Genomic DNA, 60,228 nt, shown 5'->3' with positions numbered 1-60,228 from the left:
GAGCAGTAGACTCTGTCAAATGCTCCTTCAACCACGCTTCATGCAAATGACGCTTATTTTATTATTACAGAAAGAAGACGTTCACTGTCCGTTATCCTGACTGCTATCACAACTTTTTGGGCATGATATGCTACATACTACTCAAAACATGCACTTACGTTCACAAATGGTATAAAAAATTGTACCACAACCCTGCACTGTAACTCGCCCCTGACACGCCTGCCCCAACGCGCCCCGCCCCGCGCAGCAAGAGCGGCAGACTGGTGAATCTGAATGAAGGTTCACCGTTTACCATAACTCCCATGAATCTCTCATCAAGAGCTCATGAAATAAAATTCAGTCTATTTTAAAACAACTATTTTCGGCATTTTAAGCCGTATAAGATCAAATAATTTAATTTAAAATTGATGTAAAACTAAATAGTTGCCCAATATGTAATATTGACCCAAAATACTGAAATACAACATAAATAGCTACGTTGTATTTGTAGGGTCGCTACATATTTGTTTGGTATTTACCGATAACTAAGCAGTCGGCAACTATGCTGCAGAAGAGGCGATTGCTGCTTTATCACAAAAAAGGGTAGTGACGCTCGTGGTGAGGGCGTCGAGGCTCTATGTGGTGCATGTAGGGTTGGATGGAAGGGTCAGTACTTATAATCCCTACAAGGGATTGGTGAATTGCGCAGTTTTTTTCAAAAGAGCGAGCCCGGGTTTAGCAGGTGGGGTCGCTGCGAACTCGTAATCGGTTGCGCTTTGAAGCTTGTTCGCCAGATGGACAAATATTGTTGGAAAGGTGCCATGTAACTGTCTTTGCAACTTTGCTCCATCCAACAGGGTCTGCATGTGCTTGGTGCACTGGTATATTTTTCAATGAAAGATATTGATTCTGTGTGTAAAATTCTGCATATGCACAGCAACAGGCATACACTTAAAGAACATCCTCCCTTTCATTCCCACCACCTGTTTATAAAGTGCTCCAGCCTGTATAGCTAACCTTTCTCCGACTGTCAATAGAATAGCTTCCTAACTGTGAATAGAGGAATGATTTTCCTTATCGGACCCTGATTACACATGACATATTAAAAAGCTCCCGCATAGACCATCCAATGAAAAATGTCAAGTTCTTAAAGATGTATGCACATGCAATGCCAGATGGATTACATACTATGATGTTAAGCTTTGCAACTAATTCGCCCATAATTTTGCATTGAAATGTGTGTGAATTTGATCAAATTGAAATGAAGACATTGTTGTGAGCAAGAACACCATTCTGACTAACACATTGTACACACAAGTTGTGAATTAAGGAAGTCATTTTTGTTCATGAATTTAACTTTCAACTTTCCCTGAATACTGTCATGTTACACCGCAAGGTAAAATGTTGTTATGTGCTTCCAGGTGTTTCTGGTACCCACCAGTAGGGATGCATCATCATCAAGTCAATCATACCACAAAAGTAATTTTGTCATAGCTGCATTTCATTTGCATGCTGTGCTATTCATTTATCCTGGTACATTTGCTAAGTAATCCCTTCCAAAGAATAGAATGGCATTGCCATTGAGATGCTTAGTGAGAAAAAATTGGTTGTTTTCAACAAGGGTTCCCACAATTTGTACTCAATCCATACGTATTGTGTCTCCAGGCCAAATCAGCTTCTCAGATAAGAAATATTTCACCAGACATGGTCCACCCTGTAATACATCTACATCACCATCACCACTCACTCCAAAAGCAGTGCACCATCCCCTGTCGCGTCTCCCTCGGACAGCTCCGGCGATTCCGACGCTGCCACCTCCTCTGACGGCGAGTCGTCCTCTGGCGAGAGTGTGGAGCTGCTGGAGAACCTGTCGGCGCTGGCGGAGGCGGTGGACGCGCCGCCGCCAGAGCAACCCACCATCTGCTGCATGTCCGGCTGTGCCAACTGCGTCTGGATCGAGTACGCCGAGCGACTGGCGGCGCACTACCGCGACGGCGGCGAGGCCGGCCGGCGCGCCATCGAGGCTAATGTGACCGACCCCAGTCTTCAAGGCCTTCCTGCTGCTGGAGCTCCGCACCCGGTGACGACCGTTCCGAGCGGGGCGCGCAGCTGGGCGGCGCAAAAGGTCCCGCGGGGGAGAAGGCTGCCACTGAAGACGATGGAGGCGCCATCTCGCATACCGCGACGTCGTGGCGTTTCGGTGAGGCGCCTTAGCGTGCGATGAGATGGATCGGCACAGGGAATTTTAATGGGTTGGTGTTGTGACGCATTCTAGTCTTTCATGCTTCAAGGCTATGGTTATATGGTGGGATTGTTGGCTTGCGTCGTTGGTATTAGATGCTGGCAGGTAGTCCTCAGTGGCCGTTGCATTATATCATACACGACGGTGAACGTGCGCGGGTTGCGCATGAGACATCGCAGTCCAGAGTGGAATGAGCTGTATTTAAAATAATACTATCTGTACCTGTGACATACCGGTGAGACATTATTTAATATATTTAATAGAGTCAGTCATCCGCTTTCCTTGCCCGGAAGGACTGCCGTATCCGACCACATCCAGCCGATAGGCGACAAGCAGCCAAGGGTCGAGTCCTTAGACATGTGTCTGCTTATGGCACGCACGATGCAGGGCTCTGGTGGGCTAGTCTACCACGACCTGAACAGTACCACGGAAGGAGCCTGTCGCCGTTCCGACCTCTCTTGAACCCCCACACAAACCATTCAGAGGATAGTTCGACCCATCTGGTCTCAACCCAAGGAGTGTCACGATGGTCACTAGACGCTACATGAGTGCCATAATAGCCTCGTTCATCCTGGGTATAATGTAACCGACCCATTTAGAATACAATGAAACAACACCACTGACAAACGCGACTACGCCGTCTCCATGCCGTTCTGCTCCTTAACCGTTCCCTCGCAGGCATCCAGGATTCCTGCAAATGGAAGGACGGTGCCGTCAGGTTGCCAAATCCACGTAGAGCTCATCTCTACTGACTTGACTGACTATACTTTGCTTATTTAGGACGTACTGCGGCGTTGGTCCTGGCAATGATGATTGTACATTGCAATCAACTACTTCACCGTGCAACAATCAGCCCAACACACTCACAGACGGGTACTCGAGCAGGACAGCAACAGGAGGGGACAGGAACATGCCACACCACGCCCCTCGCTATTGCCCCCTTCCTTAACACATGAAAGATCGCATGTCCGTCCGTGGCGTCTCCGTCCATAAATTATGTTGCACAATTCCCCCCCCCCCGACCCAGTTATGAACTGGCTGCGTTGAACGAAAAGTCCTCATTGGCTAGGCTACGTCAACTGTAACGTCCCAAAAAGGTACTGTCAGTTTGGCCCCAGTTGAGCTGGAGTTGCAATATAAAGGCAGACGTATTCGTTGTCACGAGAGGAAGCCAACGGTATCCAAGGGCTGAACACACCACAAAAAATACTTGGGCATTATCTACCACCATACGTGAGCGCAACGCTACGCTGTCCAAATCCCCTACCCCCTTGTTACGCTTCGATTACGCTCCATTATTACCCCTCTCCCATGCGTAGCGTAATACATGAACTGCCGTTGCCCATTGGGCTCTAGCACTCACTGGACGCGATGTCGACGTATCGCCGTGTGGTGCTGGTCGGCTCCTCGGCCAGGTCGAGGCCCTCGTCGCAGCTGCGCGCCACCCTGCCCGGCAAGACGTATCTCAGCGCTGCGCCCCACCGAGACACGTCTCAGCGCTGCGCCCCACTGGGACACACCTCAGCGCTGTGCCCTACTGAGACGCACACCCCACTGAAACACGTCTCAGCGCTGCGCCCCACCGAGACACACCTCAGCGCTGCGCCCTACTGAGACACACACGCCCCACCGAGACACCTCAGTACTGCGCCCCATCGAGACACCTCAGTGCTGCGCCCCACTGGGACACACCTCAGCGCTGTGCCCTACTGAGAAACCTCAGTGCTGCGTCCCACCGGGACGAGCCTTAGCGCTGCGCCCTACTGAGACACACGTCCAACCGAGACACCTCAGTGCTGCACCCCACCGAAACGCACGACACACCAGCCGCGCGCCGCCCAGCGCATGCTCAGTGCCGCTCAAATCGCCTACAAGTACTCCGGGGTTGGGTGGGGAACCACTGGTGGAGGCGGGTCACGCGAGTTCGCCAACCAATGGCTCCGCCCACACGTGTCCCGCAGGATGATGCCAGTGTGACATCTCTGCACTGTGCCATCTGCTCACCTGGGCCGCGGGTGAACCGGAGCCGAAACAAAGCAGTGACATGCCCTCTGCTTATCTCCTAGTGCCTCACCTCGGCTCCAGTGGCATGGAGCTGAGGCAGGTACCTGCACAGAACGCCTCGTCTGCCAACCTACGGTCTAATGCGACTGAGGGGGAGGTGCGGCACTCGCAAGTCACGAGCTATCTGCTAACCTGGGGTCCAGTGGGATGGAGCCGAGGTACGGCACCTCCATGTCACGTGCCATCTTTCGCGCACCTCCCGTGCTCGGTGGGAAGATTCTGGTGGTCGTCTGAAAGCCAGCGGGCTCATCATGACGCACAGCTCATGCGTGTCAGGGCGGTCTGGCGGTTAGCAGCTCACCGCGGCCGCCATGTCGAGTCAATCATCTACTACAGTGTGTCACGCACACACCTCAAATGCCGTTCCATACAAATCCAGCGCGAAAATCCCAGTCGAGTAAACAGAGAAATACCTCTGTTTTTACGTCCAAGAAAAAGCGGCGGCTGTCAACAAAGCATAAATATACTGGTGACCGGTCAAGTATTGATCATGAACATCGAGGAAACCCACTTGTGATCATGAGTACAACCTGAAACGTCATAACGCAGCCTAATCCGCATCTCCTGCTACATAAAGGTTTAGCAACTGTCAACATAAGAACGCTGAATTCATCATGTTATTTTAGCCTGCTTTCGGAAACGGCAATTACTTCAGCACACACAGTATAATGCATGCTGCAGTCCCGTTCCGAGGAGTTGCGTGCAAAACACGCACACACCGACACCACGAATACCCGGAGGGCGTCGGCGGCGTTCACCAACCTCGCACTTGGGGCAGACGAAGGCGGCCATGTTCTCGACCACGCCGAGGACAGGCACGCCGACCTTCCTGCAGAAGGTGATCTCCTTCCTGACGTCGAGCAGCGCCACCTCCTGCGGTGTCGTTCACGATGAATGGCGCCGTCTATACCACTGTGTCCAGTCGTAACGTAAGTTAGTGCAGGCGCCGCGAGCACGTCGGCTGGAAACAGCATTACGGAGCAGGTAGAATGTCTACCAAAATTACGGGAAATTCCAGATCAAGGCACCAGTGCATCCATAAAGCACTGATAAGCGCGACCATGTGAAGATTTCATTTAATAACTAAAGTAATTCAAGCAACATCTAAGCACTTCCTGAGAACACAACTTGACGACTCATTTCGATGACATTACGCATGATTGGCCTTTCAACGCGCATTGATCAGCCGATCCCAACAGGGCAGGCATAAATCAGACAGCTTCGACACGAAGTATATCCGCACAAAATGTGCACCTTTGCGATCGGTTCCACGACCGCGTTGGCTACGAGCATCGCCTGACCTGGGATAGCCTGCCAGCAGGTGTTCGTCCCTGAGGTGCTCGGCGGTACAGACCCTGTCCTGGGGGAGCCTGGACCCAGACTGCTCACCTGGACTGGAGGTACTGCACCACCGACAGGTGTTCGTCCGAGGTGCCCGGCGGCGTGTCCACGATCAGGTAATCGGTGTCGCCCCAATCGACGTCCCGTAAGAACTGTTTGATGAGGCCGTTCTTCTTGGGGCCGCGCCAGATGACCGCGTCGTCCGGCGAGGCCAGCAGGAAGCCCACCGACATGACGGCCAGGTTATCCTACCGGCGACACGCGTCACGTGGAGCAGACCGACACCGCGGCGGCGTAATCGTACCGGGGATCGCGATATCATGACGGAGACCTCCTGCTGGCAGGCGGCATGGCAAGGCTCCCACTCCAGGCCAGTTAACGATGACCACATTATCGGGAATGTAAACGTCACGACGATGACTTGGTCCGTTCCGTCGTCCTCATGTAGAGCAAAATCGTAACTCTTCCTGCATCACGCCAGAATCAGAACGTACAACTTACGGCCTTGCCGTCAACGCCACTCTGGGACCTTCATTGCGTATTGAACGACGTCAACAGCAAGGAAGGACAACACCATTCTTGCCAAAACAAGTGCTTCCACACATAATTCATGTGCGGTCCACTCATCGCCCGCCGGCCACGCCGATCTGACCTTTACGAAGACAGGCGACCATCCGGAGCCCGAGTGGTGCACGTTCTCGCCCTCCAGGCCCATGATGCGGGGCACCGACGGGCCGCAGATGTCGATGTCCAGCAGCGCCACCTATCGCGGAGGACACCAGCTCAGAGGCAGCGGCCGCGCGCCGCTCGGCACCGCGCGCTCGGGGGCGTCACTCGAGAACCGACGGCACGCGGGGCTACGCACAGCCAGGGTAGTTGAGTTCAAAGAGGAATTAAGGAGATACGGGAATTTGGACACAGTAATTTTCAGGGACAACTGAGTCAGTATGAAATCGCCAGGTGAAAATCTCGCGGCTAGGAAATGAGCAAGGCCGGTGGCCAGAAATGAGCAAACATCGCGGCAAGAAATGACCAAAGCGTTAATAGACGAGAATATCGAAATGGAGAACAAATGGAAAAAGTAAACTGACGGACAAAAGCTCTGACTTCTCTCAACTCTCAACTTTTCCAACCCACAAAAAAGCAGCTGGTGCGATGTCCTGCAAACATGGACCTCCATTGAGCGACTTACGCTTTATTCACATCCATGGATAGTGTTCTGCTGAGCATAGATGAAAACTGTTGACTTTCCAACTCCACCTTTTCCGGACAGCACGAGGATCTTGTGTTTCACACATGACAAACGCTCTTCGATCTTTCCAATGTCTGTTGAAAACACAAGCAAGGTGTACTGCAGATATTGCAAGTGGCTACATGGAAAGAAGAAACTAAATGAGTGCAAATCTAACCAACGTCGTGAAAATTTACTCATGCTGTCGTACGTATATCACATATGCTAACAATTCTGACACGGCCGGCATTAACAGCAAACTGATGTGCTCTCTACTGATGATAACACAGTTAAGACGCTAAAACTATTCCTTTACATAGCGTCCATTTCAACGTTCTGCGGAAGCTTCGCAGATCAATTCCTGCGTTCTTCACCCTAGAAACGCACTACCCGGCACATTCACACGATGCGTGGTTTGAGAGGATGCCATCAGGCCATTTCGGTGAGCCGTCCGCGGAAGCCATGGGCGCCGACAACGTGACACGGTGCGGGACGGATGTTCCGACACACCTGGTAATGAGCCGCAGCGGAGTACCGAGCGCTTCAGAGCTTACGTGACCTACCGGGGTCGGGAGCGCGCGCCTGTCCGGAGGCGCAGATCTGCTGGTTCGGACAGCCGGCGCACGAGGAGGCCTTGCCAGCGTCCTCACTCGTAGTGCCCGGGCAGTCTGCGGTGGACAGGCGCTGGGTCACCCAAACAGCTCTACAGGGGGAGGGTCTGCAGTTCCTCAGGGGCTGTCTGCACGGAGATCGCCGTGTGCCATAAACAGACACCATCCAGTGCTTGCTTGACTGATCACTTACAGGGCTTTCTGTCACTGAGCCCATCTGGTCATGGAGTGCCCACTCAGGCTATGAACAATGGAGGGGAATATTGAAAATACTGCAAAACATGAACATTTAGTTTACACATATATCTGCAGAAGCAACATCCAGACCATAGTCCCCTCAGGTAACACTCACATGACATAACCAGCCCCTAACCACTTAGATGTCAAGCATGCATAGTTAAATATGGGAGAATGACCGCAGGTGTACTGTTGTGTTGTAGAAAAGTAGCGCTGGCATTAGATGACAGCAATGCTAGATGTGAAGGCAGAGCACTGCAGAGGGTACTGCAAAATTAGTGGTGACCACCACAATCCATTTTCTGTCCCTATGTCAATACCATTGTGCACTGGTCAGCATGCAGCAGGCCCAAAAGTACATAAACAAGCAATGTAGAGAACTTATTATCATGCCATATGGCCACAGGGGCACTGGAACTGGTACGCATAAGGGGGAATGAACCACAAACTTTATGAAAATGTAACATTGAGGCTATGCATATTGATGGAGAGGAAATAATCAAAAATGGCCATTGCTCCCTCCATCCCCACCCCATTAGGCAAACAGCATATTCATTGCCTCTCTACAGGTATGTTAATATCCCATGTGTGTGTTACCAAATTTACACCATGGCAAACATTAACATTTTGTGCCACACTTGCATGGTAGCATGTTAATGCTACAGCTTACATGACAATGCACCACATGTATTATAGATCATTTCCTTCCAGTTGTTTCTGCTACACAAATAAAACAAAACTGGTGTCAGGAATCTGCCTCAGCAATTGTATTGTCACCACAGCTGAACCACCACCTCACTGGTTGCCAAGAAGCACAACATACAGCACTACATCTTCCTTACATGTCTAAGAAAGAAAATACCAGAAGGAAAGTGATGGGACAAGCAGGCAAAATCATGCCACCAATGCATGACAGTTTATTATGATCAGGCAAAGACATTTTATAGAAAATTTGCAAACAACTTTCCATGCACAAGTCCTGCCCTATCACACAACCGCTCATCTAAGTTTTGAGCTAGTTTCTCTCCATGACACATTTTGAGTTATTACATTATAGGTCACATGTAAAGCAAAATGAATACACATTCCGAAGTGCCATGAACTAAAACCACATTGTGAGTCCATCACAGAGACCTTGTTAGATGTGTGATCATAGACCACACATATCACATGGACATATGTGTGATCACTCAGTTTCAACAATGGTTGGTGCAAAATCCTCTGGTTCTTCACTGAAGTCCCACTTGAACTTCTTGATGAGGTGAGTTTTGAACAGAACACCCCTCTGCTTCAGAGTCTGTGGTATGTTCTCATCCTCCAGGTTAGAGAACAGGGTGTGCAGAGTATGCACCAGGAAATTCTCCCTAGACATGATGTCTGTGAAAAAGTCCTCTGGCACCTCCTGTATCTGATAATGCAAACATGAAAGTAGCTTGAGGAAAGGTCTGGGTACTTCCCAGTGCCTCATCACATGTGCAGAACATGTGGACCAGCCTCTTCCAATGTTCAAAAGAGTCATACACATGACCAACCAGGAATGCTACAAAGGCTACCTGCAGCTCCCCCAGAAGGTGGTCTGGACTTGGAACCACCTCAAGCATACTCTCAAGCTTTTGTGAGGAGTCCAGTGAGTACTTGGTCTTGAACTCTGGAGATGCATCTTCTAGACACTGAACTGATGGAAGCTGAGTAAATCTCAACTCAGTGCCATGCCTAACATGCATTTTGGGCAGCATCTTTTCCTCAGACATGACACCACCTCCACCAGCCTCCATTTCCTCTTCATCATCTGGCTCTAGCTCTGATGCTGAGCACAATGTCCCTGACAGCGGATTCACTTTTTGGATCAGATCTTCATAAACATGTGATGTCAGGGAGTACCACTGCTTCCAAGTTTCATAGGGAAAAGCTCCTAAGAACCTGTCCAATTCTCTTTTATTCGCTTTGATTTGATCCTCATCACTGTCAGATGTCTCCACCAAAGTTTCTGAGGATGGATCCCACTTACGAACAAAGACTTCTCTCTCCCTGAACATGTGAAATGAGCTTGTCCTTGGTGCAGGTACACCCTCTTTGCCAACTGCACTGTAATGCAACATGTGAAACCCAGGAGGTATCATCTTCAAACCCTTGAATCTTTCTCCAGTTCTCCAAACATTCATGTCAATGCCAACCTCTGTGTTTTGAGGCACATCTAAAAACACTACTGTTGCTCCCCCCTCAAACAGAAGTTTTGCTGTTTCAGGATCCATGACTTGCACAATCCTACCAAATGCACAGATTTGCTGATAGCTCACACCACTGATAACTGTTGGGTTTCTTGGAACAGGGAACCTTTATGCACAGGGTCTCCCGCCCCCTTTCTCTCATGCGCCTCAGCTGCAATGCGACTCAGCTGTATCGTTGAGCACGCCGCACGAACGTTTGGAAGCAAACATACAATGGAGCATTCGTGGCGCGCCTGGACCGAAACCTGCCAATATTTTCAGCCTCTTACAAATGCATAGGCAGATCACTCACGTTCTGGAGCGTTCTCTGGAACGTCTGACATCTTCACCTTCCCTTGTCGCGAATGAATGATAACACAAATACCTCTCGACACCAATGAAACCAACTCCCGACCACTCGCACAACACCCCGCAACAGAAGTACCCACTACGGACTGTGTTCTCAAAGAGGTGTTAGCGGCAAGATTTCATACCAGTTCTGTGATTGGCTAATATTTTCACATTATGAAATATCATTGGTGAATTCACTAACAATGTTCCAATCCAGGGTGCTACGAACATGCAAGCGTCTATATCTGGTAGCTCATATATAGCTGCTAGGTAAGGTCAAAAACTTGCCTCAGACGTGAAAGAAAGGTGTTCGGTGCGTCAGCGTGCGTCAGCACAACTGGCGTACCGCGGCCCAGCGGCTAGAGCCAGTGATGTAGTCAGAGGGGTTGCAGGGAGCGGGTACCTTCGCAAAATGAGTTGGGGGCGGGAGGAGCTGATTGATGAAATTGGATACAACCTAGATTAAAGACGCCATCGAACGGGGTTATCCCCGGGATGCGCCCACTTTCTTCTTAAACTTGAGGGCTGCTGAAATAAAGGGCTTGTGGCCCCCCTCAACTGAACATAAAACTGCACCCCTGCTTGCTGGAGTGCATTATGCGCCCGCGCTCGCCTCTGGCGCTCGTGGAATCACAGTGCAAACGTTTCGTTGATATTCAAGTCAGCTTGCATTTGCAATATACAATTTTGTTGTCCTTAATCGAAGACAATATTATCTGCATCATGCTAGACAAATGGTACCATCGGACTTAACTGTGTCTTAACCTAAAAGGAGCGCGACCTGACAAACTCAACTGTCTACTGTCGCCCTTCTTTGACGTGCATATCAGTACATGCACAATTTGGTAAGGCAAGGGCACGTGCACCCGGCGCTCCCCCTGAATGCACGCAAAATCTGCGGGTGCGGATAGTTCGAGCGCAGATGTATGGTGGACTTAGCCATACAACAACCTATCACTTCCCCATCGTATTTACCAAAACGACCCCGTGCCGATGCGCTTTGCTTACAGTGCAAGCATTTTGCTCGGAACATCAAGACAGGCTTCCTGTGGCCTATCTCGACCTTACTTACCATCGTCAACCAAATGTTTCCAGCTATCCAGCTATCTCCAACTCTAACTCACATGTTCCACTATCAACACGAGTAAGATCTGAGAAAGGACGATATTAAGACCATGAATAGAAAATAACTCACAAGGGCGCCGCAGTTTGCGGCGCCTCTTGGCATTTTCAATGTTCGATGATCAGTTATCCGTTAAGTTCGCAAACGCCCTGAGCCCGTGCGAGCCGGCCTTTGAGCAATGCACAGGCCGTCGGGCAGTCGACGCATCGGTGCATCCGCGACGGCGTTCGGTTCCTTCACTCGGCGATCATCCTCGATCGGCGATCACGTGCCTCGTTCAGAGACGTCCACCGTTTGGTGTTCGGCAAGTGTGGCCGCACATATAGAAAACGAAAGAAAGCGAACGAAAACATGGACGCGAAATCGAAGCACAAGTACAGCTCAAACATCCCCTTTACGCCGCGCAAGCTTTGTCTCGACACAGCCGAGAGACTGGCTCTGAGACAGAATCACATGGTCCGCTGCTCGGGACCATCTCACACACATCGTGGTGGCCGAACCCCCACGTGCTACGCCCGGCGATCACGTACCAAACGCCTGCTCTTTTCCACTAGTTTATTAGACATCAGTCGCCTAAGTGGAGGACAGCGCATTTACACATTAACACTTCATAGTCGGCGATGACGTTTAACGAACGAATCTCTAGTCAATGACTTCCAAAATATACGAAACTAGCCACTATCGGTCCCGCCCTCGCCCGGTAATTCCAGTGGAGTATGACCGTGCGGCGAGCGTGCCGCGCCGCGCGGTGGGCGACGGTCAGCCCGGTGTCCGCGACCGTGCGACCACGCACCCACGCTGACTTCGTGCCCTTTAAAACCTACTCAGTTCCGGTTACCTACGCGCAGTGATGGTTGGCGTGTGGCCACAGAAGTACGTGTAAATCGTCCCAGAGTGGTGTAGACAAGCCAAAGGCACCCAAGCAATAGCAGTGCGGCGGGCACCGGTCACCATGCCTCACAACACGAAGACACACGCACAAATAAAACAACAGGTTGCCCACGGCGCCTTCTCCGGTTTGAGCAACATTAAAAAAACGTGTTGTACCATCTTTGGGAATAGGGATCTGTTCAGGAGCGGCGCGGCGCGGGGCGAGGGCTGCGCTGGCCTGGGCTCGCGGGCGCCACCGCGGGCCGGGCAGGATCACAGTAGGGCGGCGCGCGGCTCGCGCGCGCGCGCGCGCGGGCTGGCCGCTCACTCAGGCTTCTGCGGGTCGCGCTGCTTGCGCCGCGCGCCGGTGGACGGGTCGGGCTCGACGGTGGCGCCGCTGGTGGCGTTGCGCGGCACCAGCAGGATGCTGCCGTCTGCCGACTGCTGCAGGCTGTACTCGAGCGGCGAGTACGGGTTGCCGTCCGGGTCCCGTAACGACTGTCGGGCGGGAGGCGGGCGTCAGTCTGGACCGGGCCGGCCGCAAACTCAACACGACAGACACCGCCCCGTAACCGTCACCACGTCGACGAACCACCCGCAGCCCTACCAATAGTCAAGTGATGTATACTCGGACGGGTAGCCCAGGCGACGGCGTCTGCAGTACCGGAGAAACAAACCGACCGTGAACACACAGGGCCTGCATGACTCCGTTGCAATTTTTTTGTATCACTTACTAAATCCACACTGGCCAGTAATTCGCAATCATTAACACGGCACACAAGGACAGTCGCTCGATAACGTACAAAACATTACGCAATCAATCAATCACCACACATTTACGAGGCGCATGGTGGCGCAGCGCCTGCTATCAGATAGCACCGAGCCCTCCTCGGCAGATCTGCCGTCTTCCCAGTCAACTCGGTCGCCGACTATTGACAGATCCCATCTTTCGTTCGTGGGAGGGACACTATCGGATGCCGCCCAGCCAGGCCGGCGAGCCTCGAGCGCGGCCGCGCTAACCCCTGCACCGCGCTCGGCCGCCGGCGCGGCCCGAGGCGCGGCGTGCGCTCGCCGGACGCCGCCGCGCTCACCTGGAAGACGTGTCTGTACAGCTGCGAGTACTTCTCCTTGATGCGGCTGCGCTCCTGGCTCAGGAACTGGTGGTCGGCCAGCGTCTGCTGCTTCTGGTCCTTGGCGCGCTGCACCTCCTCGGCCAACGTCAGGATCTGGTCCAGCTTCCGCTTGCGACAGTTCTGCGCGGCCAGCTGCGGGGGCAGGGACGGGCGGGGTCAGCGAGTCGGCGCGGCGGGCCGCTCTGGCTGACCTCCCGGGGGCGGGCGGGGTCAGCGGCTCGGCGCGGCGGGCCGCTCTGGCTGACCTCCCGGGGGCGGGTGGCGTCAGCGGCTCGGCGGGCCGCTCTGGCTGATCTCCAGGAGGCAGGCAGCGTCAGCGGCTCGGCGCGGCGGGCCGCTCCAGTCTATCTCCGGCGCCACGGGACGCCACACCGTAGGCCCAAAACACGATCACCAACAGACGGACCACGCTACCGGCCGACGACCACAGCAGGGTCACGGGTCCTCGCGACGGCAGACGTCTCAGACCACGCACAGGTGTGGACGGGGTTCTCTAAGCACGCAGCTTGGCTGCATATTTAGCCTGGGAACATCCTATCTGCAGAACATTCACAGCAAGAAATGCAACTACAATGACCAATCTGCGCAACCTATTACAAAACCAGCAAACATCGAACTCGGTTAAACTGAAACCAAGCGTATTTCCTATATATCTGCACAGGAGCCTTAACAAACGCCCGACACTCGCAGGCTCCGTTGGTCGTAACATTGAGTCGGGAGCGGATCCCAGCCGGCGTCGCTGGCTTCCCGTGCGGGGGCAGCCGCCGGACACACCTTATTCTTGCCGCGCCGCCGGATGTCCCTAATGAGGCTGAGCTGCGCCTCGGTCAGATCGTGCTTGGAGAGCCGCTCGTTGAACTCATCCATCGGCAGGTGGATGATGTCGTCCGTGCTGAGGGGGATGCTCATGGCGCGCGCGCGCTTCTCGTCCCGCGTCAGGTGCTCCTTGGGACGCTCGCCGTCTGGCGGGTCAGGTCACGCCAGGTCAGGTTAGGCCAGCGGGCCGGGTTGTGTCAGGTCAGCAGAACAGAGCGCGGTCGCCGCTGGACGGCAGACGTGCACGGCACGAGCGACAGCGGTGTCGACGCAGACTACCGCGACGCTCCTCCGGCTGGATGGGGGCGATGTCCGAATGGACCAGGAGGACGCGACGGCGTTCGGGTACCTAGCCGTGTCTGGTTTAAAGAGCAATGTCGGTTCGTGATGACGATGCTCGGTTGGACAGAAGGCGTTTAAAGAAGGGTGCCACTGGGTGAAAGCAGCAATGAGTTATATGCACGCACAACGAGAATGTTCGCACCACCTTCCCTGCTGTAACATGTGTTTGTTTTCTGTCCCTAGCACAAAACCCGGCAGCAAACCCCGTTGGCACGGTTACACAATACACAAACGACCTGAAATCCCTCAGCCGGGCCGCATCACTGCCGCCAGCCATGGCGCTATGGCCTGCCCCGCACCGCCGGCCACCCAGCCAGCCGCCGCCGGGGAGCGGCCACCCCTGCCCGCCCCGGCTCTCACGTTTGTCCCTGGCCAGGGGCCGCTGCACGCCGCTGGGGCCCTCTGTCTGCGGCGGCAGGTGGTAGCTGTGGTTGTGCGACACCAGACCCATCCGGTCGCCGCCAGGGTGCTGACGGAAGAGGCGGCCGTCAGCCGACGCGCAAGCTCGACACGGCGCAGGCCCGACACCGACAGCCGTGGCTAGGACCGGACGCAACATCCAGAAGACGGACTCAGCGTCCAAAACATGCACAGCGGGGAGTGAAGCCTGGCATGAGCTAACGTATACGACACGAGCTAACGTAACGATAGCTGCAAGCGTTTGTTACTTGTGTCAAAGCAACGCTCATTCTGCTTCTGCGCCAGTGCCGCACGGTTAAAATTAGTACAGCCCCGCCCCCCCCCCCCCCCCCCCCGAACGAGTCTTTGAAAACTCGGTCACCCATTACACAACCACAGAAGAATGATCCCTTCGCTCCTAACAACACGCGCTCGAAGCACAACGCCAGTCGCCGTTTCTCCTGGGCGTTTGCCGCCCGGTGTCTTTTTCTGTCCTCTCCACCGTTCACACGGCCGCCCACCCCACCGTGGAGAACCCCACGGTCCAGCCGGTCCCCGCAGCAGCACTCACCCCCCTCATGAAGTCCATGCTGCAGCTGTACTTGAGCTCCGGCGAGTCGAGGCCGGCGGCGGCTTCGGCGGCGCCGGGCGTGGCCGGCGGGTAGGCAGGGTGGCCGGCCGGCGCACCGCCCTCCGCCCCGTACGGCGTGTATTTGAGCGTTGCTGCTGGCGACGGCGAGCCCGGCGGCAGCACGCTCGCGCCGGCCGGGCCCGAGCCGCCGTACGCACCTGGCGGCCGGCGGCGCACGGTCAGAGGCGGGCGACGGCGTCACAGCAGCTGGCCACGCCCCATCGGCAGCGTCACCGCGCGCGGGGCGCATTGGCGGCGACGCTCGTCGTCAGCGGTTGGAACAGGACGCCAGCTTCACCGCTTGTGCACGATAAGGGCACATGTGAAGCAGAACACATGCTGCTGGACAGAAATGACGCCACCCACTTCTCTGGATTGGCCGTTTAAACATGATAAAACATTCGCGACAATCATGCCAACTCTGAGCATTCCGGAATGACGCAAGAACCAGCGCGTCCAGCCGCCGGCGCCGCTGCCGCTGCCCGCGTCACGCAGCGGCTTCTTACCGTCCGGGCCCTGAAAGTAGCGTTTGCCGAACATCTGGTGCTTCTTCTGAGCGACCGGCAGACTGGCGGCCCGGGAGTCGTGCGGCTGGCCAGGCGCCGCCGGAGACGCCGCCGCCGCCGCCGCCCGGTACCCGCCGTACTCGTACAGCCGATGAGCCTGCGAAGCCCTGCGGCGCGGCGCCGGGCGTCAGCGCGCTGCGAGACGGCGCAGTGACGCGCTGTGCGGCAAACTCGGATCCTTTGGTCGGTCCGCGGCGGACGCTCAGACGTGGTATAGATCGTTTCGCTGTTGTGCACGATTAACTGGTGCTTCACACCACTTCAAGGGTACATATGCGATACAACAGGCCACTGGAGCACGCGACGCAGCCAGAACAGTTGACCCAGTGCAAAGCACCCTGGCCAGCCCCTCTGCCGCGCGGCGGGCGGCGGCGGAACGGCACTCACTTGGCATAGTCGGCCGGCGAGGAGTACTGGTCGTCCGCCCCGCTCGTGCTGACCCACTCAGGATGACCTGCGGCCGGGAGCACGGCGTCAGCCATGGCGAGCCGCGCCGTGCACACAGCTGCACACGGCCGCCGCCAAGGCGCGGCTCCGCGGACCGATAGGTGACGTCACGCAGGCGCACACACACACCGCTCTGCAGGCAGACGGCGGCCAGACTGCAGTGACATCACACCCGCGTACACACGACTCAACGCGGCCTGCCGGCGGCGGCGCCCTTGCAGCGGCCGTGCCTTTGAGAACGTACGGCACGGTCGGCGCCGGGCCGTCCGCGGCGCCGCAGCAAAGCACGCCGGCGGGGTGTCGCCGTTCCGGTCGGGGTCGCGTCCCGGCGGCACCAGCCCGGCCTCCGCTGGCGCCGTACCCGGCCGCGGCCACAGCGCGGCCAGCTGGCCTCTCTCCGGCGGCGCGGAGCCGCGCGACACTCGGAGGCGGACGCCCCCGGCCGCCAGCTGCACCACCACTCCGAGCGGAACCACGAGGCCAGAGGACACAGAGGGACGGCGGCGGCGTGACGGCAGCAGCGGCGACGGCGGCAGCCGCGACACAGCCGCGACTAGCCGCCTCGCTGATACCCAGGCCAACAGATACGCTATCTGGCAAGACGCAGGCAGCGAAAGTACACGGGAGCCCTTATTTTGGCTTGTGCAATCCAGACAGCCTGTAACAAAGAGCGACTAGATGCGTCATGGCTATAGGGCGGCCAGACCGGCAGCCAGAGCAGTGCTTCGGCGGAGTCTAAAGAGCGCCCCTGCGGGCGGCCGAGAGTACCCACAGGACCAGGAGCGGCGCACCTCGGCGCCCTCCCTGGACGCCGTCGGCCGCAGCCGTCCCAACGCCACCTACCGGCGAGCGGCACGCATGGTGTCTGGTGGCAGACGCCGGGCGCGGTGAACAACACGTATTGCCGGCAGCAGGGACAGGTGGGCGGCGCGTAGGAGGGCGTGTAGACCGGCCGCGCCGCCGGCAGCATGGCAGGTCACGGCGCGGCGGACGCGCGGCCGACGTCTAGTGATACTTGCACTGAGACGGCGGGCCGCGCATCGCCGGGCGCCGCTGCGCTGCTCGCTCCGCGTCCGCCTGCGGCCGCGCTCTTGTCGCTAGTCCTGAGCCACCGCCGCCGCCGAGCGAGATACCGGCCCCGCTTATCGGCCGGCGCCGCGCCCGCCGCTGTCGTCGGGCGCCGCCGTAAGACGCCACGGCCGAGCAGGGCCGCGGCGCGGCTGCGGGCACGACGCGCACCGTGGGAGTATCGTGCCTCAGGGCAGGGGCGGTGAGGGCGTGACGCGCCACCGCCCCTGCCTCCGAGGCCCCCGGGCTTATCGGGTATAGTCGGCAGTCCTCGTCATATCTCTGAAGCGGACTGAAATGTCGACCAACGCGCCCGCATGCTCAACTCCTCACCAGACCCAGCCCGGTGGTCCAAGTACTCGCCGGGCCTAAAAAAAAAACAAGCCCACGCCCCAAGCGAACACGTGCGGCGGACAGCAGTGGACGGCATGTTGCGAGAACCGGCACAGGACTTCGACGATCGAATCGGCCGGAACACGCCTATGAGCCGGAACAAGGCGAGTCAGGAGGCAGCTCGAAAGGACTTGCCGGGACAGACGGCGACCGGACGGGCGAAACAAAGCTCTGCTTTAGAGCAGAGTTGGTGGCGTCTCACGCACTCGTGCTCAAAAGCCTACGGAAAGCCGCGACCAGCCGCGAGGCTCCTACGGCTGCCTGCCGCTCTCCTGGGTTCGCTTCGGATCCAGAAGAAACGGAATAGAAACGCCTGATGAACCCGTGCCAAGCTGCATAACAACAAAGCCTTAACCAACTTAGGCGGAATGATTGCACATTTCACCACAGCCCACGCAGAAGGTATGTTTTGTGGAACAATCGATCCGATCTGAACACGAAAACATCGCCATTCGCACGACCCCTGGCGCGCTGTCCCAACGCCAAACCACTCTCAAACGCTGAAATGCTGATGCTGAAGACCATACTGACGTCACGCCATCGGAGCGGCCATCGCGCTCGCTGTGTGGTGGAACGGAGCAGCCCTCCCCGGCCAGCGACACGCCAACAAGCGCCACTCAGTTCAGACTGGGCGTGATAACCTCCGCAGCCAGCTGCCGACCGCCGCTGACGGAAAAGGCGGGCGCTGGTCCCGCTTCAGCTCGCGTCTCACCGTCGGCAATGGGCATCTCCATCAGCTGCAGCTCGTCGACGCCGAGTATCTGCGAGAGGAATCCGCCGTCGGGGCCGCCGGCCGGCGCCGGCTCGGGGCCGGCCGCGCCCGGCGCCGCGGCCGTGCTCGGGTAGTACATCATTTCGGCACCGGCGGCGCTAGTGGCGGCCGCGTGCGCGTGAAGCCCGTCCGTGGTCAGGTTCATCGAAGAGACCACCGCCGAGCCGATGTGGGAGACACTCCCTGCCGGCGCCGAGATAGCTCAGTGTCAGGGTCAGTGTCGGGGTCAGCGGCAGATGACGAGGCGCACAAGAGGCAAGCAGACCGCGGCCCACAAGCCGGTCACGGTCCATCCAAGTCCCGCTGCGCCCGGATCACATTCAATCCTGCACAGATGCAAGGCGGCGCGCCGAACAGCAAAGCGTTCTGAACCAAACATAACCACCCATAAACTGTGCGAGGCACATACTGGCGTGTCCCCATGCCCAAAAGGGCGACGTCAAATCGACTGCGCATTCCAGTACCAAATCACCTCATTTCGACCGAAGCCGACGCTCGCCCTCACTGGGCCCCACCGGTGCCAACAGCCTGCGGCGGCGCCTGCTCGTCCGGGCGACACACCTGACTGTACGACGGCGGCCGGCGCGCAGGGCGGCGCGCGCTGCGCCGCCTCCGCCGGCTCCGACTGACCCATGCTGACGTTGGCGTAGCTGCCGTTGGCGGCCAGGTCGCCGACGGGCGGTGCCAGGCTGGCGTTTTGCAGCAGCACCGAGCGCGCCATGTCCGGGTGGCCGGCCGGCCCGTACGCGGCCGGGTACGGGTAGCCGTGGCCGTGGTGCGTGGCCAGCATGTGCTGGTGGGCGTGCGTCATGTTGGGGTCCTGTGGAGGCAGCGACAGCAGGCTGGCCAGGTCCTGCCAGCGCTGCTCCATGCTCATCGTCCGAATGAACGGCAGACGACCCTGCCGACCGGGCCGGACGCGGTCAGTGTCGGGCGGGGTCAGTGTTGGGCGGGGTCAGTGTCGGGCGGGGTCAGCGCGGGGTGAGGTCACAGTCGGGCGGGGTCAGCGCGGGGCGGGGCCGGGCGGGAGCGGCCGCGCACACGCCTGTACTGGAATACGAGTGAGCATACAAGTGAGCGCACACGCGCTGAAACACTCCACGGATGACCGGAGAACGCGAGGAACAAATCTGATAATTCACTACATCACTCCTGATGTCACTGAAAAATCGTGGAATTACTCGTCAAATATTGATGCAGATTTAGGCGTAAAGTGATTAGCTTTGGCACGTCCAATTTCCGGGATCATCTAAACTAACAATCGTACAGCTTTTATCGCTTCCCTGCGATGGACTCGATTAGACTTCGGCACATGGCACACAAGCACAGGTGGGTGAGGCGCGCAACACGGACATGCATCAGCGACCAGTACCGCTTACCTCCGGGAGATGATGTTTTATGCCCATACATTGGCATTTGACGCACGGTTCCGTGCGTTCAGAAAAACAAGCTCAACAGCAATACTTCTCTTCGAGTTCTTGCCGATTTTGACGCCTTTGCCTCGTCTGTCGGAAGGCGACTAGACCGAGCTCAACTACAACTACTATCTCGCTGGCCGACTAGCAGTATACCTTGACATCGCAGCGTTCTTGTCCGCCTGCGGGGCCATGCTGGTGCCGCGTTCCTGCCGGTGGACCGTGACGATGACAGAGCGGCCGAGCGGAGCCGATTGCACGCGGCCGCGGTGACCAGCTGCCAGGCGCCCGCCGCGCCCGGCCGACAGCTGATCAACACGCGCAAAATGAGCCGCACATTACGGACGTCGTTTGTCCCCGCTACCGGGGCGGGGCTTTTTGCCGTGCCGCGCGGCCAAATTAGTGTCACCGGCGGCCCCCCGTCTGCGGCGGCGGCGCGCGGTAAAAACGTCCGTCGGCGCGGCGGCCGCCGCCGCCGGCACTGTCGCGGGGCGACCCAGAGCCGCCGCCCGCCCGCGACGCAAAAACACCCTATCTGATCCAAATTAAAATTCATGACAAATTGTCCGAGCCGGGTGTGCAGCAGGTAATGGGCGGCGCGCCATTCATCAGGCGCACCGGAACGCGCACCGGCGCGCCATGCCGCGCGCACGGCGTCGAATCAATTAAACTGTTGAGCCATCCTGTCAGCGCGTCGACGGCGGCGCCGTGCACAATGCGCGCGCCGGCGCGTTTTGGCGCGACAACATCCGCCGCGCCGCTGTGCTTCCGACCGGCGGCGGGCGGCGCGCGCCCCGCCCCGCGGCGCCGTGGCGGCCGTTCCGGCGCGGCGCGCGGTCGGCCGGGGCCGCGGGGCGGGTCCACGCGTTAGTCGCTCGTCAGCCAGGGCGCTGGCGACGCGCGACCTGCGCCCGGATAGCATCGCGCCGCGCCGAGAGGGCATAATTCAATTTCACACCTTTGCGGGGCGGTGATGGATGGCCGCGATTTCATCTAACAATTTATTAATTTGTGAGCAAATCGCGCGAGGCGGAGGCCGGCAGCGCGGCGTGCAGCCCTGGCGGCGATTCGGCATGCAGGCGCGCCGCGCGGTGATCGGTCACCGGGGGGAGGCGGCGCGCGGCCCGGCCGGCGCCGCGACACCGGCCCGACCCACAAAGCCCCGGCAGCGGCGCGCCGACACCGCTGGCCGGCAAATCAGATTCAACCGGCCGCCGTCGCCGTTTGAATTCCGCGTTCATAAATCATCGTTCCGGGGCGCCAGCGACGCAGGTACAAAGCGGCGCAGGCGGCCGCGTGCGCGCGCGACGCGTCGGCCGGTGGCGACCCGGCGCGAGGGCGGCGGCCGGAGCGCGCAGGCGGCGGCCGGGCCGCGCGGGACGGCGCCGCGCCTCCGCCGCCGCCCTCCCGGCCCGCCGTCAGGGGCCTACTGAAGTCGTGTCATCAATCACTGGCGAGCAACCGACTGCGTGAAGGTCGCGACCGTCGCGCGCCCAAACGGTGTGACCTTACGGCGCGCGGCCGGCCGGAGATGGAGCGGCCGCCGACTCGAGGAAGGCCGCGCGCCGCCCGGCCCGGCCACACCTGCACTCCTCGCGCACTGCACTGCGCCGATCAACACCGGCGCACTCAACCCCGCAAAAACACGCCGACATCATTCACAACGCGGGCCGTCTACGCGCCGCTTCACAGAGCAGTATGTTTTTCGGCGGCCCAGCGGCGGCGCGACGCCCGTGCCAGGGAGCCGACGCCGCCCGGCCCGGCCGGCTCGGCGACCCCGGGAGCCGGGCGCGGTCCGGCGGGAGCCGCAGGAGCCGGCTCCGCTCGGCCGGCAGCCGGCCGGCCGTGTCGCGGCGACGCACTCGGCGCGCATTTGTCACACTCATCAGCTGGAGGTCAAGTTCTGGGCCGGCGCGCGGAGAGAGCGGCGCGGCCGGCGGCGGCGACGGCGAACCCCCGCCGGGGAGCACAAGGCTGCCGGCCGGGCGCGCGGCCCGGCCGGCCGCCGGCGCCGCGCCGACGCCGACCGGGGCACCCGGGCTCCGCACCACGTCAGGCAAGGGCATGCAGGGCTTCCGAACAACGCGAGGAAGGTGCATGAGCTCTGCAGTTTTCGTACTACGTAAGGTAAGAGGACACCTTTGCCAGATACCACGTCAGGAAAGTAATTGGGATTCGGTACCATGACACGCATGCACCTGGCCTTCCGTTGCGCGCCAGTCAAGTGCCTGGACTTCCACACTACGTCAGACAGGTACCTGACCCATCGCACAAGTCAGACAAGTGCACGCTTCCCCTCATAGGTCCTTCGCACCTCGAGAAACGCAAAAACATGGGGTTTCGTAGTGTTTTCGCCACACATCTAGGCTACCTCTCCGCTCTGACCGGATGTCTCGGCCGCAGGACCAGCCACACAGCCCGCTTTCCACACCACGTCGGCCGTACAGCCAGCCTTCGGCGCCACTTCTCTCCGGCACCTGACCTTCAACAGCACGTCCGCATGGCAGCCGGCCCGGCCGTCCCGCCAGGTCGGCCGTGCACCTCGCCTTCAGCGGCCTACCAGCCGTGAGCCCATCCTCCTCACCCGCCGCGACACCGCATCAATGGGGCAGAAGATGAATGAATGCAACGCTGATTGATTTGAGCGCGATCTGAACAGTGCTATTAGCACGCCAGCACGACACAATGAATACTAACTACTGATAGCGGCGGCGATACGGTCCCCATCAGCGCGCGCGGCCGGGCGGCCGGGCGGCCGGGCGGTGGCGGCCGCCGCTCCGTCCCTCTCCACACCGTGCCGCCGGGCGGCCGGCGGCTCGCCCCAGCGGCACGGCCGCCGCCGCCGCCGCTGCAATGGTGGCGCTCATCAGTATGCCGGCCGGTGACAATGGCGACGCGACGGCTCGGGCACGCCGCCCGCTGACTGATCGGACGGCCGCCTCCGTAAAGCCGGCCCGCTTCCATTCAGCGCCGGCGCCCGTTTTCACAAAACGACACCGAAAAATGGTCGCGCCTCCATCACGCCCGCGCCCTGCAACGCTGACAAATGCGCTGATTGCACGGCCGGCCCGGTGCATGGGCGCCCCGTGTGCAGATGATGTGATCACGTCGCGCGCATTAGTGGGAGCGCGCGTCGCGGCGCTCTCGCGCTCCCCTCCCGCCGGCCGCTTTGTGCCGCAAATGGTGGCCGCCGCCGCGCCGAACGGGACGCCAGAGGAGCCATGAGGAGCCATAAGGAGCCATGCACGCTGGCAGCCGGCGGCCGTCTCTCGGCGCACCGGAGCGGAGGCGCCGCCAGAGCCCGGGCGTGAAGCCGGCACCGGGGACGAGCCCTCCGCACCGGGCGAAGCTTTGGCAATTAAGTGCAATAGCACACGCTAAAACGATAATCCTAACAGAACGAAAGGAGGGCTTCCCATTGTGACGAGGGGCGGAGAAGCGAAACTCTCAGTGAGCTGCATTCGAATGAGGAGTCAGTTTATGAATCTGCGTCCAAGAAGGCCAACGCTAACTCGCACAAAGGGGAGCAGTCTCTCAAAAAAACCGCGAATAGATAAATGAAAAGCCGAATTTAATTTCACTGCCCACACGAAAACCCTTGGTGGTCTCGACCGCTACATTGTCCTGATGCCAGATCCGGAAATATATGTTTATATTTGCAGCTCGTCCCATGATCAATTGATCTGCTTTTGAAACAATGCACTCGGTGGGAATACCCCTGCTTGTCGCAGCCAGTTTCCTAAAATATAACCGGTAAAAACGCCCACCATTTCAACCATGCACGTAAACAAGCGCAAGCGCGACCTCTTCCTTTGTCCGCCTTCACTGTGGGTGTGTACATATGCGACAGCAATGCATACTCAGGACTCTCCGGAACATATCACGCTTGCCCTAACCCGGAGCACACGCGGGTGGGAAGCCACGATCCGTTGCCTTCCATTTGGACCCAAACACATTAATTCTCCGGCCGACCTCTTCCGGATGTTGTACTGCAGCCGACGCGCGTGCACAGTCCGGCTGTCGGGCGATCCTGCACCAATCGCGCTCACAAACTGTGCACAAGGCAGAGGTCGCCTCCAGGTCCGGCCAGCCAGACATTCTACCAGTTCAATTAAACATGACATTGCTCGGAGAACAATGCGATCTAACGGGTGTTTTTGAATGATGTTCAGAGTTGTTACCCTCCATACGTATTCCTTTCCAATGAGTTGGATAATCACGCGGCCGGCTGTGCAGTGCAACCTCATTCCGCGTGTCTCTGAGACAATTAAGTGCTGCTATGATGCCATACGATTCTGTTCTTCCACAAGCACCACGCCGTTGAATTCACGTTGCTGTTCTGGGAATACCCGCATTGTATATTACTGTCCGCAGCCGACGAAAACTGCCCAAAGCAACAAATACAGCCCGACCCAACTGCGTCATGGGATGCCGACCTCGCGGCGTATATACGGGCCCCAGATAGCACCGAGCGCCTGCCAAACAGTCGCCCCGAGATGGGGGCCGCAGATAGCGACGTATTCCATATCCGACGTCAGATAACGACCGACGGGCTTCTGCGCTCACAGAGCGGCGGCGGCGGCAGCCGGGCCGCCGCCGCCGCCGCCGCACCAGAGAGCGCGGTGACGGATGGCCGCCGTGTCGGACGCGCCTCTCGGGCGCCGCGCCGGTGCGCCGCGCGGCCCGTGACCCGCCGCCCGCCCCTCGCCGGCCGCGCCGCGCTGAGTTGCCGATATCGGCCGGCCGCGCCGCGCCGTCTGCACGGCAGCGCCGTGACGGCACAGATCATCCGGCGGCGGCGCCCGCCGGCCGCCCAGGGGTCACGGCTCGGCGCGGCACGCGCCCAACTGGGTCAGCAGGCGTGACCGGGACGGGCCGGGCCGGCGGGCGCGCACCTCGCCACCGACGCGCGGAGGGCCAGTCGGCGCCAACGCTTTCGCAGCCGACATCTGCCGATCACGCCGCGCTCTGCTTCCCACAGCCGATCTGACTCCGCGTCTGCCGACGGCCCGGCGAGCACGCAGCGCAGGCGTCTTCCAATGGCCGCCGGACAGGGGATGAGAAGGCTCTGGGTTAGGAATAACGCGCATGGCTCTTAGCGTGGCAAGCGCTATGTCACATACGAGTAACTGCATCGCGCAACTGCAACTCAGCACATCAGTCATGTTCAAGGCTCGTTCATCGTCATGCGAATGCGCAATTGCTCCATGAGGTGGCCATCAAAACCAGCAACGACGCTAAGGTGCCTGTTGGAGCAATTTAAGCCATTCCGCTAACCAATTGATGGGAGCCGCGGGCCGTAGCAGGCAGACCGTTTACATCGGCGCCCACATGGTGACGGCACTGAGCACGCGCCACCGAACGGCCGGTTCGTCTCGGCACAGCGTCGACGACGTACCGCTGCGCCGTCATACATCTGACCCGACGCCACAGTCGTGCCCTGGCACGGCTCTAAAGCCGGGCCGCTGGACTTACGTGCGGCGCCGGCCCCGACGGTGTGTAGTTCAGAAGCGACCACGAACTTCATTTTATGACAGGTCAGCAATCAGAGAACAAACGATTTCCGACATATCCACCCTGTAGAGGCATTCACTTAATTGCAAGGACGATACGCGGGCTATGGACGACAAAGTTTGGCCTCACTCGACGGGAAAAAGTCGCGATTTGGTAATCCATACCTCACAGAAAAGGCATGATTCACGTGTAAGCCTGTTGAAATAGTGCGCAAGAGGGAAACAAAATGCCGTCATTTGTCGTCGTGGAAAGCGTGGAGAAGTTTATGGCGATACAAATGGCAAGGCATTACAATGCTTTTGTCCCGGAGTTCACACAAATTATGATTAAGTGACGAAAAACGTGTCTTTGGTGCACACTGGTAACTTCATATTCACTTCCAATTGGCTAAAACGTGCTGCAAAAAAGCTTATTCACCAGACAGACAAATTACGGACGTGGAAACGTCAAATTTCGAGTCGTTAACTGTCTGATCTCGTGGTGCCACAGGACTACATACATACTAGTTTTGCTGGAAATAAAAGGTCCAGCGACCTTCCAGACAACTGGCACACGAGATCTACGGATAAATAAATGACTCAAGACACCTCGCCCTAATCATCAATTACCTCCGCGCACCGCCGGTGACAAACGCGTCGACACCTTTGGCGCGACCCCCGCCGCCGGAGCGTTCACAGCCAAGGCGCTGCAGAGCGGCGAAATGTGGCGGGGCGACCTCTGTGCGGGTCAGCGCCAGTGCCGGCGCCGGGCACCGCGGCCGGCTCCGCTCCGACCTCTGCGCGGGTCAGCGCCGGCACCGGCACCGGCACCGCGGCCGGCTCCGTCCCGACCAGCAACAGGCAGCCCTCAGCAGCGATCGCCAGCTGCAGCAAAAACTATTGATTCCGAGCGGTGGGTTTACTCCCCTGCATGCGCGGCTGGCCGCCGCTGTTCCCGACAGCCGGGCAGAATGTGACAAATGACCCAATACATGTGCGGAATGTTCGGCGCCGTTTTTGCCGGCACCGCCGGCGGACCCCGACCGGAGGCGGCCACATCTCTGCACTCCCCGGGCGCGTGGGGGCCATGCATCATTAACCCAGCAGCGGGCAGGCGGCATACAAGTCGGCCGGGCCGGTCGCGCCGAGAACGCCGAGGCGAGTGCGACGCACACCGCCGATCGGCCGCGCCGCTCATCGATGGGCGGCGGCGGCCGCGGCGTGTCGGCACCACAAAGCGCCGCAGCGGCCGGCTAACATGGCGGCGGCGGCGGCAGCTCGCGGCGGGGGAGGCGGCCGGCGGCGCTATCACGGGCCGCGCTGCATGCCGATGAGCCGCGCCGCCGCCGCCGCCTGCACCAATCGCGCCTTATTGCACGATGACGGGCGTTTTCTGCCGCTCCTCCCGGCCGCGGCGCCGGCCAAAATGGACGGCCCCGCTGCAACCGGAGCCGTTGGCGGCGGCGGCGGCGGCGCGGCCGGCCGCCGACGCCGCCCACAGCCGCGCGGAATGCGCAGGAAGCGGCGCATCTGGCGGCCACGGGACAGCTCCGCGGCGGCCGGCCGCACTGACGGCGCCGATCCGTGCCAAACTGCGGTCGAGCTCTCCAGACGGCCCTCGGTCGATCGGCGTGGCGGGGGTCCGCCCGGGCCGCGGGGTCGCCCTCTCCGGTCCGCGGATTCCGCTGCGGCCCGAGCCGGACGCATCGCCGCCAGCACGTGTCCCGCGTCTCGGGTCACAGGTTCGTGGCACGTGACCCGGCCCAGCGGTGACCGCGTGACATCCGCCGGCGCCTGGCCAGTCGCAGTGTTTGTCGACCGGCGCAGCGGGACAGTAATGGACGCCTGGGAAAGCAGTCGTCAGACCAGCCGGCCGCCGCGACAGCCGACTTTTTAGCGGTATATTTTTAAGATCACTTGATCCGACCCAGCTGGGCGCCGTGTTAGTTTGTTTGAATGCGGCCGGCGGGGGGCGCGGTGCCTGCAGGCAACCCAAGCCGCCGCTAACGGCGCCGGGTCGGTCCCCTGACCCGGGCACGTCAGCCCACGGGGTGACACGCCGCTGCCGCTCCCCCTCTCGGCGTGTCACGCGCAATCGTGCACTGGCCGCCGCCGCTGCAGCGGGCGCGGCCCGCGGCCCCCGGCAGCGGCCCAACACCTGCCGGTATCATAGCCGGCCCTGGACCGCCGGGCAGCTCCGGCGCGCGGCGGCGCACCTGCGTCCCACGGACGACGGCCGCCGTTGACACGTGCCGCAGGCGAGCGCCATTGCGGCCTGGTTGCACGCCGGCCGTCGCCGATCGGTCGGCAATCTGGCCGGCCCGGTAATGAGCGCCGCTGCGGCCGGGCCGTAACAAATGATGCAGGGGCCGACCGCCGCGCGAGAGGCGCCGTGACGCGGCGAAACCGGCCGGCCGCTGACAAAGGCGGCGCGGCGCGGCTACGGCGCCGGCACGGCCGCGCGTGACGGCGTGCCCCGCCGACTGACCGGCCGGGCCGCGCCGCCGCCGGCCGAGCGAGACCGGCGCGCAGCCGCGGCACCAGCGGCGGCGCGGACGCCGAGCGCCGTCGGCGACGACGGCCGGCCGAGCCCGTCAGACGGCGCTGCGGCGACGACAGAGAAGGAGGCGGCGATGGCGGCCGACAACGCCGACCCCGGGGAAGCAGCGGTGGCGTTTAACAAACGGCGATGACGACAGCGAGACTACACTGCTGGCATAGCCAGCCGGGGCTATTCTTTATTATGCACTTCCCAAGAGCAGTAGCGCGGCGGTGTGTTCAAAGAACTTCCGCGTTCTTCGGTAGGGTACTGTTGCGGACGACATGCATGAATCTCCCACGGACGTGGTCCAATCCGCTTACGGTAACCCTTTTTCGGCTCTTAGTAAAAGTTTTTTCCGCATGACAATCGATTTCGCGCATGAGACTATAGCACCGTTAGATGCCCGCTCTTCCTACGAGACTGAGATGAATACGTCTCGGTCCTCACTGCGCCCGTGCAAGTTTCATTACACCGAGGGTCGGCTACCTACGAGGGAGATGGCGACTGACAAAGAAGACAAAATGAAACGGTGTTAAAAAAACAACACATGAAACGAAGCAAAACAAACCTAAAAACGAACAAGACAAAACGGAACATACCGAATAGAACAAATGAAACATGCGGATTTGGACGTGATGATGACTTAAGTTTAAAGGCGCGCTGATGTCGGAGGTCATCATGCGCCCAGTATTTGAATGTGCTTAACGGCCTTCGCGAGCCACCGGACGGCAACGGCCGTCGAACTGCCCGCGTGTAACGCTGGCGGACTCGACTGGGCAGCTCAGCGAGTCCACGGTCGCAGATCAGGTGGACTCCACAGCTTGGCAACCTAGCTCGCCTCAACGCAATGCGACAACTCCAAAGCATCTCCCTCGCGAAGAGTGGAGCTCCATACACTAACGTGACCCCATGCGGCTGCAGTACACAACACAGCCTTCCGCTGCTTTCAGTTTTTTTTGGGGGGGGGGGCGACTTTTGTCGGAGCCAAACAACATTACTGGGGTGCGGGCGAGACAACTTCTCCGAGAGATACGAGGCTTGGACCCATGTTCGACGTAGAGTCGACAGCACAGTAGCTTTGCAGCTATGCGAAAACTTGGCACTTCTGGACATGACCACAGCAAATGCGCGAAGTATCCCCCTCACACCCGGCCAGACATTCACATCCCCACCCTTACCCACCGTACATGAGAACGAAAACCGCACAGTGTCATCTGTTTTATGACGCAGGGTGGTTGTTCACTTTCCCGTTCCATAAAAACGTGAAAACGCGTTGGTGCTAGAGTACTCGTAAGCTTGTAACAGCAGCCCTGTTATCACATAATCTGCACGTCATGCAGTTCGGCCAATTGCGGGGAGAGAGAAGTGACATACTTGAAATTATGGATTTGCGACGTGTTTCAGGCCGTGAGAAGAGCGAGTCAGTCTACATCACTTCAAACAATTGATTGTCCTCACACCACTCACTACTTCGCGTCACCCGATGAAGTAGAGCTTATTTACCCGCATTAATTGCATCCTATTTTCATTGAGGGTATCTCTATAAGTGTTACCTTGCTACAGCAAGCATTCAGACCCGCGCGAGGTTTTGCCGTCGACGAGCGGGAGTCCGTGCCAGCCGCCGCGGGACGACAGGCCGACTGCCACGACTCGGCCTCCGACCCCTGCACCCGACCGGACCCGGTCACAGGGCGTGAGTCGGCACCCGGCAGTATGACTCGACATGGCCGCACAGTCATCCCGCAGGACGATCGAGACGTGGCACCGGACCGGGCCGGCCGGCCGAGGATCGGTGCCGGACCGGGTCAGCCGGCTGAGGATCGGTGCCGGGCCGGGCCGACCGGCTGAGGATCGGTGCCGGGCCGGGCCGGCCGGCTGAGGATCGGTGCCGGGCGAGGCCGACTGACGATCGGCGCCAGGTCGGGCCGGGCCGGCTGAGGATCGGTGCCGGGCCGGGTCGGCCGGCTGAGGATCGGTGCCGCGGTGCCGGGCCGGGCCGGCCGGCTGAGGATCGGTGCCGGGCCGGGCCGGCCGGCTGAGGATCGGTGCCGGGCCGGGCCGGGCCGGCTGACGATCGGCGCCAGGTCGGGCCGGGCCGGCTGAGGATCGGTGCCGGGCCGGGCCGGCCAGCTGAGGATCGGTGCCGGGCCGGGCCGGCCGGCTGAGGATCGGTGCCGGGCCGGGCCGGCTGACGATCGGCGCCAGGTCGGGCCGGGCCGGCTGAGGATCGGTGCCGGGCCGGGTCGGCCGGCTGAGGATCGGTGCCGCGGTGCCGGGCCGGGCCGGCCGGCTGAGGATCGGTGCCGGGCCGGGCCGGCCGGCTGAGGATCGGTGCCGGGCCGGGCCGGCCGGCTGAGGATCGGTGCCAGGCCGGGCCGGCCGGCTGAGGATCGGTGCCGGGCCGAGCCGGCCGAGCTCGGGTACCTGGCGCCGCCGCCAGACGCGTCCCGAGCGGTGGGCACGGCCCTGCCGAAGACCGAGGCTCGGGCGCTGCCTGCCGCGGCGATGGCCGCCACGTTTGCAGAGTGCAGTGGGAGCCCACCACACACACCCAATCCACAGGGTCCTGCGCGGGTTCGTCACGGAGGCCATGTCTGCCGCGTCCAGTACGGCCCGTCCGGGAAGACTGGTCTCTCCGGTTTCGAAGCTGGCTCCACCATCCTCGTTTCGTAAAGTTTTGCGCGGGTCCGTCATGGGCAGCCCGTCCTTCACAGCAGGCGCGGGCCCACCAGTGGCGCCATGCTCGCGGGGTCCCGGGCGGACCTGCCACGGATGCGAGGACCCCGACGCCCGGTGAGTGGGTCCGCCAGGGCGCCAGGCTCGCGGGAGCCGTGCGCAGTGTGGTGGGGCCGCGCACACCGGCCGGACTGTCGCCGCTGCTGTCACCGGGCTGCACTGGAAGGCAGACCTGTGCTCGACTCCACCCCTGTGGGTCCAACACACAGAGCTGAGCGATTATTACCGCCCTGTGCGAGCAGCTCTCTACATCCGCTGGAGTCGACTCGGGGAAGACTTCGGGCGTCAATGAGGAATAAATCGATTACGAACCAGCCGAACTCCTGCGGAAGCTTACGTGCGGCCAACAGCGATCTGGCTCACTCCGGGCTCGAATCCGACCTGATCTACGGCATCGGGCCCAAGGCGGCTGGACGACAGGGGGCGGAGCTGGAGGAGCGCGCCGGCCGCGAACAAATAAACGGCTCGCCTGCCGCCCAGCCGGCAGAGTTTGATAGCATCACTGGAACACGGCTGAGATCATGTCCTATTCCGGGCGAGCTAATTCATCGCTGCCAGTGACGTCAGCTGATACTCGATAAGGATACAGACAGGCGAGCCCGGCGTATCGCCGCCGGCCGCCGATCCGACAAGGATACAAACATGATCATGACTAGCAGAGCACGCGGGCAGCCCTGATCAACAACGTGACGAAATATGACGCCAATAAAATGGGATGACGACCGAGGTTTATGACCATGATTCCAGCTTCGATGAGTTCGGCTGTCGCACTACAAGACAGCATCGAGTACTGCGCGTGACGTGTACACCCAAAACCGCCGACCTCCAATAGCCCATCAGCGCATAGTTAGGAGTGGGGCAAACACTGCGTGTTCCCAGATGCGTTCGAATGCTTAACTTGGATTGACTTATCATAAGCATCACCATGGCATACGCATACCATGGTACAGTGGTCGCTATGCTGCGTCCAGGCAATATCCTTATGCGGAGCACTACATCGAAAAAGACAAATATTTCAGATGGCTACGTTTCCTGAAAGCCTGACATCTTATCAACCCTTACAGTCTATTAATACCACAAATTAGCCTATCTTAATCCATGAACACAACCGCTTTCCCCGTAACTTGTTTAAACATAGCTGTACTTAAAGCGCCAATCATACAATTTAACTAATTGTAGAGAGAACCTCGGAGGTCATCGTTCCAAAGCCTTAACCAATGAATACGACTACTAGCTGGTCAAACACATGTGTACGGAGTAAGGTGAATTCAAAGTCATGTGACGCAGCGCATGTACGATGATCGAGCCAGCCACGATCGAGGACTCTGAAGACATGACTTTTCTCATGCAGGTGCTCATAAAAATGCACGCAAGCACCGATTCCCAGCAACCCAGATTCCGTGGAAAATATGTGAAGACCTCAGTCCCGAGTGCACGCGCCGTGGATCTCTCTCCTTTCCTCGCCGCCCTGCCCGCGCGTGGGTGGGTAACCAGGCGACTCTCAGCCACTTTGTAGCGGGTCCGGTTTCCCGGCGGCTGCGTCGGCCGCCTGCCGTCGGTTTCGTCGGTCTCGCGCGCCGGCTGCCGTCCCCGGCGGCTTCGCACAGCGCGGCGGCCGCCCTCGGCCGCCTGCCGCCGGGACGCGGCGGTTTCGCGCGCCGGTTGCCGTCCCCGGCGGTTTCGCGCAGCGCGGCAGCCGCCCTCGGCCGCCTGCCGCCGGCACGCGGCGGTTTCGTGCGCCGGCTGCCGTCCCCGGCGGTTTCGCGCAGCGCGGCGGCCGCTCTGGGCCGCCTGCCGTCGGGTTCGTCGGTCTCGCGCGCCGGCTGCCGTCCCCGGCGGTTTCGCGCAGCGCGGCGGCCGCTCCCGGCCGCCTGCCGCCGGCACGCGGCGGTTTCGTGCGCCGGCTGCCGTCCCCGGCGGTTTCGCGCAGCGCGGCGGCCGCTCTGGGCCGCCTGCCGTCGGGTTCGTCGGTCTCGCGCGCCGGCTGCCGTCCCCGGCGGTTTCGCGCAGCGCGGCGGCCGCTCCCGGCCGCCTGCCGCCGCGGCTCACTGTGACCGGCTGGGAAACGGCCCCCGAGACCGGCCTCGGGTCTTCGACGAGGAGGTCACGCCCCCGCTATCTTTGTCTCGCGGTACAGGTGAAACGGCACGTTTTTGTCTGTTCCGTCCGGAGCAAACGCAAGCAAGAGCTGAGAGTGATTCGTGTTGCCTTAAAATATCATTAAAAATGAATGCCATTCACATCAACATACGGAGTAGGCATAACGTGATGCACCGTACGAGCGTCCACTGTTCCGAAGCTTTCTTGGTACAATATCAAGTTGGAAAATGAGCTGACCCAGGTACTCCTATTTTCACACAATACAAGTCGGAGAAATGAGAACGGTCAGGTTCATTCAAGCATGTGCATCTGGGCATAATTGCTGATCGACATACATATCTAGGAAATAAAATAACACCAAACTTAGGTTTACCACTTCCATGCATCCTCCATGATATGCTCATGGACAGGATAGCACTGACCGTCGGGCGCCCCATGAGCTCCCCAATCTGTTTGATTCGAAATTGGGCCGAGTGGCAAATATGGCTGAGATAAGTTCGCTTGTGTAAAGGCTTCCGGATGGTCGGTACCCAAAAACGCGGCTGGGTGCCGCAGGTGATGAAGGGGTGGTACCAAGTCTGCAGCGCAGTGGGTTCAATTTAGCCAATATGAGGCCCGACTCCGGGATGATTTCAAACTGTTTTGGCGTCACAGGTGCTTGGCATGACATCCAGCATTTCCAAAAACATGTGCCATTTTTCACCTTTTTTACATGCCATTTCCAATGACATGTAACGTCATGTGACACGTTATTGGAAATGGCATGTAACATGGCGTGTGACATGTGTGTAACATGCAATGTAATGTTAACTTGACATACGTTATCTTGGTCAATGCTCATTTCTGCACCTGGATGGTAGTCCCAATAAAGCAACTTTTGGAAAAGCAGATTTATGCACCCGGTGTTAAGGAAAACATCAGAGGTGGGAGGATAAAAGGCGAGAAATTGCGAAACCAATCGGGGTGATACATTTTACATTCCGCCCCTAATTTGAATAATATAACAATAAGCCGCGAATACAACAAGCCATGATGATTGCTGAACAGGTTACATCTTACATCTAGAAGAATGTTCTCACGTTCTAATATGAGTGATGCATGCGAGAGCTCGAATATAAGGCGCACAAAACATAAGCCCCACCGGGGTCTGACCAACGCACAGCGCGTCAGATTCATACATATTTGTGAACGCCAATGTTGACCCCTTTCCCAAAACTGCGCGTGGGGAGCGCAAACAATATGCGCGCATCGTTAAACCCTCTTCTGATACCGGAAACCGGCGACGCAACCACGCGTATGACCCCACAGGCCATTTGTTGCTCCGCCGGCGCACCCGCCGACTGTCGCCCGCCGACAGTAATCGACGCTACGCCGGCGCACCTGCCGACTGTCGCCAGTCGACAGCAATCGACGCTACGCCGGCGCACCCGCCGACTGTCGCCCGCCGACAGTAATCGACGCTACGCCGGCGCACCTGCCGACTGTCGCCAGTCGACAGCAATCGACGCTACGCCGGCGCACCCGCCGACTGTCGCCTGTCGACAGCAATCGACGCTACGCCGGCGCACCCGCCGACTGTCGCCTGTCGACAGCAATCGACGCTACGCCGGCGCACCCGCCGACTGTCGCCTGTCGACAGCAATCGACGCTACGCCGGCGCACCCGCCGACTGTCGCCTGTCGACAGCAATCGACGCTACGCCGGCGCACCCGCCGACTGTCGCCTGTCGACAGCAATCGACGCTACGCCGGCGCACGTACTCAGGTCGCGTGATGTTGAAAGCCGGCCGCGATCGCTTCGATCGCACCAGTCCCGAGTATCCGAGTGCGGTAACGGCTGTTATGAGCTGCTGCTGTATCGGCCGGCGCCACGCCGAGCAGGAGAGTCCCATTTTCGTCTTGGAGACGCACGATCACCATGCGAGCACCTGATGTCCGACATCAGCCCACATCATCACATTGCGTCTGTGCAAGCTGCATACACACACAGTCCGATACCCCAGATCGCGATGTTCGGGCGCTCAGTGTTTGAGCTTCTACCGTCAAACACCGGGCGCAAGAAAACCGAAGGAGGTCCCCACTTCATCCTCGCAATGCGCGGCAATAACTTTCGCAACAACGGATTATCGACAGCTAACAACGTAGGTAAAAGTCACAATAAGCCGCACTAACATAGCCATATAGGCACGGAAACGCGGGGACGGGCGGTGTTTGTTCAGTTTTTGTTGCGTATGTGAGTCTTGCGTACACACAGACGCATATTTGCATAACGTGTACACAGACAAGGGACGGGAATGCTGGACTCGACCCGAGCGATGAAAACTCGCAATTATGCGGCATATCCAAAGTAGTGGCGGGCAGACAGGTCCGAAATAGACGAGTGAACGGGAGAGAAGGTGGCGTCACCACGGCATTCGACCGACGGTTCCTCGGCAGCACTTGTGACCGGCTGGTTGGGACTGGTCAGAAGCGTTTCTATTGCGCTGGCTGGCGCGCTGCAAGGCGTGTCGCTTTTTGTGAAACGGCATGACGCCGCGGACATCGCGGGCGAGCTGCGACGAACGCCTGCTCCCGGCCGGCAAGGTGGCGGTAGGCCAACACGCTGCCGGCGAGGAAAGATGTGGTGGCTTACCAACGGAAGGCTCGCAGAAATGTGGGGATCGGTCTCGCCTGTCGAAAAGGCCCATTACAGCGGTGATTACAGTCGCGGCAGCCCCAATTCCTGACCTCTGAACAAACAGCGACATATGATTGTAGTGCAGCGAGGAGTCAGCCAGTTGAATGACTACCATGGGCGAGGGTTAAAGGCAGGAAAACAGCCGAAGACCGAGCGGTATGATAAAGCCACGCTGAATTGGGTCCGTGGTTTGATTGCCTGAAGATTTCGCCAACTGTGAATGTTCAGAGTTCTCACCTACCCTCACCCCTCCCCCCAAGAAAAAAGAAGACAACAACAGTTAGATGACCGATTCTAAACTGTCCCTTGGAAGCGGCCGCCGCTGACGTACATCGGTGGATCAGACTGGCCCACTAGAGCTGGACTGCCGACTGCCCAGTACGGCCGCGCCGGTAAGGCTCGTGTCTCGCACGATGATCATGAAAAGGCTCTGGAGCCTTTATCTACAACCCAGTCTTGAGTGACGAGCCCCACATGGCAAGCAGACCGTCCTGCACCGCGGTTTGGTTCTGCGTGGGCCGTGTCGCCAAACACAATACGGCGGGGTTTATTTTCGTTAGTTATTGAGTTTTAAGGGCACGTCAACAACCTCGGTTATTTGCGCTCGGCAGGGCTTATTTTGAACACCGGCAATCGGCCCACCTTGTCGAAACCGGACTCCTGTTCGACATCAAGTCGCACAAGCCATGACGCTCGTCGAAGCGCTCGCATACGCCCCTGAAATCGCCTGATGCGGTTTTCTACAGGAGGCATCCTTACATAAACCTAAGATATTGTGATATCGCCGGATACTAGTGCAGAACGAGCAGTACGACGGCTGACAAAAGCTCACCCCCAGCGATTGCTACGGATTATTGCAATTTGGAGGAAACAATGTGGATTCCCCTCACCACGCGCTCAGGCTTGTTTTTCTCACTATTCTATGCCACCAAGTTTCCATTAACAGTTCTCCAAGCGTCGAACTTCAAGTCTCCAGGAGCTTCAAGAGCTTACAGCTGTTTGACTCAGCAAAAGACCTTAATGCGGACATACGCTTCCAGTTTTCGGGCCTGGTGATCTGATAAAAATGACTGACGAAGTAATATATACCTATAGCAGAATACATGCGAAAGTTGGGAAGCTACAGGGAAGCCTTCAGGCCTGTTCAATGGACTGCGGGTTTCGGGTTTGGTGCCAGCCACCCTCGAATGCTTCCAAGGCGACTATAATGATCCCCGTCACGCAAATGGAAAGTTCTACACCCTTTCAAGACAAAGCCTCTACGACATTCTCATTTTAGCCATTTCACCGTCTCTAGCTGGAGGCCCGCTACTGTTATCCGTCGCAGACACCCTCTAAATGCATGGTTTCTGAAATAACTAATTAGATCATCTTTGTTGGTCACAAAACACAGTTGTAAGTTTAAGCATGCGAGACAACTATGTCGCCCGCGAGCTGCACTTTTTCTTAAATTGCTATCTGACTTGACCCGAACTCCTGATTTTACGGAATCATAGAATGGATAAAATATGGCAGTCGCGTTTTGAAACCAAATCGGAATAAAACGGCGGCAATATACGGCAGTTAACACCAGCTCCACAACTATTTCTGGGCAACTTTTCCATTTCTATGGTGCAATTTCGATATTACATACAGTATTTCCAGGCAAAATTAATGAGGCAAACAAATGTGCGATTTCATTATGAAGCACTCCATCATGGCGGCCTCGGTCTCCATTATTGGCTTACAACTCTTTGGTTCGTATAGCTGTGTGCTCGTCATGCCTGCATATGCTGGAAAGTCCTTAAATTCGAGATGATTACATTTGTGAGAGGTGCGCCTGTGCGCCTGTTGCCTAGGTGTTTATATAATCCTGATCAGCTTCCAATACTCGTCGTCTACTTAAAAGCGATTGCCATCTTTGTGACAGGAATACAGAGTACTGCAAGACAAATCGTGTTCACAGGTGTGCGAGGCGCAGATGGTGTACTGCGGACGGTGCCACAACACCTGAATCTGCAGCGTATGCGGTGGGTAGGCCCGCGTGATGATGGCCCTAAAACCAAACGCGACGGTCTGACATGATGTAAAAGCAAATGTAAGCTACCGTTCATTGCATATGAATGTCATACTCTCGCTGAAAAAACATGTAACTGCTTCTATCAGCAATGTCTTTCATCCAACAGCGCTCACTTGAAAAGTAAATACTACGCGCAAGAAGACGCCGTCCCACGCCGTGGACATTATTTTGTGGTGTCCCGAAATGTCTCCTTCAACGAAATGCAGCCCCATCTGCAGATTCTGATAGAAATCGAGGACGAACCGCCAATGATCACAAATAGATACGTGGCAGGACAAGGTAGCATAATCGTGTACAACATAATATTTGTACCACATCATGTCACATCCTAACAACCATGAAATGGAAATAGCAGGGAACACATCAAGGGCTACAATGTTTGACAATCATCTGAGCAGCCTCCGATTTTACAAGAACTGAGGCGTAGCTTGTCCTGGACGGGTGTTCCATAGCAGAGCGAATTGTGACAGCGATCTACGGGTTCCTGATGCAGGACCACTCCCGTTCGGTCTCGATCGGTGACCGCCGTGCTGCGGCCAAAGCTACAGCAAGCGAGCGAGTGCGCAGCGAGTACACAGCGAGCCGGCCCCGGCTCGGGAGCGAGCCGATGCAGTACCGACGGACGTCAACAGCGCCGGGCCGGGGTACGGCGGCGCCGCCGCACGCCTCCGGTCGCCGCAGGTACGGCACCACCCGTCCACCTGTGCCCCGCCCGCCGCCGGCCGTGCGGCATTGTCGGCCCGCGCCACGCGCCAAGGAAGCCCGCCCAATTGGCTCCAGGTTTATGCGCCTTTGCGGTTACGGTGGGCCCATAAATCCTCCGAAATTGAACATTGCGGTAATACGGAGCGCACGACCGCGATAACAAAGTCAACAAGCCGGTAACATGAAAGAACAAAATACGGGTTTAACGTGCCACCGGGCTCCCAGCGTAATTGTGCGATATAACGGGCCTTTGCTACAACGGGCCTTCAACGGCCATCAAATGCTACTATCAAATTAGTTTACGACCAAAGACTTTCCATTCGATGAATAGCAACGATGGCTTAGGAATATACTGCCGAACGATGGTGACCAAGCATAGAACGGACTCTTTATTAAACAAACTGACTTCTTGCGCCGATCATTCCGTACTCCATGTATTATACAGGACATATGTCCGATCCTAACGACTCGGGAAGCCCCTGAAAAAACCCTTACACGCATTTCCTAGCACTTCACAATGGCTTCCAAACGAGACAGGTTCGGCGAGTATACGAGGTGGGTTACACAAACGAATATTAGTGCCCTTTCGTATAAATGCACGAGTCGTTGGTATAAACATCTGACTATTTCTTCGATAAAATAAGCGAAAACTATTTCGGGGCAAAAAATGCTGGTTAACTCAGTATTGTTTGGGGTTGCAAATGCCGGACGTGCGATCGCACAGGTCGCCTTCCGGTACGTCAGCCTAGACAATAAACAGGACAAAGTATTGGCTCCGTTAGTCCTCACTTTTGCGTCCTGCGCCTTCCATTAACTCCCCCTGCCCCAGATATTGTGCTACTCAAAGCTGCGCTCGAGCGCGTGTCCGAACACCTCGTCCAGGGGACCGCTAGCGGCTAGCGGCTCCCACTGTCCGACCAGCAGCGGCAGCTGGTCGGCGGGCCCTCTGACCCAGCTTCCCTGCGCACTCACCTCCCCGGCGCAGGTGATCAGGGCCGGCCGTGACGGCGCACGTCCGTCCGACATGAGTGCGACAGGCGCGGCTGTGTTTGACAAGCGAAAGCGTCATGCAGCCGCCGACAGGACAGCGGCACAAGTGCAAGGGCGGGGCACCGCGGCACGACCGCGGCGCGGCCCGCCGACAGTGGCATGTAGTACCCCAGAGAGTGTGTGAGTCGCTCCCGCCACCCAGCGCCGCCCGAGCCGCGCCCAGCGCTGCAGCTGCATACCCAGTCGTCCAGTCTGTCCTTTCTCTTTTCTTGCGCTTCTTCCAGAATCCTGGCGTCGAGGGCGCCGCTAGGGCCATGAGGGCGCGCGCGCCGGAGCGAGCCGCGGCCGCCGTCGCCGTCGCCGGCTCGCGCCAGCCGCCACGCGTCCCATGAGTCGCTGGGAGCCGGCGCCCAGTCGGCCGTCAGCATGGGGCGGCGGGGCGGCGCACACGCCACCGCCGCGACGGCCGCAGGGCGACACGCGTACTGCGACCCGCCCGGCGCCCGTCGGGCCGGCGACTATCGCGCCGACGGCAGCCGGCGTCCGCGGCGCGGCTCGGCCGCTATCGAGGGAGGTCAGGTCAGCGGCTATCGCCGCGGCGCCGGCGGCGGAGCGGGCCCGCCGGCCGCCATCGCCGCTCCGGCCGCCCGCCCTCCCTCCGGCCGGTCGCGTGGCCGGGCCCTGTCAGTCACGCCGAGCCGCCGTCGGCCGCCGCCGCGCCGCGGGGGGTGACCGAGTCACGGGGTTTTGGCGAGTCACCGTCGCCGGCGCGTCTGCCCACTCACGATATGTGCGCGGCCGCCGCCAGTGCGCGAGCCGCCGTCGCCGACGAAAAACTGGCCCGCCGGCCGCGCGCGCATCTGTCTGCAACACGTTCAACAGGCCGGCATGGCCGCGCAACAAAATGGCGTCGGCCGGGCGGCGCGGACCGGCCGACCAATGGGCGAGCGGGGCCGGCCGCTGGCGGCGGGGCCTGCGCGCGCCGCGGCGGCGGCGGCGGCGGCGGCGGCGGCGGCGGCGGCGACAGCGGCGGCGGCGCGGGGCCGACAGTCTGCCCCGGACCGGCCTTCGCGCGCAATGAGGGCTAATCAGGGCCGGCGGGGCCGTGTTTGCCGGCCAAGTGGCCCTCATCGGGCCGGCCGGGCCCACAACAGGCTGGAATGCGTGCAGCACGGCGCAGCCCCGGTCCACGGGAGGCCGGGAGAGCGGCGCGCTGACCGGGCGACGCCACAAAGGCCGCCCGCCGCCGGATCCCGGCTCTAATCGGACCTTCACGCCGCCTCACGTCCGTTCCGCGTCATTACCAGTGCCTACAATCCGCGCCACACCGACCAACGCGGCCTTTTTACATTAAAAGGCCATGAGGCGGACCGGAAGCGCTTCCTGCAATTCGCCGGCATTGCATAAGGCCCGGATGCCGGCGGCGAGTCCCACCTTCCCCTCCCCTCCGGGTACGCGCACCGGAGGGGACCCTCCGACCGTCTCTTCTTCTCACGCGCAAAGTGTACGGACACTGGCGCTGCAAAAAGGCCGACACAACACTTTTTGCACCGTTTCACCTCGGCGGAGAGAAACGAGGCACCATTAGTGCACTTCATTAATCATTCCTCCATTCTGTGCTTTAATAATGCATAAGGGTAATTACACGGGATTAAAAAGGCAAAGGCGAGAGGCTTTCAGCTTGCATAGGTGCAATCAAAGAGCGTTATGAGTATCCATCGGCCGAAGTATGTCCGTTTGCCGCCGGGATGTCTTCACGGTCGGGTCTGCGCCAGTCTGCAGACCGCAGTTCGCCAGTCTGCAGGCCACAACTCGCCACCCGTTGGGATGTCTCCACGGACCAGTCTTCGACAGTCTGCAGACCGCAGCTCGCCAGTCTGCAGTCCACACCTCACCAGTCTGCGGGCCACAGCTCGCCGCCCGGTGGGTTGCCTTCACGGACGGGTCTGCGCCAGTCAGCAGACCGCAGCTCCCCGCCCGGTGGGTTACCGAACTCGCCGTCCAAGGGAACAGGGACTTCGAAGAGGGCCGAGGGGGATTTGCAGCAGTAATTCCGGGCTGTTAAGATCATGTTCGACATACATGGCCATTGGCCTGAAGCAGAGGCGTAGCCAGGACGCCACCCAGGAGAGGGGCCAAATCGGAGCATAGGAGGCCCTTTCAGCCCAGGGCATCCACTTCGTAGCCATCGAGCCGTTTTTTATTCGTGGACCTTTTCAGGTCTCGTGTCCCATTTTGATCCCTATAGGATACGTTTTTCATGTCTTAGAAGTCCTTTGGGTGGCTTAAACGGCCAAAGAGTACTGAAGTCTTCTGACCCGGTGGCCTCCGCCACCACCAGACAGGTGGTGAAGGGGGGGGGGACATAGGTCCAGAGACCCCTTTGACTACGCCACTGTGCCTAACGTCAAAATCTTGACTGTCAGCACCCAAACGCCGATTACCCCGGCTTTCCAAAGGAAGGCACTGCTCCCAACTGGGGCTGATTCTGTGCGATGCGACACCCGAGCACCGGGCTGTGGCGCAGCCTGAGCTCCATAAGCACTGTGCGGTGCGGCGCCGCTTGCGCTGACGCCCGTAGCTACAGAACTCGAAGCACTATTACGTAACCAAGATGCACGTCAGCGTCGAGTACCCAGGCCTCCTGATCTGATCGCATGCGGCCGCCACGCCGGCAGTACACCACGGCCGTGTGCAGCCGATGGCGACGGGCCGCCGCCGCGCGCGAGCCGCCGCGGGAGGCGCCCAGCACCACGCCCCGTCCGAGAGCGTCGCTGAGCGGCGGGAGAGGGCGCCGTCTGAGGCCGGCGCCGCCTGATGCCGATCAAGCCGACACGCCGCGGGACGCTGCCGGGTCAACGGCTCGACGCGCGCAAAACCCACCGCATGCCTGTAATTTCAGCCCTTCAAAAGTGGCCATCGGCGTGGCGATCTGCCTTTTTGCAAGGAATTATTGAAAGCGTCCATTAGGCGCCGGTGGGCCGGCATTCTGGCGCAGATTGTATCGGCCGCAGCGCCGCGCCCTGATGAGGCCCGTCACAAAAATGGATCGGCCGCCTTTCAGGACACCCTTTAAATAATTGCGTCCGGCGTAAATGATGGCGGCGGCCAGCGGCGCGCCGTCTCGGCCGGCCGGGAGGGTGAGCGCGCTCGGAGCGTCGGCCGGGTGTGCAACGGCGGCCCCTGCACCCGGCGCCGGCCCGCTCCGGAGCGTCGCCCCCACACGGCCGCCGCCGCCCGCCGCTCGACAGATTTGTGGACGGCTATACATCGCGCCGTTTTGTCGCGGCGTACAAATCACCGCTCTGCAGCTCTAGGGAAGGCCGTCAGGCGACACGCGCTTTAGATGCGCTACTACCGCACCGGCTACCAACGCTGCTCACTTAATTCGCAGGAGCGCAGCGCCCGCCAGCAGGAATATTTTACGCGCTGAAAATAACGCGACATCGTTTATCACTTGTCAGACCTCGACGAGCTACGGCCATTTAAGGCATGTATAAGTCAGAGCCTTCGCTGCAGTTCGCAGCACGAAACATCTTCCGCGCGAGCAGAGCGCTTGAATCGCCCCCGGGCAACCCTTCACAGATGCTGGTGATTGAAGACGCCGCCAACAATGCGATGGTGTCAAGATCACCGGCGCCGGCAAGAAACAGCCAGACTCGGGCTAACAAAAGGCACGAATCGACGCTTCGAGTCCCGGCGGGCCGCACTATTCGAAAATGCGCTCGCGGGGAAACCCGAAGGCCGCCTCCATGGCGACAATGCTCAGCCGGCAAAAAAGGAACGGCTGCTTCGAGCGGCGGCCGCGGCGCGGCGCCACTAGCGTGCCGAATTTGTGCAATGAGCCGGACGGCAAACAGGGCCGCGCCGCGGCGCGGACGGCCCACTCCGACAATGGGCTAATAATGGCGGCGAATTACTGTAATGACGCTGGCGCCGCGGGCGCGGCCAAGGAGCGGCCCGCTGACGACGCGCATCCGCGGAAACTGGGGGAACGGCTCCGCGTCCCAGCGTTGCACGCTCCGCCACGCCGCGCTCACAGGCGGCTGGTCGCGGCACGAGACGGACGGCCGCGCTCCGGCGAAGGGAGAGACGGGGGCACGGCTGTCGGTCCGGCAGCCGGTCACCGGACCGCGCGGGACAGCCACCCGCAGATGGACGGCCCGAGGACATCCCGCCGAGAACACGGCCGACAACGAACGACCGGAGAGCCTCGGCAATTAGCGCGTACCACGCACGTCGTGCGTCGGCCCGGCAGCACCAAATACCGTGCATATCTAGCCTGGTCATACGAGCTGTTCACCCTCATAGAATTGCGTACATGCCATGTAAACTATAATTGCTCTGTAACATTGATATGATCCTAAAAACCTGTGAACTGCTCACATTCACCAGCTAACCGGGATCCAAATCAACTAGCTTGAAGGGACTACATGGAGCTGCAGAGCGCCGATGGGACTGCATGGAGTTGCAGAGCGCCGGCGGGACTGTGTGCAGCCGCAGAGCGCCGGCGGGACTGTGCGGAGCTGCAGAGCGCCGGTGGATTGTGTGGAGCTGCAGAGCGCCGGCGGGACTGTGCGGAGCTGCAGAGCGCCGGCGGGACTGTGTGCAGCCGCAGAGCGCCGGCGGGACTGTGCGGAGCTGCAGAGCGCCGGTGGGATTGTGTGGAGCTGCAGAGCGCCGGCGGGACTGTGTGCAGCCGCAGAGCGCCGGCGGGACTGTGCGGAGCTGCAGAGCGCCGGTGGGATTGTGTGGAGCTGCAGAGCGCCGGCGGGACTGTGTGCAGCTGTAGAGCGCCGGTGGGACTATGTGGAGCTGCGGAGCGCCGGCGAGACTGTGCGGAGCTGCAGAGAGCGCCAGAGCTACGGCAAGACCACCTGTTTAGGCAACTGAACGACAGAGACGCTGAAGAACGCGACAGCAGCTGCTAACGGTGACAATAAAGGCACTCAGATGCGCCGACCGCTGACGGTCATTCGTCAGCTGAATGGAATGCAAATTTCGAGCCTGAAAATGGCACTCCGAGAAAGATCCCGCCCACGAAGTGACCAACAAACTAGCTCAATCTTATGATTCCTCCACAGCGCGATAGCTGAGTTACCGGGGGATAGTTCATTGCACATGCACAGTTTCCCGTCAGATGCAGGATAAGATGCCGCCAGCCCACCCGACACGGCATCGAACGAATGCAGCTGCCCGTCAGACTCTGTGCCAGACGGCTGGGGCTGCCCGTGGGACGCTGCACCAGAAGGCTGGGGCTGTCCGTCGGTCGCTGCACCAGAGGGCTGGAGCTGCCCGTCGGACGCTGTGCCAGAGGGCTGGGGCTGCCTGTCGGTCGCTGTACCTGAGGGCTGGGGCTGCCCGTCGGTCGCTGTACCTGAGGGCTGGAGCTACCCGTCGGACGCTGTACCAGACAGCTGGGGCTGCCCGCTGGACGCTGTACCAGACGGCTGGGGCTGCCCGTCGGACGCTGCACCAGACGGCTGGGGCTGCCCGTCGGACGCTGTAGCAAGGCTGGGGCTGCCCGTCGGTCGCTGTATCTGAGGGCTGGGGCTGCCCGTCGGACGCTGCACCAGAGGGCTGGGGCTGCCTGTCGGACGTTGTACCAGAGGGCTGGGGCTGCCCAATGGACCAGACACTCGACAGTACGATACAGGACCAGGATCTGGCCGACAGAGACGAGTCGGCGAGCCGGCTTGCTGCGAGCGCTCCGGCTGATCAGCGTCCGCCGCCGTCGGATGTACGGACAACACAGCCGCCATACGCCGCCGGCGTCTGTACCGACACGCCCCGTACGCAGACGGCAGCGCTGCATACGGAAGGGGCGACTGGGATTTGCCGCTAATTGATGATCACAAATGCCGCTAATTAAACCATAGCGGCCCTCGCAGCGTTACCGCACTGGCGAAACACATGCGACGCACGAAGGGGAGGAGAGCTAATAGGCCGAGGGCACGGCAGCCGAGACGCCGCCGCTCCGGACCGGCACGCGCCTCCCCCGACTTCTCCTGTGGCGTGAAATGCCAGGCAAGTGCGTGCCGCACGACTGTGGCTTCACCAAGCATCACTCGGCTGGCCAGAGCAGCTCAAAACGCTGAATGGATGGTTATGTCCGGAGCACTGCCTGGAAAACAATGACTTGTGTTTCCTGAGAAGCCAATTACACTACCGCATATGAAGCGTTCGGTGGCAGGGCGACAAATTGCTCCTGAACTTTACCACAGCCCACGGCCGTCGCCCTGTCCCACTCCCCAATTCTCCATAACGAAAGCGACGGCCTTCTCCCAACGCGCCAGTAACGGCACGTACGAACAGCACAGTTTCGCACAAAGTTCTCTGCGTGTGCGGCGCCCGCACGGCGAATCTAACGGTGCCCGTTCAAAGGAGACAGTCCGGCAGGAGCGATGCGTGCGCGCGGCGCTGCAAATGCGCCATAAATCACACCGGAAAGCCACAATTTCATAATGTAGGTATAGGAATTCTGCACAATCACGATCACCGAGCCGTGGCGCAGCTACCGGAACTCCCGGGCGGCGACGGACGCAGAGTCCGCGCGGCGCCTCCGGAACACCTGGGCACACCGCGCCGGGCTGCCATGTCACCAGTCCGTAAATCTCCACGCGAACTTCCTGCACGCGTGGTGCCGTGTTTACGTCATTTCAATAATAGCCGGCGTCTGGGTGCCGTTTTGTACGGGTCACGGGCGGCGGCGGCGGCGGCGGCGGCGCGCCGGAGACGCGTCAGGCGCGGCGGCGCGGCGCGGGGGGCGCGCGGCGCCGGCGCCCGGTCACGGGCGGCCGGCCGCCGGCCGGAGGCGGACGGCGGGGGGCCGGCCGGCGCGGCGGCGGCGGCCGCGGCCGAGCGCAGCCTCCGTCCGCGGCGTGATCCTCGCCTAACGGGAGGTGAAACCGCGCGGCGACAAAAGACGCCGCGCCGCGGCAACACGGCGCGGACGCGGTTTCTCCGCGGCACAATCGGCGCCCGTCGCCGTAAACCGGGCCCATTATGACACGACACGACCCGATGTGAAAATGCCGCTCGTAAATTAATGATTCATCAAATCCGTGGCCGCGGGATCAACAGGCGCGTCTGGCCGCGCAAAGACGGCCGTTCATCCATCCATCACTGTCGCCAGCGTGCGCAGGTCCGCCGTGCGCGCGGCTCCACCGGCGGGTTCGCCGTGCGCGCGGCTCCACCGGCTCCACCGGCGGCGGTGGCGGCGGCAGCGACGCGACCCTGGTTGCACCGCGCTGCTTCCGTGATTGCCGCCATTCCGCCACTTCCACAAGCCATTAATTACGGCGCGGCGCGGGTGACGGTCAGCCGGCCGAGCCCCGATTATCGGCCGGACGGGCTGCAACAGTGCAGGCGGCGGTGATTTACGCGGCCACATCCATCAGCGATCGCGCTTCCGGGGCGGAGACGTGCCGGCGCCGGCGCCGCCGCCGCCGGAGCGAGGCCCGGTGACATGGGCTCCGGCCCGGCCGGCGGGCGACCCCCGCCGAACACGTCAACACAAACACCATTAGCAGGTGGCCGCCGAGTCAACAGCAGCCGTACGTGATTGATACGGCGGTCGGATCGGCAAATATTGAGCGCCGGCCACTCGGCCGCCGGTGTCCGGCAGAGTCAGGGTCCGGTTTGCCGGGTGCACCGCGACCTCGGCCGCGGTCGCGGCAGGCCCGCGGCGCGAGCGAGCGCGCCTCTTCCTCATCCCCGATCGAACAGCGGCCCCAAACAGCGCCGGCACACAGCGGACCGCCAGCCGACCAGCGCCGCGACGTCTCTCGGGAGACCGCAGCTATGTTTTCTCCCGAACGCCCGTGTGGAGTTGGGAGGCGGCGCCAGCCGTGACCAGCGCCAGTAAAGCACGCCCAACATTACGAGCGGGTAGCCCAGTAAAGCTTGGGAACGGCTCCCGCTTCCGGGGAGGGGAGGGCAGACGCCGGCAGCCTGGCAACACGGCGTGCGCCAGGACTACGGGGACCAGACACGCCATCAGGATCACCTCTTATTCCACCACCCGACCAACCGTCTGGCCCGCCTCGCCCGGACGCCCGCCCGCCGTGGCATTCTCTGCAGACGGCGCTGGCGTTGTGACAGGGTGGAGTCCTCTGCCCAGGCCTAGCCGCCCCGCTCTCCATGACGGCAGCGGCAGCGGCAGACTCCAGCGTGACCTCTGTGAGAGGCGCGCGTCCGGGCCCAGCCGCCCCGCTCTGCGTGGCGGCAGCGGCAGCGGCAGACTCCAGCATGACCTCTGTGAGGCGCGCGTCCGGGTGCGGCCGGCCGGGGCGGGGGCGCCGACGGACGGCCAGGCGTGGGCCGCCCGGCGGCCACTCGACGCCGCGTCGTGCGAAGCGGTCTGCCAAGAGGGCGCCGTGGGCCGCTGTGGGCGGCAGCGAAAACACTCGGCCAGCCGGCGCCCGGCCGCCCACCCGACCACAACCGGTCGCCTCTCGGGTGCCGCCAGTCCCAACAGCGCGCCAGATCCTCCGGTCTGAGGTGACCCCTCCGCGGCTCAGTGACGCTCAGCGAAGCTCCGCCCCGGCGGGGTCACCCACCAGAGGACAGGAATCTCGCCGGCATCGCGGACACTCGGCGCCTCATCCCGGGGCGACCGAGCGTCGCCAGGCGGACGGCGGCGCCGGCGCCGCGGGCGTGCGCGCCGCCGGCTGGAGCGGCGCCCGCCTGCAGGGCGCCGCGGCCGTAACGGGCGGCGCGTCCGAGCGCAGGACCGACCGCGTCGCCGCCCGACCCTGGCCGCGGCGAATGGGCGCCGTCGAGCATGACGCTTTGTTTGGGGCACTTGTCGCGCGAAAGTTCCGACAATTTTCCACATGTGTGAATAACGGCGACAGAGGAGCCGAAGAGGAGCGGAGCGGCGCGACGGGCGTCCGGCCGCCAGCCAGCCAGCCACCCGGCTGCAAGCGCGCTTGCGCGGCACAGCACATTATGGGACAGCGCGCATGCGCGGAGTAACGGACGACCAGCAACGCACAGCGCTCCGCTGCCAGCACATAACCACTACGTCAAGTGAGCTAATTGCCACCTGTAGTGAATTATGCTTATGAAGGGTGATATACGAGGAATACGACTCCCAACAGCACCGCAATGAGCACCCCCAGCAAATCCCATTACGGGCCAGCTATGAATATTCGCGATAGTTGGCTGTGAACAACGAACGTTCCCATATTGATGTATTTATAGAGCTCACGACATGGCAAAGCAGTCTTGGGCAACGTAACAGTTCCCTGCGCAAGTACAATGACCAGCAGGTGAACGCAACATGTGCGCGTTGGCGTCTGGTCGAGACTGCCACGCATCTGTTACATGCCCTGTACGTCAGGTCACACAGCGACGACCGCGGCGCCGAGACGGCTCTCAAATCAACACGACACGTACCCAGCTCTGTTGTGTCTGGTGACGGGGCTAATGACTGGGCCGTGAACCAGTTACCGAATCTGAACTCGATCAGAAACGAATGCATCAAATTCCAATGCGAACGACAGAGCATAGCTCGGAGAGCTTGGTCATGGACAACCAACTTAAAAACACCTCGTTCTGCCGGCACACCCGTACCGTCGCTGGTGCATTGACCAAATAAAAGATCCCAGTAGCACAGGGATTATGGCAGAGTTTTACTGTTGTGTCAACGTTAACCGTCGTTATCGCAAAACAACGTCATTAAAACACACTTCAGCAAAACCAACTCAACAAGTGACTGACGCCGCCGTTCACAGCAGGGTTCGCGGTGACGTGCCTCGCGCTCACTTTCTTAACGAAGAAAGATGGCTGGAAGGACTCCTTGCAACTTTCCGCCAAGCCAGTACTCTACCAATTCAAAATGCAATGACTCAAATGAAATGAAACACAGCGTATCTATGCACTGAGTTCCATGGCAGCGTCAAGTTTGCTCAGCTGATGAGAACACCGCAGACATGCGACAAAGAGGGCGTTTACAATGCGGCTGCAGACTGCTCAGAAGTTCGTCTGTCAGGAAAACACACGGACACACGGATAACCGGAAGAAGCAACCTCCCCCTTGAAGACAGCCTTTGCGGCGACAATACAGACTGCATTAATTTAGACGGAAACGCAACGGCAGCGTTGACATCTGAGCACCAAAGTTATTTTTCTCCCGGCTGATTCCAACGGGCACGTCACAGGCACGTAACACCACCGAACATTTAAGCCCTACCACACTTCCAAGACACGCATGTGCCACAGTTTCGACAGATATATGCTCCCCGGAAATATCTCAATCATTCGAGCCGGGGACATTAATATTTGAAAAAAATCCCCGTGACATCTTAACCATTCGAGCGGGGGACATTAAAATCTAGGAGTTCTAGACGACCCCACATATGCAATGCTCAGTCCGGAAACAATCGGGCCCAGACGCCTTCAAGCACACCACAAGTTCAACCGACACCCTGGTCTCCCTCTGGTGCGCTCCTGACGGCTTTTCTGGCACGGCACCCGAGGTAACTAACTTGACACGTACCACCGCCGGCAATGGGGGCTTCCGGAGAAAACGATTCGGGGTCAGAAATCATCATTATTACAACAACATCTGTAATCGCATTTTTGCGTGTTTTATTTTCCCGTACTCCATACCGCCTTTTCATAATTTCTCATCGGATCTCCCGTCACTTACTAGCGTGAGCCGCTGCCAAAAATGGGCCATAAACTGTGCTCATCGCACCACTTCCTTTTCCGGCAGCCGCACAGTCGGAAGCTAGTGGGTTGCGCCACAGCTGCAGGATAAAATGAGGAACACGCCGCGGACCACCCCAAATAAATCAATACCTGTACTCTTCATGGGGTGTGGCGCGCGACCCCAAGCAGTGCAGAATACCAGTTGCCGATCTGTACGCCGCGGACGCGTCCCCAGCCTGGCTCGAGGGGCCCAGCTATCGCCTCGTCAGACTCGCTCGGCACTTGTCGTTTTAGAGGAAAACGGCAAACCTCATGCCTCATGTAATGTCGAAGGCAATTCCAAAAGCAGAGACTGTCAAACTACGGAAAAAAGGGGCTACATGCTTATCGAGTGAAGCAGAACAACCGTTGCATTTTTGTATACCTTGTTTCCCAGAGCACAGGCATCTCCCGCTAGAAGGCAATAGTTACGCGGAAGCCCGTTGTCATTCACCAGAACGGAAGGTAAATAATGGAAGCCGCTGTACTTGCTTTCGGTGCAATCCAGAGATCGGCAACAGCAGAGCGATTCTGATCGACGATTTGTTCACTGTCCGTCGCCAACCGTGCACCCACGGGCATCCAACATTGGATACACCATCCGCCGCTGCGCTCAACAGCCTCCACTGTGCCACGAGACGGTGGCTCGGCACCGGTTCGAGCACCCAGCCTGTCGGTCTGTTGACGCCTCACACCAGGCAGCGCGACAGCGGCGGCCGGCGCCGGCTGGGCGGCGGGCCACCCGCCGCGGCTTCCGCACCACACAAGCGCGCTCGGACCCCGAGCCGCACGGCCGAGTGTAAATAGCCTTTGCGACTGGACGCGCCCGTGAGAACTGATGAACGGCCGATTGCATGCACGATGGCGCCCGCCCATGACGAATGACGCGGCGGCACGGCACGCCATCACACTTTCCCGATACACCGATGCCGCTAATGAACACATTCGCTGGACGCACGGCAGGGCCGCGTCCGGCGCCGGCTCGGCGGTCGTCGGCTTCGGCTCCCGTGAGAGCCGACACAATTGCTGAACATTCAGACCAGCCGAATGCAAAATAGCAGGCTTTCGCCGTCTCTTTACCGACAGGGGAATGTTCGCGGTGGGCTTATTTTTGCCTTTAATTTGGCGAGGCCAACGCCGACACAGGACGTGGGTCATCATTAATAAGCTTCACGATTAGCCTCATTGTGACGTGCAAGAATACGAGTGTAAATGAACACTAGCTGCCTGAAATGTTTTAACCTACGAGTTGTACCAGGAGGCATGTTACATTTTACAGCCGCTCCCAAATTACATTCGCTTCGCAAACGGTAACGCCCTGTCACTTGTTGCCAATATATCCCAACCACTTTGAGCATCGTCTTACACAACTGTGTCAACACATAGTCATACACGACAGACCCAGATTCACAATCAAATTCAGACCCCGACTCCCACCAAGAGCAGACACCCACATTTCGCATCACAGCATGTCTGCCACGGCCCCCAGTTGGCGCGCCGTGAGCCCTAGGTCAGCACGAGCTCGGCGGCGACCGGGGCGGTCACTGCCGACCGGCGGCAGGACAGGCCGGAGCCGTGCGCTCGGACGGCGCCCGCACGTCGTCGACGCCGCCCACCGCGCCGGCGCCGACGCTCCGCACCGGCCGACAGTGGCTGCCACGGCCGCCAGCGGCCGGGCGCGCTGCACCGCGCTCCTTAGGAAAGAGGCCGTCACACTGCACGGCGGCCTCCCGTGGGATCCAGCGAGCGGGACGGGCCGCCGTCGGCGGAAAACCCCGGCCGGCTGCGCCGCCGGCGGCGGGCCCCGCTCCGCTCTGCCCGCCTCTACAAACCGAGTGCGTCGGGATCCGCCGCCCGTCGGTCTGCGTCGGCGACGTCACGCCGCTGTCGCCACCGCCGCACCGCACAGCACTGCCGGCACCCCGAGCCGCCGCCACCAGCGCACTGCGCACGCACCGGCTCCACGCGCCGCGCGCTACCGTGGCGCGGCCGGCGCTCGACGCCAACTGCGGCCGTCAACACGTGCGGCCGCCGGCGGCGCCCGGCCGGCTCGCAGACCCCGCCCGCCGCGCCGCCGCCGCCCGCCGCACCACCACTAAGCCGGCATAACTCGGCTGTGTCGTTTGTAATTATTTGCGGTGGCCGTAATGGGCCCGCCTCATGCAACCGCCCGATGATAATATGTAACTAAACAGCAATTACCGGGTATCCATCAATGTGGCCGACTTTGCAAATGCTTTCGCGACAAGCCATGCGTACGTCGGCGAGCGACGGCGCGGCGCGGCGTTCCCAGCGCGGTCCGCGCGGCGGTCGACGCCACACGAGAGCCCGGCACAGCTGCGCCCCTTGCAACGGCGACCCCGCCCAGCCATCGGGGCCCATCCGCCGCCGCCTCCCCACCCACCGGATGCCCGTGATTGATATACTGGCGGTGATGCCGTGCAGCGGGCGGACTCGCCGACCGCGCCGACGGTCCGCCGTCAGACCAGCACCGACGGCGGCTCGGCGGCCCACCTGGACGCCCGGAGCCGGCGCACGCGGGATGTGCACCAGCACATGGGGCGAAACCGACCCTGAACACGGCGGCGCGGCGTGGCGCGGCGACAGTGGGGTTTTCCCGGCCGCGGTGGGCGCGCACGCGCCGGCACCGCCGGCCGGCGAGACCAGCCCACTTTCAGGCGCCGGTGGCGTCGGCCCGCGGCACGCCACCGCTCTGCAGGCCCGGCTGGTCGGGCCACGGCACACGCCAGCGGCGCCCCGGTAGCCGAGCGGCGCGCGGCCCGGCCCGCCCCACCTGGAGGACAGCGGCGGCGGAGTGGCCGCAGCACTCGGACCGCCGGCACGCTCGGTGCTGGTCACGTGCTGACGCTGATGCTGACCCGAGCCACTGAGCTCGGTGCGGGGCCGGGTGGGGCCGAGAAGCGGGAGGCAGTGAGCGGCGCGCCCGCCCTGCCGCCGGCGCCCCATGCCGCGGCGCCCGGTCCAGCCGCCGACCGGCCGCTCCGCAGGCTACTCGTGTCCCGCCGGCGCCGTGATAAATGCGCCGAGGCCATTCACAGACGTATTATTAATATCCCGTCAGTGTGCATCGGATAGAAATGTTGCAAAAAACTACGGCGCGCAACAGCCCCGGAGCGGCGCCCTATAATTAGCGGTGCTTGTATAGATATGTGTAGATTTGTCATACGGCAGACGGCGGGGTCACCTTTTCAGGCTGATAATAAGGTACAATCGGGAGCAAGGGCAATGGCCTGTAGGTCCCCTGGGGCCACGGGGCGCGTCGTTTATAACCGGACGTAAATACATGCAAGGGGAACTGGGGGCGGGTAACAGCCGGACCCGTGCCGGCGCAGCAATCGCACCGAGCTTCCCACGCGACCACCGACCGCAGCGCCGCCCACCGGCGACCGCCGACACTAAAGTCAAGCTCAGTCGCCTCAATGGATTTGGTGGCAAATGCGTACAGAGTGGCGGAGAGAGCGCGAGAGGGGACGAGGTGCCGACAGGGGGAGGGGAGACGGCGCTTCCAACACACCCTTGCCAATCGTGTTCTGATCCTAACATTTCGTCGTCATGTATCTCAAATACTGGAGCAGCCCCGCACCTCTTGTAACAAATCGCCTCGTCGCGATGTGACTAAGATCACGCGAATCCGTTAGTATAACCTTCATAACGCCTTCTTATTGCTCTTAAATGTACCTAGACGACGTAAAATATGACACAGCATCGAAGGCGTCGTTTCCGTATACACGCATTGCAGCCGGTGGGCTCATTAAGCATTACTGGCCGAGAGCAGCCCGAGTATCCTCGGTCGGGTGCTAAGGATGTCACCCACAATATAAATAAATCAATACACAAAACCAGAGAAGTGGCATGTTGCTATCAACACGATGACTCGCTCAAATAATGCATTTATTGTGCTGCAACTGCACCCCCCGAAATGCGCAGTACTATCATAGACGCGTCGAAGTTTAAGTTAGCAGTTGAGCTAACACTTCACAACCGATCTGACTCCCTCAGCAAGCCACCTTGCGGAGCGATTAATGGCATCTTGAACTAAAGCACCTAATGTAGTCTGTCGGCCGCCGACGGCCATCAGATAGTGGGGCGGCCCGGGCCAAATCGGGCGGAACACTGGTATCCCACGCCACTCACGGGCCGCCTTACCAGTCCGGTCAGCCTCCAAGCCTCGTCGCTGAGGGTCAGCCAACGGTGCCCGACGCCTCACAACATCCTCCATGACGCCTGGCGCCGGCGTCCCACTCCCCTCAGCGGCCGTCCGACGGCGAGACAGTCAGCGGGAGACGACACTGCGACTCGCAGCCAATAGAACACTGCGTCCGAAGAATGTCCGACACCCGCGGTATGCACGGGAAGTAGACACGTGGACTGCTCCTGCCGTGCCAGACTTATGTCCGCGCGTCCCACGGGAGCCACTGCTCCGCAGAACTCCTACTTTATTTTCGTGGTTATGTTGTTCGGTCTCCAGGCCCACTGTGCACTCGCCCAGCACGCTTTCCCAAATTAAGATTACATAAGATCAATTCAGCCTTACCCAATGATATGTGCATGACTCCTATGAAATGACATGGGGTAAAATGTTTGTCCACGGCAGCTTCTAAGTTACTACAGGCGTTCGAAGTGAGCATTGTCAGGATCCGAGCCCATAACAAGCGGAGCTTGTTGCTGCAGTCCCTGTTGTCCTCCCGGTCTATGACTGCCCAAGGATGCAAAGTACGTCCAACCAGGTGGAGACTACCGCAGGACCCGGGCCAGGCGCCCTTGTCACGAAAATAAGACATGTCTGGCGAAAACCATATGACATTTCTCCATCCAAGACGCTTACAACCTCGCGTGACAGTACGCCGCCCGAGCTACTGTACGACTGGCTCGCGATCATGCATGACAGAAAAACACCACCGGCTCTGCCAGTGCCTGACGCTGCACCTTCATCAGTGACCACAGCGACAACTGTGTTTATTTTCACGTCTTCGCAATCAGTTTCCGTGGTACGCTTACATCACATATCCAATGCATGACTTAAATAATCAGACAGCGGCCACTCCTCGCCCCGACTTGCCCTCAGTTCCCCCAGATGCGAAGAATAATTAACCAGATACGGGAGGGACTTGTCATCGCTTTGCCGATATTGCCAGAAGAGTGCAACGTCGTCATGCGTGATCAAACTGCCAATTCACGGCTGCGCTGTACTTTTCTCGCTCCCTGACCCTCCTCCCACCATCCGGCGTCAATGACACGTCGCGGGGAACACCCCGTGCACACATGTTAACACGCCGCTAATTTAGCATCTGCTCCGCCGCTTTGCATTCGGGTAAGTCGTGCCAGCTCCTCACCGTTGTATTTGAGTGGCCTCCTAGGCTTAATGGCTTTCGGTCAACAACTGCTGAGCACACGGATGCCCGACAGTACGTACACAGGCGCGGACTTCGCCCCGCAGACTACCGTGCCAGGCGCGGAGCTGCACAGCACTGTGCATGAGGCTGGACCGTGCGACCCGCCCTAATGCTGGCGCGCGACAACGACCCTCAGTCTCGTCGCCAGTACCTCCGTTAATGATTCCCATTCGCGATAGACAGACCGTCCACGCGTCCGACCGCGCTGCCTCCGACAACGCCGCAGGGCACCTAGCATCCGGCGGGCGTCGGCTGCCGGCGGCGGCAGCGTCGGCCGCGGCCGGCCCGGTGTTCGTGTGCGGCCGCGGCCGAGCCGTGCAGTCGCCGGCCGCCGCCGCCGTGCAGTGCAGTCGAGCGGCGCGCGGCCGCTCTCAGCCGTCCGCGAAAACGGGCCACTTCACACGGGACGGCCGGACGCTGCCGCAGGACCGCACCGCGGGCACCGAGCGACCCTGCCTCCCCCCACCGAGACACAGGGCACCGATCGCACGCGCTGCAGCAGCGGGGGTCACCGGCGGTCGGGGACGACGGCCGTGGACATGGCGGGGCCCGACGCCGTCGATGCGGTGCGGTGGGCGAACGCGAGCTTGAGCGCGAGGAAGGACGTCGCGCAGCAACTGGACGGGAGTGAGGAGCATTACAGTCAGGCGCCACCCGCGCACGGCCGGTCGACCGACGCGGCCACCGCCTCTCCGCCGTCGTCCCAGCCAGCGAGCCTCCTCCGAGCGTCTTTCACCTTTCAATGTCGCTCACAGGCGACGACGAGAAGCATTTATGCAAATGCGCAGCGCAGCATAAGGGCAAACACAGGCGGCGAGTCAACAGAGGCGGCGGGCAGAGTCAACACTCGGCGGCGGCCGGGCGGCCCTCGACGCCGCGGCCGGCCCCGACCCGGCGCGGCGCCGTGCCCGTCTCCGGGACGGCCGGCCGGCCCATCAGCATGCAAATACGCCGGCCGTACGGCCCGACACGTCCGGCGGCGCGCGGCGGCGCTGACGCGGCGACCCAACACCCACGGCCTGGCTCCAGCGCCGGCGACAGATCACCGCCGCCGCCCGGAGCGGGGGCGGCCTGGCCGCAGCTCGAGCCGGCGCTGCTGGGGCAGGTGCGCCACGGCCGCAGCTCGGGCCGCCGCTGCTGGGGCAGGCGCGCCACGGCCGCAGCTCGAGTCGACCCTGCTGGGGAAGACGCGACACGGCCGCAGCTCGAGCCGACGCTGCCGGGGAAGACACGCCACGGCCGAACCGGACGCGGCACTCACCGGGGAGATGCAACGAACCTAGACATCAGGTCGGCATCCTCCTCCCCTCCCGGAGAGGAGCCCAGTGAAGAGGCTGGTATATGGCGCCCAGCCCCGCGAGAGGTAAGACAGCCGAAGCCGACCTCTGGGCGATCGGCCGGCGTCCCCGACCCGGCGGGGCAAATCACCGCGCCACGACCGGCGTCGAGGATCACACCCTCGGCGGAGATACGGAGCCCATCCGCAGACGGCACGGTCCTCTTCCAGACAGCGCCCGACACCTGGCTCGCACGCGGAGACGCCGACGCCGCGACGTGCCATGTTCGCCTGACCGGGCCGCCGCCGGGCCCGGCTTGTCGTCAGGCGGCAGCGGCAGCGGCAGGCCAGCCGTCCGTGGGACCGCAGGGCCGTTACCAGGCGGGCGGGGTCCAGCCGGCCGGGGGCCTTGCAGCGCATGGCCCGGTCAGGCTCCCCAGGCGGTCACCACCGTCTATTATTTTTAGTTATATTATAATATGAATATCTAAATTATTTATTACTCTGCTTAGTCGCGGTAACGATCACAAGCGGCCGGCGGCGAATTACAGGTAGCGCGAGGGCGGCGCGCAAACATTTAATCAGCATATTTCACACTTTCCCGGTTTACAGTTGGAAACGGTCGCAGCGGCGGGCGAGTTTCACGCCTTTAGTTCCGCTTGGAATGGCCGCGGCACCGTACGGCAACCGCAGCATTGGTCAGTTGCGGCCAGGGCGCACGGCCCGGCGCCGGTAACGAGCGCCGGCGGCCGACGTGCCGGCTTGTCGTAGGTAATCTCCGCGCCCGCCGGCTGGAGACGGCAGCGCTGCCCGCGCCGCCGCCACCGGCGACAAGGCCGCCGCGCCGGCCAGAACGGCGCCGCACTCACCGCGCTGACGAGGCAGGCCTGCTGACGACGACCTGGAGTCGGCGGCGCACTTACCTGGCGGGCCGGAACGGCCCCTTCCCGAGGAGGGCGGCGGCGGTGCGAGGGGAGCAGCGAGCATGCAATGTCGGCAGGGGCCGTGGAGAGAGAGAGAGGGAGAGAGAGAGAGAGGGGGGCGGGGGAGGGGTGAGAGACGAGTGGCCCGCTGGTTTATCCCTTGCCCACGGGCCGGACGCGGGGGTTTGAAGTGCGAGCTCGGCGGCGGTGCGCGCGCGCCCGCTCGACGCCCGTTGGCAGCATGGGGCTGATTGTTTGTGTCAACACTGCAGCCGCGTTGTAAAGTGCCGCCAGAATACGGGGAAACCCAGGCCATTTAAACGCTACCCGCTAGAAAAAAGCCCGACGGACCCAGCCCGGGGTCCCAGCTCCCGCTACCCCGGACCACAGCAGACAACTTGACGTGATGGGAGCGGGCCACCAGCTGGCAGCCACCCGTCACGGAAGTGCCGGGCAGGAGAGCGCACCAGCCAGTCCCCAGCCCACCTGTCCCGACCCCACTCAATTACGCTCAAGTATCCGTTCCCAAAACACAAACAGAGCACGGCCGTCGGCTGACATTTCCCCAAATTGAAACGGCCCCAAGTGGCGCCACTTCCCAGGCATTATGGAGGGCCGTGCGGCCGGCGCCAGGCCGGCTCCGGGCGGCGGGGCGCCGGTCGCGACCCGAGGCGCCGGCCGCGCCTCGTGACGGCACGCTTCCGCCGGCCGAGCGGCGTCGCCCGGAGCGTGAGGCGCCGCGGTCCGTCCCACCGGCGCCCGGCGACGGCTCAGCCGTCCGGCCACTGCGACCGGGCGCCGACTGCACGTCCCGGCAGCAGGCCGCCGCCAGCCGCCAGCAGCAGCCTCCCCTCCCCACCGGCGCCCAGCGACGGCTCAGGTGTCCGGCCACTGCGCCCGGGCGCCGACTGCACGTCCCGGCAGCAGGCTGCCGCCAGCCGCCAGCAGCAGCCTCCCCTCCCCACCGGCGCCCGGCGACGGCTCAGCCGTCCGGCCACTGCGCCCGGGCGCCGACTGCACGTCCCGGCAGCAGGCTGCCACCAGCCGCCAGCAGCAGCGTCCCCTCCCCACCGGCGTCCAGCGCGGGTGGGACGACGCCCACCCCCGGACGACGCGCGTCTCTCTCTTTCTCTCTCCCTCTCTCTCTCTCTCTCTCTCTGGCCGGGATGGGGCTGGTGCGGCACCGTACCTGCATGGAGGCCGGAGGGCGCTGGGCCGTCTGAATCATTTCATCGAGCAGACCGAGCTCGGTGTCGCCCGACTCCGACTCGGCCGAGCTGCCCTGGCCCGAGTCGTCCCCGGACGGGTGACGGGCGGCCGCGACCTGACCACGGCACACGCACACACACGGCGTCAACACGCGGTCCTCGTCTGCAGCTGAGAGCAGCGGCACAGGCGGACAGGAGAGGAGGCTCACAGGCGGACATGGCGGAGCGGCGACACAGCGTCTTATCGGACTGACCAGTGACCGGTCCGCAAATCCCAATTGTCACAGCTTAGACAAAAGCTATGTGCCGCTCATGGGCAGCTCGGCACATCAGTCACCACTGCTGCTAAACACAACACACAAGAGCGCGGATCTTGGAGGCGGAAGTCGTCAGTGCAACACACGCAATCTTTGAGCAGTGGTCGACGGCACCCCAGTAACCTATCAGGTGTGATCTAGCGACAAGCATGTTAACCGCGCGAGGCACAAGAGCCACCACAACGTCAGTGCTCTGGCTACAGGATGGTCGGTGTCTCTCCCATCCCCCTCCCCCTCACACACACCCAGCAGCTACTCCCGCCCTGCCAGTGCGGCGGTTCTTCCCGCCGATCCCACCTTGTCGGCGCAGTGGTGCGGCCGGCGGCGGCGGCCGGCTCCGGGCGCTCCGCCGGCGGCCGGCGGCTCCCGCGCCGCGCCCGACTCCGGCTCCGGCTCCTCGGGCGACGCCCGCGGCACCGTCTCCCCTGCGGACGAGGCAGCGGCGTCACGGCGGGCACACACGCGCGCGCGGCCATCTCATTCAGGCGCCGACAATGAGGGGCGGCGGCGCGGCGGCGGCAGCGCCACCTACCCCACGTCATCGCGCGACCGCCGGTCAGCCGCCCGCCACCATTAGACGGCACAACTATTTCTGTTAATTCATCTGCGCCCATCAAAACGCCGTATCACGTACGTAGTAAACAAAACTACGACGCCGGCGAAATATGAGCGATAAGGTCAAGGCAGGCCGGCAATGAGTCGGAAGAATGCCTGTTTCGCCGGTCATGCAGGCCACACGTCCGAGACTGCACGTCAGGCCGCCGCGGCCGCCGCGGCCGCGCGCGCGCGTGTGTGTGTCTGTCTGTTTCTGTGTCTGTGTGTGTATGTGTGTGTGTACAGTGTGATGCGGTGCT

General features: G+C 60.6%; 1 protein-coding gene and 1 pseudogene across 1 annotated transcript; both read right to left on the bottom strand.

Annotated features, from left to right (window-relative positions):
- Positions 1-2,394: 2,394 nt before the first annotated feature.
- LOC119091163 (cytosolic Fe-S cluster assembly factor nubp1-A-like) lies at positions 2,395-10,362 on the bottom strand (annotated as a pseudogene).
- A 2,212-nt stretch (positions 10,363-12,574) lies between these two features.
- Positions 12,575-59,716, bottom strand: LOC119091159 (segmentation protein cap'n'collar). Its single transcript, XM_037213819.1, has 11 exons — positions 59,672-59,716; positions 59,039-59,173; positions 19,454-19,724; positions 18,764-19,006; positions 16,531-16,597; positions 16,084-16,250; positions 15,518-15,735; positions 14,908-15,016; positions 14,164-14,351; positions 13,348-13,521; positions 12,575-12,754 (listed from the first exon to the last, which is right to left on the bottom strand). Exons 2-11 carry the CDS (start codon positions 59,075-59,077, stop codon positions 12,581-12,583), a joined length of 1,650 nt encoding a protein of 549 aa, XP_037069714.1. The 5' UTR covers positions 59,078-59,173; positions 59,672-59,716; the 3' UTR covers positions 12,575-12,580.
- Positions 59,717-60,228: the final 512 nt, after the last annotated feature.

This window comes from Pollicipes pollicipes, unplaced genomic scaffold, assembly GCF_011947565.3.
Source record: "Pollicipes pollicipes isolate AB1234 unplaced genomic scaffold, Ppol_2.1 Scaffold_3321;HRSCAF=3900_pilon_pilon_pilon, whole genome shotgun sequence".
Classification (NCBI taxonomy): domain Eukaryota; kingdom Metazoa; phylum Arthropoda; class Thecostraca; order Pollicipedomorpha; family Pollicipedidae; genus Pollicipes; species Pollicipes pollicipes.
The sequence above is the reverse complement of the archived record's forward strand: the minus strand, read 5'-3'. Positions and strand labels throughout refer to the sequence as shown.

What these genes read in the sequence shown, in the direction of transcription:
- LOC119091159 (XM_037213819.1), bottom strand. Translation starts at nt 59,077, where the DNA reads ATGATTCAGACGGCCCAGCGCCCTCCGGCCTCCATGCAG. An exon ending in GCATGGACTTCATGAGGGGG is followed by an intron (nt 15,017 to 15,517) that starts GTGAGTGCTGCT and finishes CTCTTCCGTCAG; the next exon opens with CACCCTGGCGGCGACCGGAT. An exon ending in GCCCCTGGCCAGGGACAAAC is followed by an intron (nt 14,352 to 14,907) that starts GTGAGAGCCGGG and finishes CTGACCCGCCAG; the next exon opens with ACGGCGAGCGTCCCAAGGAG.